The 69057-nt window shown below is 32.1% G+C and overlaps 2 protein-coding genes and 2 long non-coding RNA genes across 4 annotated transcripts; all 4 read left to right on the top strand.

Moving 5' to 3' along the window:
* The first annotated feature begins 26034 nt into the window (after window positions 1-26034).
* LOC127712100 (uncharacterized) lies at window positions 26035-31063 on the top strand. Its single transcript, XR_007986936.1, has 3 exons — window positions 26035-26143; window positions 28810-28968; window positions 30929-31063. It is a non-coding gene; the product is annotated as an uncharacterized LOC127712100 (long non-coding RNA).
* A 4691-nt stretch (window positions 31064-35754) lies between these two features.
* LOC127712092 (cadherin-related family member 2-like) lies at window positions 35755-38558 on the top strand. The gene is made up of 3 exons (XM_052218301.1): window positions 35755-36115; window positions 36786-37141; window positions 38434-38558. The coding sequence occupies exons 1-3, from the start codon at window positions 35902-35904 to the stop codon at window positions 38482-38484; spliced, it is 621 nt and encodes a 206-aa protein (XP_052074261.1). The 5' UTR covers window positions 35755-35901; the 3' UTR covers window positions 38485-38558.
* Window positions 38559-42127: 3569 nt separating this feature from the next.
* On the top strand, window positions 42128-43485 carry LOC127711878 (uncharacterized). Its single transcript, XM_052218041.1, has one exon. The coding sequence runs from the start codon at window positions 42128-42130 to the stop codon at window positions 42923-42925; it is 798 nt and encodes a 265-aa protein (XP_052074001.1). The 3' UTR covers window positions 42926-43485.
* Window positions 43486-45224: 1739 nt separating this feature from the next.
* LOC127712102 (uncharacterized) lies at window positions 45225-50561 on the top strand. The gene is made up of 2 exons (XR_007986939.1): window positions 45225-45256; window positions 50367-50561. It is a non-coding gene; the product is annotated as an uncharacterized LOC127712102 (long non-coding RNA).
* The last annotated feature ends 18496 nt before the right edge of the window (window positions 50562-69057 follow it).

Here is a 69057-nt window from a genome sequence, read left to right as displayed (position 1 = left end):
ATTTGTATTGATTAATTTTCAATTCTTTGGCGGGAAATTTTACATTTCTATATGGTCACTTTGTGTGATGGACACCATTTTCTGTGTTCAGTAAATTCTGATTATATTCTGTTTGGAGTTTGGTTTTCATATTTCTAAGGTCAGTTATTCTTCTTATACTAATATATATTAATTATCTATACTTATAATTATATGTATGCATGATTTATGAATGTTATGAAGAAATGCATGTTTGAATGATGTGTAGATGTGATATGTAAGTGTAATTATAGAAAACTTAAAAGAACTTTAAATCTCTTTAATAATTGTGCTTTTATGGTTAAATACGGTAAATTACATAAAACAGCTAAATTTCAGTAAATGGGATTAAACTATTGAATCTTATAGAATGAATGTTTTATAATAATTTCAGATATTAAATAAAGTCATAAATTGATAAAGATATTAACTATCTCATTTTGATATGCAGAATAGGTTAGTTATGAATTTAATATTTGTACTGCAGGTATCTACCATATTGATGATGCACCATATTGGCATCAACCTGATGTGATTTGAATATTGTTATGTATGTTCTTGCTTTGCATGTATATGTTATTTTTAAATATGCTTATTTAAATTTGGTATTTAACAGTTCATTGCATTACTGTTATAATGTGTTTCTAATGCACCGACATATGCATTATGATTAGATTTGGTATTTAGATGTGTTTATGAGACAATAGAATTTGAGATCACTATTTCCGACTTAATGAAATTATATAGTATTCTTTTATTATTGAAATGCTTGGAAAAGTAAACAGTTTCCTTGTTCATAATTGTTAACATAATGTTTTAAAGCTTTTATATAGTTACTTAATTATATTACATCCATTAATATAATGTATTGTTATTACAGGGTATTTATTTTGGATTATAGTATCAACTACGAAATAAAGAATACGTAACCCTTTAGATTGTTTCTTGTGTGTTTATTGCCCAGAAACAAGATTACAGTCTGGCAACTAAATGTCTTCGGACGACGACGACATCGCCATACCATTATACGGCCGCAAATTTATGAATATAAAAAATTGAACACAACCGTTCCTTTAAAAAATAATTAAAGACCCCCTTAATTTTCTCCTATTCCCTCTTTTTGGAGTTACAAATGACCGTTCCATTACAGTAGTCAGTCATTACCCTGTCAATATCCAAATGTTGCCCATTTGATTTTATTTTTTACTAATATCTTGATAAAAGTTACATATATATAAAGAAAATCTTGAACGTTTAAAATGATCACCAAGGCAAAATTAACCAAAATAATAACATAATTGAAATTTATGTATCAACTTCTTATAGAAAAAACTGTCTTTAAATATGAAAGACATTTTCAATGGGAACAAACTGTTTTGTTTGCTTCTCTTCTGACACAAATAATGTCTATTTTTAAAAACTGTGCGCAAATGTAATGCACCGAGTTGAAGTTCATCCCATAACTCCTTTCATCCATACCGGGTCCGAGTGGTCTAAGTAGTCGAACTACTGTATCAATAGCCTGTCAACACTAAGGTTGTGAGTTCGAATCTTGCACAAGAAGGCAGGTAAACTCGACTCCAATCGTAATTCACTAGAATTGTCAGTTTTTCTACCGAAGGTCTGTGCTTCTCTCCGAGCACTACGGCTTCCTCCACTTATATGAACTGACAGCCTCGAAAAAGCACGATAGTTCTGCGTTAAACACCAATTAAACAATCAATCATCCATACCGGTATACTTATTCATGAGTAAAAAAAAATATAGATATTGTTATGAAATATTTTTTAAAATGACTGTGATTTAATTGGTATAGGAAATGAATTAAGATAAAGCGGAAATTCACAAAGAGAGAATACATAAACCGGTAAGTCTGTCTTTTGATATAAAGGTGGTTTTATCATATTTTCGCCGTAGCAGTGAAATTCTTCAACTATCTCCTTTTTTATGGATTTAAATATTCCTCCAAAATGTTTTAAACATAAATTTTTGTTAAATTGCACTGTCTCATTTTTTCAATAAATTGCACTTTCTGAAGCTGATACGAGACTGGAGCTGCTAGATCAAAAACAGTAATCTGGCATTCAAAAAAAAGTGCAGAATATCTTCTGGTAGTTCAAATATTGGAACTCCATGTACTTAATACGTAGTCGAGGACCCATAATTTAATAACTTTAACCGTAGTCCTATGATCATTATTGTAGCCCCATCAATGAAACCTAGACTTTGCAATTTATATTTTGACAACAATATCAGATGTGATTTGTTCATCTTTTAAACGAGCTACTTACGTGCCAGGGTTTATCTCTTTTAAAATATCAACCATTTTCCAAACGATAGCTAAAGATTTGAACCGGGTGAGTAGTAATTCCGGAAGAGCAGATCGGAATCAGTTATGACGTAGACAGTAATCGTTCTTATCTTAATCATGTTCATTTACCATAACAACGACGAAAGCACATCCTTATAAGTATGTTTTGACAACATATAATGAAGTAAACCGAACAACATCGTATAAGGTTACAATCACATAATATACTGACACAACCACATCATATAAAGATGTTTGCACATAATATAAAGATGTCTGTACATAATATTAGGGAAAATGCTCATCATATAAGTATATTTGCACATCATATAAGGATCTTTGCACATTATATAAGTACAGTTACACATCATATAAGTATATTTGCACATCATATAAGGATATTTGCACATCATATAAGTACATCTACACATCATATAAGTATATTTGCACATCATATAGGGATATTTGCACATCATATAAGTATGTTTGCACATCATATAAGTATATTTCGAATCATATAAACACACTTGCACACCATATAAGGATATCTGCACATCATATAGGTATATTTGCACTTCATATAAGTATATTTGCACATCATATAGGTATATTTGCACATCATATAAGGATATTTGCACATTATATAAGGATATTTGCACATCATAGAAAGGTGTTTGCACATCATAAAATGACAAGTGAACATCATATAAAGGTAAATGCACATCATATAATGAAAATAGGCATAACAAGACAGTTTTGGCGTTCCATAGGTCTCTGATTCATGCTGATACGTATATATATCTAGTCTAAATGTAAATATAAAGGTACTACAATGAAGGGAAAATGCATAAAACCAGTCACAGATATTAGAAATAAATCTTAATTATAAATTTATAAAATTCTTACTATATTGAGAAATTAAAATGAAATGATATTAAGAATATTAGTTAGAAAAATAACGTTTTATTGAACACTATAATGCTTGCTCATCAAGTAATCAAGTAATCCTAAGTAAGGAGCCTGTAGTTCCGGGGTTGTCGTTGGTTCATGTCTGTCATATTTGTATTTCGTAAATTGTTTTGTTATATATAAGGCTGTTTATTTTCTTTATTGAATTGTTATATGTTTTTCATGTCGGGGCCTTTTATAACCGACTATACGGTATGGATTTTTCTCATTGTTGAAGGCCTTACGGTTGCCTATAATTGCTTACATCCACTTCATTTGAACTTTGGTGGATAGTTGTATCATTGGCAATCATACTACATCTCTTTATTCTTTTATCTTGTATATGCGTTGTAGCTGTCTTTTGATGTGATAAACGGAAACTGTATCCCATAGAGTAAACTATAAATTAAGTTAAGCAACTTCCAACAGACTTTTATAGTTTTGTCTTATGTTGTGCTTATACACCACGATCTCAGATTCGGGAGAGGGATGAGCTCTAAAAAACATGTTAACCCCACCACATTCAATATGCGTCTGTCCTAAGTCGGCTGCCTATAATTTAGTGGTCGTTGTTGGTTGCTGTCTGTCATATTTGTTTTTCCTTTTATAGTATTAAACCGATGGTTCTTTTGTTTGAATTGTTTCACATATTGTCATGTTTGGGTTGTATACGATACAGGGTTTGCTCATAATTGAGGACCCTACGGTGAAATATAACTGCTTAATCCACTTCACTTGGACCATGTTGGATAGTTGTCTCATTGTCAATCTTACTACATTGTCTTTTTTTACATTGTCGATGAACAAAATGAAAACGTTGTTGTACAACTGATAAAATATAAAAAAAGACATGCTTATTTTCTAATTCAAATTCATAACACTGGTATGCATAGTGTCACAGTTGTACTATAATATTTGTTGACTTTCGATGTCAGTTGATACTATACAATTATTGACTTTTGACGAGATTGATACAATGATTTATCAACCCTAGAGATGACATTCACCCTCAGCCATACAATAACTTATCGACCCCAGAGAGATGACATTCACTGAGGCCACTGGTCGAGGGTGAATGTCATCTTTGGGGTTGATAAATCATTTTATCATATACTTAGAGTAAATAACAGTATGATAATAACATTAAATTTACGTGAATTCCATATTTTCCGAAATGGTGTTTAGCGGGCGGATATGAAAAATTTATCACATGCCTCCAGCTATTATCACATGCCTTTCCGTAACGTTATCGCATGGCATTCCGGCGTTACTCGGCAAATTCTAGAAAATACACCTCAATGGTACGTTTTCAGTGGAAAACATAACAAAGCAGGGTACAAAACAATTATTAGGAAACAGGAAAATACATTATGTAAAATGCAAAAAAAAAAACAAACAAATGACAAAATAAATGCATTTTTCAAAGTTTCCAGCATAATTTAGAAAGTTACTTTACAAATGTTGACTTTTCCAAACACTGTTCATTATGTTTTGTTGAATTTTTTTCATCGTCAATATAAAAATATATTATACTGTTGTTATTCGCCTCTGTTAAGGCATATGATAGAATATCGGATGTATTAAGTATATATATATATGTATTTAGCGTCCGATGTCCGTAAACTTTTTACTTTTTGAACTTCTACTTGGGAACCACTTAAAAGGATCAATATATTAAACTGTTATTTTTCTCCATTGTTGAAGCATAAGATAAAAAGATCATAACATGTCATTTTTTTTTATGTTAGATGTAGTATCAGCCATCGATCAATATCAGTCCTCGAGCCTTCGGCTCTTGGGCTGATATTGAACCCTGGGCTGATAATACATCTGATATGAAAAATACCATGTAATAATCGAATAGTATCAACCTCATCAAAAGTCAATATCTATAGAAACGTTGCATAACTTTCTGGAATGCCACTGATAAACGGTTTAAAAATTCCTCTACTATAACTAGATTGTGTAAGCCTTCAAATGATTATTGTTTTTATCTGACATAACGGAGAAAAATAAGCAAACAAAGTGAATGAATTACTCAAGTAAAACGTTGAATAAATTATTACTCAGTGAAAACAGTAACAAAATATCATGACGCAAATTTTTATATGTGCTGACGATAACGGAACAAGTGTAAAAATTCATATAATAAATCTGATTTGATTATTATTTGTACATTCAAAAAGGGCAAATAAGTTTTATTTATTATAACAATATTGAAATTTAAATTATTTGATTTTATATTTAACAATATGAATATGAATGAAAGAAGGTATCACAGTTTACATGAGAATAAGAGACGTACAGACGCGTTCACACAAAACTATTTATAACGCCTAGAAAATATCATATTTTATCAGAATGTATATTAAAAACAACATCGTATTTGCAGCACTTGTCCTGTTATGGAAAATATATGGTAAGACTTAAATTAATAAAAAAAAAAAATTTTCATATTTTGTATTATTTTTTTGCATTATTATCATTATTTATTTTTGCTTAATTTTGAGCAAATAACAAAAATCTGAACGATAATCAATTAGAATATTTGCACATATCTAATTGTGCGACATGGCACATAGCACGTACATTATGCTCTTATCGAAATTGTGATTTGTAAATTTTGCATTTCCTTCTTGGAGGTTTTCAATTTGAAATTTGTAAAATCTAAAAAAAAAGAATGGCTTTATTCTTATTTCAAAATTGTTTTACAATCTTTATTCAAAAGAAACAAATTTTAAAAAAAATAAGAAAACAATGCGTTGCTCATTGACCCAAAATCAACAGATAAATGAGCAATTGTATTAGGGGCAACAGTAAAAACGCTTATCTAAAATATTTGTATTAGGTTAAACTATTACAAAAGCAACACGGACAACAATTCGTCATTGTTAAATATATGAATAGTTTCAAACCTACCGATTTACGTGTACTTGACAAGCCAGTCTTGGTGATCACCTTTCATCATGTGAGCACGAGATCAAAACATATATATACATGTATACACATAATCAATTTGAGATGTTTTATATCAGAAACAATAGCATGACAAAACACTTAAAAATCAAACAAAATCACAATTTCGTACTACACGTAACGAAACTCTATTGTTTTTTTTCAAAGCATAGTTGTGGATTTTTTAAATATGTTCTCCCCATTGTAAGATATTAATTATAAATGCGAGTGCTAAAGGGTAATTTTCGTGCAATCTGTTTCCATTTTGTTTTTAATTTTCGTGTTTTTGTGCTAAAATCAAATTCATGCAAATTGGTAAAACAGCATCGTTGTTGTATTTTTTTTAATTTTCGTTCGTCGTGAATTTGCCATTTTATTTCTTGTTCTTCTATGACTATACCCCCTTTGCGACCCTCATAAATAACCTGTGATTGTTTGTTGTAGTTATTAGTGCTATAACTGTATGTACGAAAGACGAAGTCACTGGAGAGAAAAACGGACTTACCAACAAAAATATGACTGACGCTCAAACAGGTAACCTACGATAACAAGCTTTACTTGAAAAGCTACGTTGTATCAACATGGTATTAGAATAAATAATAAATTTCAAACTAATCAACACGAAAAAAATTTTAAATATAGATATACAAAGAATGGAGGAGCTATTATTTGTCCTATGAAATTCAAAAATAGAGATTGTTTGTCAATCGTTCAACAATTATGTTAGTTCTTTTGATAATAGAAAAGGTCGATAGAATTTGACTTTTAAGTACACAAATCCTTGTTGTGATGTCCCTATTATTCAAAAGTTAAACATGTTGAAATTGACGTGTTATTTGATCTAATAGGAATTGAACATATTAGCCAAGGTCTTACCCCAAATTATTATATATTACAAATCAACATCTATATATAAGATATCTATTAACAAAAATATCTTTTTGTGTAAGGAAGGCCGTGGCTCATTTTAAATTAGAAAAAACAAGATGTAGCAATTTTGGTAGTTTTTCATTCAGTTTTATAAAGCCCTATACCAAATAGGTTAGACACATATTCAATATATTTGTATCTTACAAGTTGATATCTAGTGAAAATATGAGACGTATTCTTGACAGATTAATGATATTTTTTTATTTTTGAAATCAAAGGACCAAAAAGGTGGTCATAGTATAGTTTCTACTTCAAAAATAAATAGCATATTTTTTAAATAAAAAAAGTATACAAGTTTCTTACTTTCAATAAGAATTGAATGACAATTTTCAATCTTAAATTTTCAAAGTAAAATCAATTATTCATATCTAATGAAATATTCATGCAAAGTATTTAGAAATATATATTTCATGATTTTATGACTCTTACGGATTAACAAAAAGGATTGTTGTGCCTCTTCTTCAGGACAACGTCATTATCTTGAAGAAATGATGGTCCGAAAAAATGAAAAAGTAGTAATTCTTATATAATCTGCCAATCCATAGCCAATCTATACAAAAATCTCACCAGATCTTATTTTTGTTGGAAGTTAGGAATATGACATCCATGGTCGAGTTGTATTATCAGTTGATATGTAAAGCGCTTTTCTTGTTTTTCGCTTGATCTTAATACACAAAAACAATGGTGCCTGGGCTGGTCGTAGTCGGTGCATGATAAAAGTGAATTGGATACTTTCAATGCTCTTCAATACCACACAAATTTTGAACAAATATATATTATTTTAGTATTGGATTTTCTAGGTAATATAGTTTTACTCGATTGTAAACAATCATGCTTATGCTATCGTCCCTGCATTGTTTGGTTTATGTCACAGACGATAACAAAGGAGACAACTATTCACCAAAGACCAATCAAAAGACGAGAATGGAACCATGGGCGTTTATTTTTAACTTAAGTTGTATAAAACCGTTAGAAATAATTGGCATATCAAAAAGGTATGTCCATTTTTCACACAGTGAATCAAAACGCGAAGCTTATGAAACCACCGACAAAGAGTCTAAGTGAAATACTCAAAACGTTTATCAGCATTTCAATATATATCCGTTAACTGATATTTTTTGGTGAGTTTTGGTAGCTTCTATGGGCCATTCGGATATTTCCGGAAACAAGATTCTCGTAACTTCTCGAAAATGTTCTATAATTTATACAGGTAGTTATCTATAAAATTGAGAATGGAAATGGGGAATATGTCAAAGAGACAACAACCCGACCAAAGAGCAGACAACAGCCGAAGGCCACCAATGGGTCTTCAATGCAGCGAGAAAATCCCGCAACCGGAGGTGGTCCTCAGCTGGCCCCTAAATAAAATTGTGTGCTAGTTCAGTGAAAATAGACGTCACACTAAACTCCAAAACATATAAATGAACTAAAATTAAAACACATACTAGACTAACAAAGGCCAGAGGCTCCTGAATTGGGACATATGGATAGGTTACCACGTGACATTCTATATTTCAACAATCAAAGTTCATTTGTAGATAGGATAGTTAAGATTTAAAGACTAGGTTGCAGTAAAAAAATCATTTATTTGTTGGAACCTATTTGCCTTTTGACAAAGCATATGCGTTTTTAATAATGCGAATGTATATTAAATATCAAGGATAATGATAACGCAATTTTAAAATTCATGCTTTGAGACGGTTCCTCTACATAAAAGAGATCACCCCCAGTTTTTGGTGTGGTTCGTGTTGCTGTTGTACCCCTATTTGTGAAATTTTTACCTATTGTGTCTGTGTGTTTTGTTCACACATCGTTGTCAATATAATGGAATTTGATGCGACTGTCATACAAGTGAGAGGTTTAGCTAGCTTTAAAACAAGGTTTAATCCACCATTTTCTACATAAGAAAATGCCTATACCAAGTCAGGAATATGACAGTTGTTATCCATTCGTTTGATGTGTTTGAGCTTTTGATTTTGCCATTTGATTAGGGACTTTCCATTTAGAATTTTCATCGGAGTTCAGTATTTTTGTGATTTACCTTCTACATGTTGTGTGTGTAGTTCTAATACAGCGTGCTGTTATACATTGTGACAATAAACTTGGGAATAGTTCATTAATATATAATGTCCCAGAATAAACTGATTATTTCTGAACGTTTTTCACGTGATATTTTGTATTTCAATCATAGCCTGGGAAAATGTCGAAAGCATGAAGAAAATTAACAAAACGATATTTCTGTTATAAATATTTATCTTAAATCGGAAACACAGTGATCGGAAGGCAGAAAGATAATCAAACAAAAGGATGTTTCTGTCAAAAATATTTAATTTCATTAATAGATACTACCAGACCAAGAGGATATCCATTAAAATTATTAAGTTTAAACTGAGACTAAATTTATCCTTAATAGAATATAATTAACAATGTTATATATACATGATATACGTGTATTATGTTCAACAGGTTTGAACAGTGAATACATTAATGAAAATTATATGCAACATATGAGCACCAATTCAATGAGCAGGGATGCGTTTACATGTACATAAGTTAGTATCTAAATTTTAAACGGTAGTGAATAAAAAAATACTTGCATTGTTTCAATTCACAAGGATTTTGAATCCTTGCATCTCACAAAAAACGTTATTAATATTTTACAATAATCATATAAAAAATTACTTATTACATTGATTATTTTATTTATAGAATAACTAATCGAAGAATTCAAATAGAGAAAAATATTCAACGAGTGACCGAACAACACATTAATTCACGAATGCGCGTAGCGTATGAGTTAATTATCAGTGTTCTTCGGTCACGAATTGAATATTTTTTCGATATTGGAATTCTTTGATTTGTTATTCATTTTATTTCATTGGAAAATGGCTTTTTTGTGCAATTAAAGTAGAAAATGTAAGGAACTATATCGTTTTCTACGCATTCACAATTTGTTTTTATCCGACATAATCGACGTCTTGACAACGCCTATTGTTGTATGACGTCAGAGGAGTGAAATAACCATGTTTATTTTACATGTGAAATTATCGGTTTTTATTTCACTGGGAAATCAATGTAATTCATTGCAACCAATGTAATAAACTGTTTTAATATGGATTTATAAGTCTCTGCTTATATTTTGTAAAGCAATATATTCATATGGAAAGTTAGAGTTTAAGAAGAGATTGATTTGATAAATAAAATGTTAATCAGTAAATACTTGACGTATGTGTTTATTAATATTATATTCTATTTTTTCGGAAAAGATTCATTAACAAGAATGTATGTTTATAATTAAATTTCAATTCATTTTTTTTTTTTTTTTTTTTAATAGTTCAACCTTATAGCATCTAAATCTTTGCTATATGGTACGATTTTGAAAATTGTATTCATTGTGTTGACCAGCTATCCTACACGTCTTGGTTCATTTACATAATATATCACCATTATCATCACACGACACGCGATCGGTTTGCGTTTACACACATTCCGGATTAAATGTCAATGAATCCGGAGTCAAAACACTTGAGGTAGGTAGTTTGACATCCGAATTCAACTATTAAACATTAGATTTGGGCCAAGATTAATATATGTGATGATGCAAATGCGTATTCTTATCTAGAGTATCAGTGCGTTTGCTTTCTATTTAGGCAGTTGCCATTTGTCCGGCTAGCAGGATGAATAGTTTGAGGTCAATTTGTCCGTCTAGCCGGTGGATAGTGCTATGACTATATATCCGGCTAGCCGCTAGTAGGATAAATAGCGCTGGGACTATTTGTCCGGCTAGTAAAATCAGTAGTCTGTGGTGGGACTATTTTTCAAGATATCCAGGTGAATAAGGATGCAGCCATTTGTCTAGATAAGCCCATAGTAATGGATAGTGTACTAGTAATTTATACCTTCGTGGCATGCTGACTCTCTATTTCACAGGTTTTCATGTTTTGAGATTTGTGTTTCTAGGTTTTAATCAAGTTTCATTAATCATTTGTGAACTCTGGATGTAGTGAAAAAGTAGATAACCACAGAACAAATGTGCAAACTGTGATATATTTATAGTCCTGGTCGAACAGCCCTTTCGATGCAAGTGAAATATGAGGAGCTTTGTACATAAAAATTAAGGTCAATTATAAATATTTCACATAACCTGCAAAAATAGAGCACTTTATATTGATAATAGTACCAGTGTTATTTCATATACATGCTTTGTTCCTTTTTTATGATTATGTAAATATAAGTGGTTCAAATATATGCTTTTTGAGACTAGTAAAATTACATGCAAGTTTTCCACCGAAAGCGAAAAACCTTTGCATCATTCAAACCATATTGTCTGCAAAAAAATTGGAATACAAAAGTCCTAGCCTATTGCTCTCAGACTTCTTGCATCATGACATCTTAGCATAAAAATGAGTAAAAAGTAACAACTTTTTATTTCCTGTAGCTTCTGTGTGCAATTATATATGTAAATATGTATACGACCTAAATTGACCAAAATAATTTTCAGTCTTACACCGCCTTATACCATTTTATACTCATGTGATATACTATTTGTAACCTTTTTTTCATATATACAAAAGAATATTTAATAACAAAAAACTTCAAAAATGTTAATTTGGTGGAAAAAAATGACATTTTCATATAATGCCCACTTCATTCCAAAATCTCTATTTTCAGGCACATGCTCATATGAATTTGACTTTTAAATAATTGTAATAAATCTGATTCATCAAATGGGTGTTCATTTATTTTATATACACTCTATTATATATAAAAACATTTTAGTGACAAATCATCGGTCTCGGGTTTACGTATTGCTTCTCATTTTTTTAAAGAAAGCAACTGGTTCAAATTTAAATCAGCCTTAAACTGCAGGTAAAGTAATTTGTATGCAATATTATGGTGGCCGTTTAATGCCATTTTGCCTTTTCGCCTTTCATATTCTATAGGCCGAAAACGCCAAAAAAAAAAAGCCAAAACGCCAAAACGCGAAGTAGAAAACTCGAGATCGCGAAGTCGAATATGCGAAATCAAGATGTGAAACCATTTGATCTTTTCGCGTTTTCGACTTTTCGTTTTCGCGTTTAAGCCCTATATAATATGAAAGGCGAAAACGCGAAATTGCCTTAACCGGCTACCATACAATATTACACATTTTGCATGTTTGTATGTAACATTTTACTTTGAGGAACCTCGGGAATCAAAAGTAATTAATTTGCATAAAAAGAAAATACAAAACATTACTTTAAGAACAACTTTGGTTTCATTTGTGCTACACGTTCATTCTTATTCGAAGAATACGAACTAAAATAGCAAAACTAAATCTAAATTGATTTTTTTTTAACCTTGCATAACAAAAAAATATTGATTTGTTTGGAAATGACATCACAACAATAGAACCTCCGAATACACACAAAAAGATGCTCATAATTTAAGAAAAGTTTAGTATAAACATATTTTATTTGCTAAAACACAAATTGACACAAGTCAAACAGACTAATGTTATTATTTAACATATTTTACAATACAATATAAAAGCATGCATACATTACATATTAATTCAACATTTGTAAAATTCAACAGAAAATTTTAATAGCGCGAAGGAAGCAAAGTTCCAGTATTTTTTTTGAAAATAACCAATCTAGTGAAAACAATACAGCTAGGGGACATTTGTCATGCATCATTTCAAGTAAGAACACAGAAGTCGAGAAATAAAAACCGGAAAACATAAGCGAACAAGCAGATGATTGATAGGTATATAAAAATAAAGGAAACTCATATTAAAATTCCTTTCAATATTTTTTTAGGAGTTGTTGTTGTGATGACTCAAACAACTGATTTTGGTTATTACTGTTGTGGTTTTGTGTATGAGTGGAAGTTTCACACCGCTTCAACAGGACCATTTGATGCGCAGGTGTGGAGAAGTCAATCGAACGACGTTTACCTATTGGTTGGATCTAATTCGTTAACATCGACAAGTGAGTTAACTAATGCTTAATAAGCATTACCCCATGCCTGCTGCTTATCAAGTCATTAGTTATATACAAAACAGTTAAAGCTCGCCTCCGGGTGTAAGATTTTCTCGCTGTGTTGAAGACCAATTGTTGGCCTTGGGCTGTTTTCTGCTCTTTAGTCGGTTTGCTATCGCTTTGACACATTTCCAGTTTCCATTCCCAAATTTACAATGTAACAAAAGTCACTCTAATACTAGAAACACAATTTAATATATTCCAATATATTGCAATGGTGTACATGGTGAACAATGGCGAACAAAAAAGCAACAACACATGGTAGTTTAGAGAATTTAAAGGATAAACCATTTTTGTTCTCTCTCAAGGTTAATGATGTGTAAATAGGTTGATGCACTGACTTAAAGTCTATATGTAAACTAGCCTAAAGCATTGAAAAACTTTACAAAAAAAAATCATCGCCCTGGCGTATAATAAATCTGCGAGTGTATTTATCCAGTTTTCACATCAATAACCTTCAGAAAAATGTGTTAAAATCCACAATAACCACCTCCAGAGAGGGTCAGTTAGCATGAATAAATCACTTTTGGACTTTGTTACAAGCTGTCCAGTATTATTGAAGTTATTCAACAGTTTGTACTATAGTCCTGATTATTTTGTACTGTTAAATCATAGTTTTGAACAAACTGAAACAATCCCGTCCTCTTTTCCTCGAATATGACCTGCCAAATTTACTTATCACCGGATTTGTGCTTGCATGAGCAACACTACGGGTGCCACATGTGGGACATGATCTGCTTACCCTTCCGGAGCACCTGAGATCATGGTTCATGTTGCTCATTCTTGAGATATATAAAATGGTTTTATACAACAATAGATAATGAAATACATGTTTTAACTTTTTAAATAACTTTATTTCAGTAAATAGTTAGATACAATAAACTTCATTTACATTTGAAAATTTTACGAAAAAAATGCTTTCGTGCAAAATAGAATAAAATACTAGATTTCGTTACGTTGTTGATCAAGACATGTTCGTTACGTATTCAAAACAATAATAACATTTTGGTGGTTGATTTTAAACAATAACAATAACAAAATTTATTCTACCTAGATCCTGGAACAGAAGAAATTCGTACTATTACCAACGGACAGAGAATCAGAGTAATGGAAAATGATTATCCTGGAATGTAAGTTTTCTCTGAACCAAAAAGAAAAAAAAAAAGAACGGATACAGGATGCATAATAATGATATTTTTTTTCATTAAAAAAAGAGGCCGCTCATTTTTTTGTAAATGTGTAATTGTACTGGTATATTTGTGTAGGTTGTCTGGATTTCTTTTTACTGTTTTGTTTTATATGTGTCATAATTTGGTCCTTTTGTACTTAGGGGCATACGATAGAACTACAAGGGGTAAGGTGTGTGTGTGTGTGGGAGGGGTGGGGAAGGGGGAGGGTGGAGTAGATAAATTTGACCCCATTTATCTCTAATAGAAAACATGAAGGTATATTTTTTTATTACATATTTAAATTGACAAGGTGAAAGATAGCTTGTATGCAAATTCTCGCCAAAAATCACCGTGGGATCCAAATTGTATCGTATTCCCTTAACTGCCTCTACCTGGTCTGAATATAGATCCGCGTATGCTAGTAATTGGTCCTTTGTTCTACGTTTTTTTTTTGTTTTATATACATTAAGAATATTTTTTTTTTCGACTACAATTACTATCTCAAGGTAGGTGCCTATTCCAACTGACATTTTGTATTCTATCTTTTTTTAATTTTTTTAATTTTTTAAAGAAATAATGATCCATTCGATCGTAAATCTCCTAAAACTTTAAAATCCATAAAATATAATTTTAGCTGGTAAATAACTTCTTTTTCAGACATACAACTGGAGGATCTGTCGTTACTTATGAAAACGAAGGACCAGAAAGCATAAGGAGGCTGACTGGTATAACAACAGCAATCGGTGTGTCGACTACACTTGATACTTCCGGTGCAGCAGTATCGAACTCAGATTATGCCATTAGGTCGTATTTTACACCAAGTAAGTACTATACTATAAAAAAATATCAAAATATCTTTTTCTCTAATTTTCATGCTATTTTCACATTTCTCGATCGGTGTGAGAAAAATATTACTCATCTCTAGAGAAAACTTTGTTCTCGGCAAATGATTGGTCGAAATTCAATTATGACGTAAAATTTTCTTGATTTCTTCTAAATTTCCTGTTGTGACGTCAAAAAAAAAGCCGACCATGTCTGATGACGTCACATATAAAGAACACAACTTTCTGCAAATCTTTGAAAGGGAAGAATAAACTTTGTTAAGCTATCGCCTAAAAATCATTAGAGAAACAGATTCCACCACTGTATCTTGTGTATTACGATATTTCTCCACTCTTAACAGTTAAATTTTAAATATTTACAAAGTTTGGCACACCTCGCGTTTAAATTTTAAAATCTAATTGTCTCGAATCGAGAAATATCGTACCACACTTGATGCAGTGGTGGAATCTATATTTTCTTTCATTAAAAATGCATGCAAGACAGAGAAGAATTTGCATCAATGTATTTCTCATTTTTGCTATATATTTTTATTTTTAAAAGTATAAACTAATAATAGTATTAGTTATCTGTTTTCATATATAGATATGCATTGCACATGTGGAGCTAGATCTGCTAACCCTTCTACACCACCTGCGATTACAACCTGATTTTACTGTGATTCGCATTACTTTGTCTTTAGATTTTTATGTTGTGTTTTGTAGACTGTTCTTTGTCTCTTAGTCGTTTTTCTTTATTTTTGCCATGATTTTGTCGGTCTTTTTCCGAATGAAAAGTTTTAATTCTCCCTGTGATTTCTTCCACCTCTTTTTTTATATAAATTGTATGGTACAGTTATTTTTTATTGGATAGTCAAACGAACAACTATTCAGGTATTTCAGTATACACATAACGTCTTTTGTTTAGCCCAGTAATGATAGACATGCAGTAATGCGTTTTATTATTAGGCCTTGCCACTTTTCTGGGGAAAGACCTATTGTTTTTGTTCTGATTATTATTTTTTTCCTCTTCCGCCAAACCCTTATCTGGCGGTATAAAATAGTTTTGCAAGATGTCACTTAGATTTATAACAAATGATATCTAACATTTATTGCGCTTTTGAAACTCACCGCATTTAACCGCACTTTTTATTGTAAAAGTTATCTCTCCAAACACTGTTTTGTCATGTGTGCGCATCTCCTTCACAACCATAAAAGATATCAGTAAATTTATTTTTCCAAATTGCTTGCTAATTCCTCAGGATGCTTCGGTCAATGTTAACGGAAGCGATACTGTGACTCCATATGAGAGTTCTTTCCCTTTTGTAATTCACATAAGTGAGATATAATTTTAACGGAAGCGATACTGTGACTCCATATGAGAGTTATTTCCCCTTTTGTATTTCACATAAGTGAGATATAAATGTAACTCATTAACCGTAACAGATAGAGACGTAGGGTATCTTGATTTGAGGTCCTAGGTCCAAAAAAACGAAAATAAGGTGAAAGTCATAATCTAAATTTTGCTCTTTGATTCTGTGTGCATCTCTTCTCAAACTATTAGAGGTAGATATAAAAGAACTGATGCAAAATGTTTGGGTTATTGAGGGGAAGAAATGGTACATTCTTTCTAAAGTTATATGATGACATCTTATATGAGATACTGCCCCTGAAATGTTTTAATGTAAGGTTAATTGATTATTACTTCAACTTGGTACATGATTAAGCCATACAGTCTTTTGCAAAATTTTGGGTAACGTATTACCTTGAAACATGTCAAGCGGGAGTGACCTTAATTAAACTGGAAGTAGCCAGTTTTGCACTTATTTCATGGAAAAGAACCTATAATTCATATATTTGTTTTAAATAGGCATAAATTAACCTATCAAACCATATTGTTTTGGAATCAGTGTAAATACAGTCTTCATATGAATCCGGTTATGACATTTTCTAAACCGGATGTAGCAAATTATCTCCCTTATTTCAGACAAAAGTGTATAGAAACCTTATATTTATTGAATCAGTATATAGAAACCTTATATTTATTGAATCGATATAAAGAAACCTATGATTTGATTCCAATATTAATAAAGTTCATGCGTCCGAAGCGCTTTTCTCGATTTATCTTCATCAGGAGCGCTCAAACAGAAATATTTGATAGTAAAGAATTATAAGAACAGAAACAGTTGAAGAGCTATATGACCAAAATGGACATAAAACAAATAGTCAAATCCATCTAAGGTCATCTTTGCCTAAGGACGGTGAAACCTAATTCAAATTTTAACATGGTTTGAATAATTTTTGCTAAAGGTGAAGCTCCACAGTTGACTGGTCTAGGTACAGTGACAGTTTATAACGATAACGTCTCGATAGGAAAGGTTTTAGCTACAATAACATATACTGATAGTGATCAAGAGGATATTGGAAGCCTCACTTTGACATTGGAATCAGCTACCAACAGTGGTACAAGTTATTTTGAGCTTGTTGCAGGTAAGTAAGAAGGACCTGTGTAATGTTACACCACTGTCCCATGTTATAGGAGGGATGGGCGCCCGCTAATATGTTTAACGCCGCCAAATTCTGTATGTGCCTGTCCCAAGCAAGAAGCCTTTAATTAAGTGGTTGTCGTTTGTTGCTGTATATCATATTTGTATTTCTTTTATTGTTTTTTACATAAATTAGGCAGTTTGATGTCTAATTGACACATATCCCACATCACTTTTATTCAGGTATATTCTCCAAAATACCGGCTACTAATGCACGTTTTTTGTTTTTCTTAGGGAATGGTGTTTAATATCTAGCTCTTTAATGATCAATACAGAAGTCTTTCAAAGTGTCAATGTATTCTTTACATTGCTTTAAAATGTATGGGGATTATTCCATGTTTCTAAATTAAGGTCACAGTGGTTTACCGACGTTCATATCCAATAGATCAATATAAACGATACTAATTAAAGTAAGAAACCAAAGCTGAGAAAATCGCATGCACTCCAAAGGGAGAAAGATGCGATGCATCCAATGGGTATATACCTCCTGCTATGCATGCCTCACTCGCCATGCGAATTTGTACTCAGTACAAATGTCACAATCGAGAATAGAACTTAATCGGTATCATGTCAGATCAGATTAATTACTTTTCTGATATCTTAAGAAATAAGATATCGAAAACATGTTGCTTGTGATTTGGGACACAGACACATCGTATTTGTCAACCAATTCCTGATAGTAATCGTAAAACTTCTGTTATATCAATTTTCGTCTTTCTTCCTTATAACTTAGTCGGAGCAGTTTTTGTATAAGGAGCACACTCCTATTAATGCTGTCAATATAGTGTGAACATGCACTAGCGTGGCGTTTCAATTAGGATTGGACAGAAAGTATGTTACAGCTGAACAATTGGATGCTTACAATTAAAAGATTGAAATCATCATGTGTGCCATAGATTTTTAGTACACGGAAAATTCAAAAAGGGGAAGTCCATAAAACTGACAAAATCAAACCCTATCAATTAACAGAACAAGTGAAAATTAGCGAAGCAATAATTAAACGTTTACAAATGAAAACTATAATGAGCCTTTGATTGATATTTTAACGTTGATGGTCAAGGATCTCTTATCAGAAGACGACAGTCCTGTATAATGTATCATTACAGACTGAAACGCGAATCATAATAAATCACGTCTGTCACATATCATATTTTGAAGTCATCTATCTGTGTCAATTTCAAGGAAGGTATGTAGAGATAAAAACATACCTTCGAGTTTCGTTTGTAAACTCTATGGTAAGTTATAAATGAGATGCAAGCACTGAACAAAAGTATTGAAAAAAGCATTCGGCACACCTCGGCAGACCGAACAATCTAATCGCATCACAATGTGTAGGCGTAATTACATATCACTTACCGTCATATATCCGAGGTTAGATGTATAAAGCGGAATCTGCCGAGGTTTGCAGAATGAAGGTCGATCTGAATTAAAGTCATATGAAACTCCAAATTGTAATCTTTTTTCAGAATCTCCGGCTTAGTATATTTCTCAGATTTCGATTGGCTAATGACACGTTGTTTTAAAAAAAACTTATAGCCCCGGGTTTTGCTAACCCATATACCTTGGCGTTTAAATAGGATCAATGAAAGTGTTTTATTTAACGTTGAACCCCAAAGGAATATTTTAGGTATCAACACGAACTTAAAATAATTGCTTAAAATAATAATCTTCAATTATGGTATTTAAGTAAATATAACAAGCGATCCATAATCAGCCGCATATTTAATATAACATTTAATATTTTATAATTTTAGACGAAATTCGGATAAAAGCTACACCCCCCATCAATACATATAACCTACAAATGAAAGTAGAGGATCCATGCACTGTGTCATCAACAGCAACAGAAACTATTGAAATAGTTAATAGAGTAAGTTTCAGAACTTATAGTTCAACTTGAAAAGTAATTGTAAATAGATTATCAGTTTGTGGAAAACAGTTTAAATGACAAGGTCACCTTACTGGACACGAGGAAAACTGTATAAAGTAGTGAGTACTTTATTGATTATTATAGGCTCGAAGGGAGGAAATAGGCCAATGCATGACTTGAGTATATTCATTGTACTTCCTTTCCATAAAATCAAATTGTTCAGCAGGAAATATCATAAAATGAACTGATTTTTTTTGGGGGGAGACATTATATGACACTCTATGTTGCTATTAATACTCAGTATATGACTTAGTACAAGAGCGTAAATGTTATAAATATACACATTTGTAGAGTAGAATTATTACATCACATCATTTCTGTTATAATTTAAAGATATGTTATTACCATGTCAACGCAGCTGATATCTTTCTTTTTGGAGTCATCATTTTACTACCGCTCATGTCATTTCTATCCTAGATAAACATTTTCTTATCGTTGTGTTGCGAAAGCATTTGTGGTAATCCTTCTTTTATTTGTCTTGGTCTTGTATAATTACTCAAGAATTTCATTGACTTTCGATCTCTTGCAATGTATAATTTGTAACTTCGATAATCTTTTAGATACATATCTTAATCATTTATACACATTTTTATTATTTAAAAGTTGTTCTATAAGAAAATAAGATTGAGTAGTTTTATAAGAAAAAAAATTCAATTCATTACTTTTAAAATGTATATTTTGATAATGTTTAGATACAGTAACAGCCGTAACAAAAATTGCCCTTGCGAATCACATATTTAAAGTTATCTACATCCAACAGTAACATTAATTTATTATAATATTTTTACGAATTAACAAATTCTGAATTGTGAACGACCAGTTTTCGTACAATATGTTGTACAGACTTAACAATCATTGATTCACTGTTAAATTAGTTCAGTCAATCAGTGGACTTGAGTCAATACCAGAGAACTCCTGTTGAGATAAATATATATCAAGAATTGCAACAACAACAAAAAAAAACCCAAAAAAAACCCCAAAAAAACACGCAGCTATGTAACTACTGTTTGACTGTTAGTTTCTTAAGGTATCAACATATTCATATTTACCCGGATTTATTACATACATTTTGATATATTCTTAGCCGATAAATGTTTTAAATCTTACCAAAGTTTACGTTTCACCTAGCAATTTATATATCTAATCTGAAAAAACCCTTGCAATGGATACTAAAACTGAATATCTTTTCAGCCTCCTGTTATCAACAATCTTCCAGATTCTGTATCAATATCAGAGGATACTGCAGACAATACACTGATATTTACATTAAATGCCACAGATACAGTAACAGACCCGGTATCTTGCACAAAGAAAGGCGGGGGAACTGTGCCATTTTCGGTCGCTAAAATACCATCTTCAACCGGTAAAACATTAATGAATGCAGAGTTTTTATTCATATGAATCTATTTATGATACATAAATATGATCATCTATAAACTACTGTTGCCTTAAGAACAAGGTTCATTTTGGCAAAATATGTCCTTGAATTTCAACTGTATCTTTATATTATAAACCACAACTTGATTCTTAAACGGATCATTTTCTAAGCTTTCATGCTTTAGGTAAAACAAATCTCTTCATAAGAGTACATTATAGGCACCAATGTCAGCATATTTTGGAGATGGCGTCAAAGTACGATGATTTAGTGAATTTTTCGGATCTAAATGCGTAAGGAAAACCCTGACCGTAACATGCGATCCAATATTTTCTGTAACTAAAAGGTGCAAAGGTTTATATTGAATCACTTCACACAAACATTTTATTGATCAGGAGTTGCGGCCAAAGAAAATTGTGTTAAAAAATTTAATAATTCGTTTCTGCGTAATTTACAATTTGATATGCTTAAAACAAGTAATTTTGTTTTAACAGCAATATCTAAAATATTTCTAGCTGAAAAAAAAACAAATTAAAATTTTAGGGCGAATTTTAACCTTTCGTGAACCTACTACCTTGCTATATATATAGACGGAAGGATGATGTTGAGGCTATTTGTTGAGTAGCAAAATGTGCTTAAAGTTCCAAGAAGGTTTTTCGGAAGGAACTATTTGTCTATTAAATGTTTTTATTCATTTCTTTTGAAGATTATGGAATATATAAGGACGCAGGAGTCTTACTCAACTCAGATACCGTGGCTTCATATACAGTTACAGTAGAATGTGACGACGGAGACGATGAAGTGGAAACTGCGCTGACTATCAACTTAATCCCAAATCAGGCAAATAAATTACCGAAAACATTTATATCTTATGGAGTGAAACACTATAAAGTGATGTCATACTGATTTTTCAGTTTTTGATTACAAGTGAATTTAAGCATGACATCGTTTAACCTTTAAACAATTTAGTTCTAAATAGAAAAAAAACAATGATATGAACCCATCTTTTAATGCTATAATGAGATAAGTTTAAACAAAAAATATTTTCTATTAGAATACATTCTATATAATCCGAACAAATTCTAAGTAAGATGATTTTAGATAATTTTTTTTTTATTAAAGTGTCACCATGTATCTATATATCTATATGTTTACACACAAAGTCATAAGAACCTAACATGTAGTAAAACGTCTTAAGATAATTTATCTTATTGAAGTGTCACCATGTATCTATACATCTATATATTTACACACAAAGTCATAAGAACCTAACCAGGACAAAAACGTCTTATAAAGCACTGTCATTTTAAACAGACATTTAATACCTGCATAAAAAGACAACTTTTTTTTAAATGTAAAAAGTATTTCGTAGATAAAAAAAAACATATATAAATATTTAGATTACAACATGTTTTCGTCGATAAATCATAGATTAAAGGGATTTAGCTAAAAGAGGAACCATATTCTCATTGCACATAAGATAACGGAGTTTTTTTAATATCGCATACATAATCAAAATCAACATTTAACAATAGATGCAGTTAAGTCTGCCTCATATCTTGAAATTGACAATGAGGATAGGTTGAAAACAAAACTTTACGACAAAAGAGATGATTTCAGCTTCCCAATTGTGAACTTTCCATTTCTATGAAGCAATATTCCAGTAGCGCCTGCATACGGAGTATATATCTCCCAGTTGCTACGATATTCCATTGCTTGTATTTCCTATCATGATTTCCTTGATAGAGGGTTGCTGCTCACAAGGAAGCAATTAAACCAAGAATTGCAAGTGGTGAAGTTGAAATCATCCCTTCGTAAATTTTACGGACGCCATTACGAGTTGGTTGACCGTTATAGAATAAACGTTTCACAGATGATAGCGGATATGTTCCAATTGTCGAAACTACAATCCTGTCCCCTTATTCTCGAATATGACCTACCGAATAAGACTTATTACCGGGTTTATACCAACATGAGCAACACGACGAGTGCCACATGTGGAGCAGGATTTGCTTACCCCTCCGGAGCACCAGAGATCACCCCCAGTTTTTGGTGGGGTTCGTGTTGCTCAGTCTTTAGTTTTCTATGTTGTGTTTTGTGTACAATTGTTTGTTTGTTTTGTTTGTTATGTTTTTGTTTTTAGCCATGGTGTTATCAGCTTATTTTCGACTGAGTTTGAATTTCCCTTTGATAACTTTCGCCTCTCTTTTACAAAACAGGATTATTTCCTTCCTCTATTTGAACTGTACACGTATACCTAACAACAACATTATTTTTATTTACCTGTGTTTAAAGTAATTGCAAATGGCTGATATTTTTGTTCAAGTATATTGTTTTTCTTCAATTGTTTAACATTTCACAGCGGTATAACTTGTTACTTTAATTATTCTTCTTTTAGTTTATTTATTTTGTATTTGCATTGTATCATAGATCAAATTTATTTGTTCAGTGTATGTTCACTGGTGTTGATATGTCTTTTAGTTGAGTTAAGCCATTTCAATTGATATTTTATAGTGTGTTTTTCTATGTTGTGATGTTACACTATTGTTTCAGATAAGGGTGAAGGTTTGGTACCATTAAAACCTTTAAACCCGCTGCAATTGTTTGCACATGTCCTAAGTCAGGAATCTGATGTTCAGTAGTTGTCGTTTGTTGATGTGGTTCATAAGTGTTTCTCGTTTCTCGTTTTTTATACAGATTAGACCGTTGGTTTTCCCGTTTGAATGGTTTTACACTAGTAATTTTTGGGGCCCTTTATAGCTTGCTGTTCGGTGTGAGCCAAGGCTCGTGTTCCGTGTTGAAGACCGTACTTTGACCTATAATGGTTTACTTTTATAAATTTTGACTTGGATGGAGAGTTGTCTCATTGGCACTCATACGACATCTTCTTATATCTATTTGGCATATAATTCATGTCTGATATCAGACTAAAACAACAATTAAAGAGAAATTGCTTCTCATATTCAATTTCGCAACTATCCCAAAAAATACACAAACGATCTTGTAAAGGTTCTGGTGGTCTAGTATATCGAACCAGCTGTGAATAGTGACAAAATAGTGGCATCTATTATTATCAAACTTTACATGAGGCTCTGTACCAATACAAGTTTTAAACAATCTATAAAATCTTAATTTATTACCATTGACATTATTGTTATCTTTCCATAACTCCTGATACCAAGATTCTTTTTCAAAAGTTTGTATAGAATTCCAAAAATTACTCATATTAATATCATCTTCTACATTTTCAATCATTTTATATTAATGTGCTAACTGTAACACTTTATAATTTCATGACGACTTTCTTCTAATAGCCGAGATATGAACCTTTTTACATATTATACTGGTATTGTCACATTTAAGACTATTCCGTAATTTGAAATACAAACTTCGACTTTTAAAAGAGCATCATCTGATAAAAACCCATATCTCCTGTAGCAGCTAAATTGCTGCTTCTCCTGTGCAAGCCTACGAAAAATTGCTTTGCAAAATATTTATAAAATTATGCGTATTTATTTCCCATACACCAGAAGCATAATTAATAAATGGATTTTACTAAAGAGTCATACAGTTTTGAAAATACATCAAAATGCATACCACCAGTTTTACAAAATTTTGCTTTAATAACACCAACAGCTCTCTAAGTTGATTTAGACAATTCTTTGGCTATAATAGATGTGGTATCTTAACTATACACATATATAAAAACACAAACTTCCTAAGCTATAATTTATTAATCCTAAACGGTCGAACTACAAAATAATAATGAATCAATGCATGCAGCTTTAAGTGAACTTTCCCATGGCCCTTATCTTACTATTGAAAACATGTGCAGACAACATCGTTTCGGACTTTATCTCAATAACAATTTCACACTTAATTACATTTCCACATGTTAGCACCAATATATATGTTTACAGATCGTAAAGTCATAATGTTCAATTATCACAGTCGAATAATCCGAAAATGTCGAAACCATTATGTCATCTATTTGAATACCACAATTTGCTTCTTTAATATCTGAGACTAAATCATTTACATAGATAGAAAATAAAGTAGGCGATAAAACACAGACTTGTTTTACACAAAGAGCAACAGGAAAGAAAAATTTATGTCATAAAGTTATTTATTCTGACGGCACAATTGCCATTATTGTATAAAAAAATGAAATTTAAAGTGTTACCGCTAATACCAATATTTTTTAATTTGAATAGTAGACAGTCTCTATTAGCAGTATCAAATGCTTCCTTTGCATCCTCAAAACATACAAATGTATCTTGTTTTTGCATTTGTTTCTGCTTTTGACAATATCATCTAGCACATAAACATGATCTGTACAGTTTCTACCTTTTCGAAAACCGTTATGTTCATCACATAAAATTTCATTTTCATTGAGCCATTGATTTAAAGGCAATAGTAGTATACCGCTGTTCAAATGTCATAAATCGATCGTGAAAAAAAAAATCCGGGTTACAAACTAAAACCGAGGGAAACACATCAACTATAAGAGGAAAACAACGCAACAACAGAAACACTGAAGTGCAACAAATACAAACGCCAACATACATAGAAACGGGCTATTTGATAAAAACTGCCATATTCCTGACTTGGAACAGGACATTTTAAGAAAAAATGGTGGGTTGAACCTGGTTGTATGGCTAGCCAAACCTCCCCATTATATGGCAATGTTGGATAATTATTTAACCACTTTTTTTAAAATGTCACTCACATATTTTACATTGAATAGATAAAATAGTTCTACCTCTATATAACATAGGACCGAATTGATAAACACATTCATTTTTTGGAATAGGATTTATAATTCCATATGACCATAAGTCAAGCACTTTACCATTTTGAAAAGAGAATGAAATAAGTTTAAATAACAGGTCTATACAATAAATGTATATTAACCTTTATGATATGGTAACTTCTGTGTTATTTGCTTCAGCCACCTACAATAGTTAACCTACCAATGAGTTCAGAGATACCGGAAAGTTTAACTGCAGAGAGTTTATTGTATACAGTATCAGTGACAGATCCAAACAATGACACAGTCACGTGTGCTCTTACAATACCATCTACTATATACTACCTTCAGCCTGGATCAGTACAATTTGGTATAGTCTAATTTTGTGTGAAAACTTGCGTGTGATGGCCTGTTTTTCTTAAAGAAATGCAATGTGTCGTTATTTTTTTACCTCTTTGACCTAGAATCGATTAATTAGTTCTGAAATAAACTTTGTCAAGCAATTAGTAGTATATATACACCAAATATAAACAATTCAACAATAAAAACAAATCAAGAATAGATCAAGCTTAAGATAGATAATCTTACTCGTAATTTCAAATAGCAATGCTTAACTTATGGTTTGTACAGCGTGTGATTTAACTCAATATTTTATATTATAATACAAAAAATATATTTTGAACAAAGTTTTTTTTTATAATCTTTCAAGAAGTTTAAGATCTTAATTGTCACTTTGCAAATGTGCGTTTGTTTTTTTTTATCTTAATCATTTAAGTGTAAAATTTTGTTATGCATTGTATTCATCATGTTCAAATATATCAAGTGCTTAAAATATTTATGAACTTGAATAGGATAGCAATTTCAGTCTTTGTTTTAAACATGTTTTCATATGTATCTTTTTGTTCCTTTTCACCAAATTTTATACACAATGAGTTTGTAGAGAATCCAACAGCTTGCCTCAGAGCTGCCAAATGAGTCTAGAATGATATATACACACACAAAAGAAGGCTGATGTCAAACTAATCAAATATACTAGGCATATAATTTGTTACTCTAAACGCGCGTGTCGTCTACATAAGTCATTGTCGCTCAAATCAAAACAGTTGTAAGGCTACACAAAATACAGAGTTAATTAACTTTGAAAACCAAAGATGCCTTAAAACGGCTACGACCACCATGCCTAGGAGCAGAAATAGCTAAGTGATTCGAATAATTCAAAATTTCGTTAATAGAATATTTACAGAAAACAAATTTAGCATTTATGTTTATGTTAAATGCTGAAGTGCTGAATACTGGCTATTGATACCTTCGAGGGCGCAACTTCCATCCATCTAGTGGTTGTAAAAACTCACCTAGTATACCTGGCGTATATATTTAACGCCAGACGCTAGTTTCGTCTACATAAGACTCATCAGCTGGAATCGAATCACAACACCTGACAGGCAAAACCAATATGAAGAAGTTGAAGTGCATTGAAATTGAAAAAATAACCAAAAATGTCTAAGGCATTATATGCCTGGTGTAAGTAGAAAGTAAAAATTGCAGCTTTGTATATGTAGCTTTTGATTTTGTTTGAATGTTTATGTATTTATTGTGGAGGAGGAGGCGGGTGGTCATAGGTCATATTGTTTGTTCTGTAAAATCTTATCTGAGACACCATCTAATAGGTAGAAGATATCAAACCAACTACTTTAAAACAAAAAGATGCGGAAGATAACAATTGAACGATCAAAACTCATAAGTCGAACCAAAACTGACAACGTCAAGGCAAAAAACGAATAACGACGAAAAGACGAACAAGTTTCACAAAGCGCTTAATAGAAAAACTAAGGATCGAGCGACACGAACCATTAAAAAACTGAGATGAACTGAATGAGAATAAAAATGGTCATTAAAAACAAAACGAAGACAACTAATCAAAACTAACGAGACAAAATCAGACTGATCAAACCAACGAGATAGATGTATAGGCATAAACGGCTATATCTAAATACAAAAATGCAATAAAAAACTCCAACCAATCATGTAATGATACTAGGTGTCACTATTCAAAAACAAAGTAAAATCATAAAAATACCGAACTCCGAGGAAAATTCAAAACGGAAAGTCTCTAATCAAATGGCAAAATCAAAAGCTCAAACATATCAAACGAATCAATCGTGGTGACCGTCTAAGCTATCTTCTTTTATTAGTGAGCACATTATAACCCTGCTTTCCGAATGATGTGCCGTCTTTTATTTCCTTGTTCAAAATAGTGGTCTCATGAAGGTAGCTGCATTTGGCAGTTTTTCTTTAAATATGATTTACTTTTACGACATATTTGCTAAATTGGCAAAAAGGGAGCTCCGGTATGCACGTACATTGTGTGCCAGTATATACCCAGTAAGGTCTTCTAAATCATTTGTAATTCATTATAGTTTGTCTTTATGACCCAAAAGGTATGTGAGTATACGTTAATGAGACATCAACCCAACGACAAAAAATACAAAGAGAAATCTTTAGGATATGTCTATTTTTCGGAGTAATCGTGTTTTGTTGTTGGGTGTGATCTATTATAATGTCTTATAATTTTGGGTATTTAGAAACAATTATTTATAATTTGTTTTGTGAATTTAGTGTTAAAAGAAACAAAACAAATCGTTCGAAACACTACCCCAGGTAAAGATTTTTTCTTGCTAAATTTGGAACAATGTTTTTGTGACTTCTTTTTTGCGATACAACAAAGGAGGCGGAATATACAAAGGGGACATTCAAGACCCATAAAGTCATGAGAAATTGATAACATCATGACAAAAAAGCAAAAGACGTTGAAAAGACAAACCATGTTAACAAAACACAACTACAATATCATTATCGATTTGTCTTCCAACTGTATTGATTTGAGCGCCACTGATGAGTTTTATGTAGACGAAGTGCACGTCAAGTGTTCTTATTATAGACATAATATCTTTTGTGAGTTTTATACCTTCGATTTATAAGAATGTTTTAGATAATAAGTTTATGTCATTTTTAAACAATTATTTTTTTTATTTACAGAAACTGAGATATGGGTCCTAGGTAATCAAGGATTTGTTTACGACACTCAAAGACAATATACGTTAAACATAGAGTGTGCTGACCAGCGAGGAAGTGATTCGGGAGAGTTTTACGTTTACATTCTTCGAAACATGCCTCCATACTTCTCTAATCTTCAAGGTAACTGTATTGTAGTCATTAGTTTGAACATTCGGTGTCCAGTTATCGGTCAACAATTCAAATAACCAAATAATTATGTAAGAAAATAATTCTAAATGTCCTTAGGACAGTATGAATTGTATCTAACTGTTTAACAGCCATACATCATATATTGAGCAAAATATCGGACTGTATAAAGACTTTGGTTTTCTAATCATATACATTTTCAATATGAGGACATGGAATGTTAATTTTGTATTGATATATGCAGTTGGCACTAAAATCTTTTGTATACATATACATATCCAAATTATATGGCCTTCCTAATACCGTTTCGATTCCTAACATCACTGAAGAGACATTAATTGTCTAATCCGGATATGGTGTACACATTTTTGCACCTCATGTTTGCGATATACCATCTTTTCTGCAATTTTATTGTTTTCTGTTTGGTATTAAATTAATAGAGATCCATTTTGTTAAATCTGGTGATCCGTTTATTTGGCAATCGCCAATGGCAGTCAGCAGGGTTTAAGAACATCCGTTGTTCGACCTCCTAGTCAAATGCGTTTTGTTAAAATATACTTTTTCACTTTTTTGGTCTTTTTGAAAATGTTGTTTGTGCTGTATTTAAACCCCTCTACCAAGAAATTTGTTTTGCATGCACACGTATAACAATTGCGGTTTTTATCCAACGCAATCATAGGTATGAACGTTGTTTTAGATTTAGACTTGTTTATATTTTTGCGTTTGGGCTTGTATTATATTTGCCCTCGGGTTTATATAATCCATTCATCCTATTTCGACTCTTCAAAATTTAAGAGTCAATCCTAGATTGAGGTAAATTATATGGCCTTCTAAATACCGTTTCGATTCCTAACATCACTGAAGAGACATTAATTGTCGAAATCCGGATTTGGTGTACAAATTTTTGCACCTCATGTTTGCGGTATACCATCTTTTCCGCAAGTTTATTGTTTTCTGTTTGGTATTAAATTAATAATAAAGATCCATTTTGTTAAATCTGGTGATCTGTTTATTTGGCAATCGCCAACGGCAGTCAGCAGGGTTTAAGAACATCCGTTGTTCGACCTGCTAGTCAAATGCGTTTTGTTAAAATATACTTTTTCTTTTTTTTGGTCTTTTGGAAAATGTTGTTTGTGCTGTATTTAAACCCCTCTACCAAGAAATTTGTTTGGCATGCACACGTATAAAAATTGCGGTTTTTATCCAACGCAATTATAGGTTTGAACGTTGTTTTCAATTTAGAATTGTTTATATTTTTCGTTTGGGCTTGTATTATATATGCCTTGTTTATATACATATATATATATATTTATATAGAAGTGTAAATTGAAAACAACGTTCAATTGAAATTTGAAGAGTCAAAATAGGATGAACGGATCATATTAACCCGAAGGCAAATATAATACAAGCCCAAACGAAAAAATATAAACAATTCTAAATTGAAAACAACGTTCATACCTATGATTGCGTTGGATAAAAACCGCATTTTTACGTGTGCATGAAAAACAAATGTCTTGGTAGAGGGGTCTAAATACAGCACAAACAACATTTTTCAAAAGACAAAAAGAGTGAAAAAGTATATTTTAACAAATCGCATTTGACTAGTTACCACAGTCTAGAAGTCATATATCTGTGAAGACCCAATGTAGAAAATAAGCATAACATCAATCAGATATGAAGTAAACTATGCCTTCGTTAATCCTATATACAAACTAGAAACGAACACAAAAACACACTGAATGATTTTAGTTGAATTAATTGAGACGAAGAGATATACTTGATATTCGGGTGAACACAAAAAGACTTCTTAAAATAGTATAATAATATTCAAACAAAAGTGTTTTTTTCATTTTGGTATTGTTTGGTTGCTGTCTTATGGACGTTTTACCAACATCTTCTTTTATTTATCTACGAGTATGCATCTTCATTTGATGATGTTTTTGTATGACTATAGATAAAACTACTGTTTCGTCACAGACATCAGCTGCTGGTCAGATCATTTATACTGTAAAAAGTGTGGATCCAGAGAGTGACAATGTACAATATTCTTGGTCATCTAACACTACAAATACGCCTTTTACAATCGATCAAAATAGTAAGTAATATATGTATGTGGTTTCTCCCAACTACTGTTTATAATTGTTGTAGTCCCTATGTCTATATGCAAATACATATCGATTATACCACACTCATTTGTTTTAATACTTCATTCACTCGAGATGTTAAAATTTAGAATATGTGAAAATTGAACTATTTCTACCTACCTGGATTTTTCCAAGACAACTGCGACGATCTTTAAGTTGAAAACTGCTTTTGTCGCCTCGTGATTATAATTAAACTTTATAACTAACTTATAGATTACAACTATGAGCTATTGTCGATGAACATCACAATTAAGGAGACAGAGTGGCAGAACGTGTTTCTCCAATAATATAATGAAACACTCCGAATATAATACCGAAAAGATTGGCAAAACGTTATACGCATCTAGCATTGCTTATCAAAATATGTATTGCAGTGACGGAACAATTGCAACGATTTCCAGTGGATGCCATTCGCAAGGTTAATTTGGAAATATAATAACAAGTCTTAAAAGTGTGATGAAAACGGTTCGACAAATAAGTGAACTGTCGAAATATCTTTCATACAAAAGATCTAATCGAACAATTCATTGTATACATATATAAATCTATGGATTTCTTAGTCAACTTATCTATAACTTTGGTGTTTTTCAGAAGTACTTTTTAATAATCAAACAACCACTTGATTTCCAAAAAGTTATTTATGGCTGACTAACCAAGAACTTTTGAAAATAAGGTTCCAATTTGACAAGTTGACCTTCAGTGAATTTGGCTTTATTTTGTCCCCTTTGGTCATCTAGCTCCTCGTGTATACATTCTTGTCTTAGCTGTTGATTATTAGCGTACTTGTTCAAGTTAGATCTAGAAAAACGCTGCCAACGCATCAAATATATTAAGTGATATTTTCATTTTTAGGCAGATTACATACAGGATTTGTGTTGATTTTCGAACTCGACATTTAACTGAACAAACTTATTGATTGATACAAACTGTCATCGTAGTTTGTCTTAAATACTTTTCTTCCATATGCATTCATTGTTAAATCGAGGTATTTTGTATTATGTGTATTTATGGTCTGCTCGTTTTATTACATTCTTATGATTCCATGACTGATATTTCAGCTGGTGAGATAACTCTTACACGCTCTATAAATACTGAACTTGTAGCAGGATATGATTTGTACATAAGTGTATCAGATGGACGAAATATGGTTGCTGCTCGATCATTAACAGTTCGTATTACAGGTAAGTTATTAAATTGTTCAATAATATGAGAGATAAAACGTATAATTCTTTGTACTAAATTAATAACACGTAGTTGATGAATTAATCACTTTATAAATTTCGTTCATCCGCCGCGCTTTTCTGCTTATATGTGATTTTCATTTAAATTCAGTAATGAAATATAATTAAACTATTCGTTATAATAGAAATACATTCCGGTACTTTTTTTTAAAGTTTGTTACTGAAACAATCAATATCTACTTGTCCAAAATGAATAAAATTATTTAAAAGAAATGAATATTTTTGTTTTCAATTTGACAACACAATTTCTACGATTTTGTACGATTATTTTTGTTTGCTATTTTGTCTAATTTGCTATCAAATACTTTTGCATGATCTTCGTTAGGTAGCGTTCTGGCTTACAATTGTATCATATTTGGTCTCAGTACTTGTTTCTTCTATTTGTAGATATTAATTTTCCTCCTTCATTCCAAGCTCCATCGCAGATAATAACTGTCTTCGAAGATATAAATTCTGGATCGTCTATATTTCAACCGACAATTACAGATGAAGACTTGTTGGACAATCACACGTTTTCTGTAATATATTCTCCACCAGAGGGCGCTGTTTATTTTAATGTTGATAAATCAAGTAAGATAGTATTCTATGATTTTTATTTTTCCCATTCATGAATACAATTGGTATGTTATATTATATCCTCAAGGGATCAATATCTGTGTTATTTAACATACTGTGACTTCATTTTCTGAAAAAGAAAGGCGAAAGGTACCAAAGGGACATTCAAACTCAAAAATTAAAAACAAACTGATAACGCCATGGTAAAAAAAGAAAACAAGACCAACAGACAAACAACAGTACACAAAACACAACATAGAAAACTAAAGACTGAGCAACACGAACCCTACCAAAAACTGGGGCTGATCTCATGTTTCCGGAAGGGTAAGCAGATCCTGCTCCCCATGTAGCACCCGTCGTGTTGCTCATGTCATTCATCGTTAGCATGAATTGCTTAAGATTTTCCCTACAAATGAAAAGATTGTTCCTATAAATGAAAGGGAGCAAAATTCATCCTCTCCACCGATTGTACTATCAAAAGTTAACAAAACCTAGTTTTAAAAAATCGTAGTGTTTCATGTGTTTTACCAGGTTGACAGTGGATTTTCAAAAATAATTGTCCCATCTATGATATTTCATGTTAGGACAGAAGTGCTAACTACTAGGCTGTTAGTACAATTGGGGACGAAACATCCACCAGCCGTGATATTGACGTAGAGATCATACATTGAAACATTTCAATGTTTTTACAAAAAATCAATCATTAAAATATTCGATAGGCACTTTGCTGTTAAAGTTTTTATAACGATCGGTATCTTTATATGAAAATGACTGCCTCCAAACAAAATTTATATCTCGAACTGTACTTTTATCGTGTTAAGCCTCGTCGATGCTATCAACCTTTTTGAAGAATACTATTGCTTCTAAACATCTGCAATTTGTTAATTTTGTGGAAACAAATTCCGTTCTGGCATGAACATAAAGTATTGTACCACACATAAATTATCTGTTGTTTCAATATCTGTATTTGTTTAACCTTCAGTGGAAATCCAATAGAACTTCAATATCAAAGAGTATATATATTATATATTGTATTTAAAAACTTTTCATTTTAATTTTAAATATATCCATAAAATCAAGATGCTATTTAGCCCTTCTCCTAGTCCTAGAATGCAAATCTTACACGCTTCGGTAAAAGCTTGCATCGACAGACAAGATCAATCTTAAAAACAATTTGTATCTAAAGTGCAATACATCGCTTTACTTTCAATACCGGTATTTGAATTATTGTTTTTATTAGGAATTACCTGATTATTCTTTTTTACTGAAAATACATAAAATTCAGTTTTGGGCCACTTTTAGGTATTTGTAATGTGGTCACATGTTCAAAGCATTGTTTTTAAAAATCAAAGTATATAATTGGTTATATAAAGCTTTGGTACTGTGTATTTTAGTAAGATTTTAAAACCTTCATAGAATAGCCTTTTTAGAAATTAATTCTGACTAAATTGGCAATACTTAAAAAAAAATGTTAATGTTCATTTCTTTAGATTCAATATTCTTACAAATGTGACAATCAAACCAATATATCATAGAGCAGCTTGACAAATCACCTGATATTTATTTTATTTGAAATTGTTTTTGTTCAACTTGTTGTTGTGGTAACAGAATTAGTAAAATGAAATCAATTAAGGGTGACTGTATTTGGCACAACTTTTTGGAATTTTGGGTCCTCAATGCTCTTCAACTTTGTACTTGTTTGGCTTTATAATTATCTTGATCTGAGGTCACTGATGAGTCTTATGTAGACGAAACGCGCGTCTGGCGTATACAATTATAATCCTGGTACCTTTGATAACTATTTGGCTATTGTTTTGTCCTTTCCGATAAATAGTTTCCTCTCTATTAATGCTTCTGTTGAAGTGGATTAGCTGTATGGTAAATGTTATTTATTATACTTCAGCCGGGTTAATAGCATCTGTATATGACATTGATTACGAGACGATTCCATTCAAGTCATTTTTGTTGATAATTAGTGGTTCCGATTCGTTGTTGGAAGATACTACCAACATAACTTTGAATATACAGAACGTCAACGAGCCTCCAGTGTTTACAAAGACGAATTACTCACTTACACCTTCAGAAAACACTGTAAGTTAATAATTAAACCAACGACCAGCAGAAGCTTGTTTTAATTTTATTCAAAATTTGTATTTCAAATATCGTACCAGATCCTGCAAGGCATTTCAGAACCATAATAGTGAAAGGTCCATTAATTGGCGTGACTGTCAATTGGTAAGATGTGTCTCCTTTTAATGTTTATAGTTTAAAATAGTGATGCAACAATTTTATAATAAGCTTCCAATATGCTTTATAAAACCTTCATTATTCAATCAGATTCTTGAAAAAAAGATTAAAAAATGGTGGAATTGGGGAATGAATTTTAACGTCGTTTAATGATTCCTGTCATACACCGAATGAAATGTAAGACTATGTTTTAAATTGGCTTAAAATAACGTTTTATCAATTTATATTTCGGGGTTTTACCCAGAAACACGTTCCAATTTTGTTTTTGATGTATTAATTGTACGTCTGTCTCGAGTTACTTTTTTTTTCTTTTGTCTCGGTTTTGCCTTAATCTGCAAGCGCCTAACTATCATTCCTTTTACAAATATTCGACCTTATGGTTTTTTAACACCAATTTGATTATTTTTAAAGCAATGGAATACAAAAAATGTTTGAACCTATAGGTAGGTAAATTGTTGCTAGGAAGCATAATCGTACAGCTAGAACTGTTTTTGTTTTACTATGTTACTCCCATTTATGATATTAATAGCAGGTTTTACAAAGGCGATAACTTTTAAAAAATGTTAAAGTTCTGTTTGTTTAATTAGGGTGGTACCGCTCTTTATGGTCCGTTTTATCAGTATACAGAAGAAGATGGTGACGCTGTAAAATTTTCCCTTGACTGTGGTGTTGATACAGGCCGATTTGATATTGATTCTTCCACAGGTCTCCTGTCGTATTCAGCAGACTATGATCTAGACATGGTCGGTACAGCATCTCAGGTGAACTGTAATGTTTCTATCAGTGATAATGAGTATACAGATATGGCCTACATTAATATAACTATATCGAATGACAATGACAATGCACCAGTATTTACCTATAGTACATACACGTTCTATATACCAGTAACTTCAAGTGTTGGGTCATTTGTCGGACAGGTACAAGCAATTGATAATGATATTGGAAGTTATGGTAAGTTTGATGATTACCAGACGTAATATGAACATGTTTTGGGTTTAGTTCTTCTTCTCCTGTTTGTATTTGTCTTGTTTAACTAAACATATTCTCATCTTTATATATTAACTGATAAAAAAAACCCAAAGTTTTCTATTTCAAAACAATCTCGTGCTTCTGTTTATCCCAGCTTAGTATTTCAGTCGTATTGCAATGTTACATACAGGCATGCATTTTTATTTTGTCATTAGTCTAAAAAGTACATTGCACTTTACATCTTCTTATTTCTATATTAACTGCACTGTATGTTTCAGTTAACAATCATACAGTTCTTGTTATTTCAAATAGCTCACACATAGAGCTAGCTCTGTCTTGCCTTATCTCCCGATTCGTCTACTTAAGACTCATCAGTGGCACTCGATAAAACCAGTCTGAAAGCAAAATTAAAACGAAGCTGAAGTTGAAGTGGATTAAGAACTGAAAATTCTGAAACACGAGTAAGGCAACATGCCTAGGGTAAAAAACCCTCAGTGTTTTAGCCTGAAAACCCTGGAGCTGTCGATAATTGTTCTGTTTGAAAAATGCCACTCTCACTGCAAATTAAAGTCCTAGTTTGGCATGACATATTTGTTGTTTGGCATGCACCAATAAATGAATTAATGTAATGCATTCTTTTATTTTATTTCAGGAAATATTTTTTACCATATTGCGCTTACAGACTTCAACTATGGTTTATTTCATGTAGACGAAAATGGTTCGATATTTGTCAGCAAAAGTTTGACTCAGTATACCGAAGGCTCCGTTTTAAATCTAACGATTTATGCTGTGGATATTGGAAGCAGACAGGCTTCAACGTTGGTTGATATTGTATTTCCAACAAGTTATGTAACTCGTGTTCCCCAAGGAAATGATATACAGTACTTAACATTCTTCCGATATTCTCCAAATATGGCTTGGTTTGTTCCTTTAATGTTTGTGCTTTTCGTCACCGTCTGTGTTGTTACAAACACAATATACACAACTAACTGTACAAATTTGAAAAAAGTAAGTGATACGTTTTCTATATCCACTTCATAGTCTCCGTATGACCATAAACATTTCTGTCAATAAGTCAAATTAGCTTTATGTGATAACTCTGAAAATGTTTAACCACATGGAATAGAATCTGGCAATGATTTCAAACATACTTTTTGATTGTATTACTTTACTATTTGTTTTTCTTTACTTTTTTATCTTTCCTTCGTTAATTTCATTAGAATAATTTGACAGGCTTATCATATGCTCATCCGTGATAAAACTGTTTGTTGGCATACGATTAAAGAGAAGGTATGATAAGAGCCATTTGTTAGCCCCTGAAATTTAAACTTTTTCAAACCTTTCAAAATTATGTTAATTTTATTCACAAATGAACAAATTAAATTAATATGATCTGGACAATTTAATTCAGACATGTTACTTGTGATGTCACTATAACGTCGTTAAGATGTCCAAATCTACGTATTGGACCTAAATTGCAACTTCATGCATAGTTTTTGGGTCAAATAATCTGGCAGTATATCCTCATTTTGATATCTTGTCTTGAATTTTAAGTTATGTCCAAAAAATTTACCCAAAAATATATTTAAAACATTAACATCTTTGTAAAATACATTTTGTAGCTTTGTGGGTAAAGCTGTTGCTCATATCGAAACATTTATGAAAGATATCAAAATGAGACTATTTTGGTAGTTTATTTGCTGTTTTGCACTAAATGTAAGAAGTTTGAAGCCTTAATGCTAATATGTGAGACAAAATAGAAAAATATAGATACTGGTATCCGAAAGACTGAACATCTGAACGAGGTTATTTGTAAGATTTATAATACTTCGTTTAAACATACATTAGATATATAAATTAATGTAGAATATGTTGATTGTATATCAACAGATATAAAACTTTTATTGTTGCATCATAATACTTGCAAAGACATTGGAATTTCTATTCATAGTCATTCATGAAAAAACTGAAAACAACACGTTTTATATATTCCATGCGTCCAAAGCGCTTTTCTGGTTTTACCTTCATCAGGAATTTTCAAAGCCGAAGTTGTATTATGAGAGCAGGTCTTGTTTTACACTGATAACAATTTCGATTAATGATAAATTAATGCAGGGCTAGGAGACACAGATTTTTTTTTCACACGGCATTTTAAAGGTCAAGTTTGCAAGGAATATTCAGATGTCCCGCTGTGTGGTGTCATTTAAAACTGTTTAGATATTAACTTACCATTGTAAATATAATTGTTATAAGGAAACCCAGTGATTACCTAAAATATGTCTTGTATTTCTCTTTTGTAGCATAAGCAAGACGAAACGGAAAAGACCAATGAGATCATTATAAAATATTGAATGAACAATATGTATTCATGAATACTCTATGTTTTTGTAAGACGGAAAGAGGCGTTCATTAAAAATACTTTGAGTGTTTTCGTCTATTGTATATCAGTTATATTGATAACTATTGCACCTCAATGGTAAGGTATTATTAAATTATAAATGTCAACACAAATTCAAATTTGGAAATAATTCGAAAACTGCAATTCTGATTCATTTGATAACAAATATATTCATTAACTTTTCTACTAAGCTGATCAGGTTTCAAACTGTGATACAAACTTCTGTAAAACTTGATGTTAGCACATCTATGGCAATAAATATATCACAAGTCCAGGTATATGTATACCTAACAACAAAATTATTTTCATTTACCTGTTTTTAAAGTAATTATACCCCACGCAACGAGTTGTGGAGGGTATAATGTTTTTGACCCGTCCGTCCGTCTGTATGTCCGTCCGTCAGTCCGTCAGTCCTGTTTCTTGTCATCGCAACTCCTCTCAAACCACACAACAGAATTTCACGAAACCTTTTTAGATAATAAGGACATACTATGTAGTTGTGCATATCAACAGGAAATTACAATTCAATTCTTTTTCTAGGAGTTACGCCCCTTTCAACTTATTTACTTAAATGTACTACTGCAACAGTTTGTCATCGCAACTCCTCTCAAACCACACAACAGAATTTCATGAAACCTTTTCAGATAATAAGGACAAACTACGTAGATGTGCATATCGACAGGAAATTACAATCTAATTTTTTTCCAGGAGTTACGCCCCTTTGAACTTATTTGCCCAATATACTACTGCAACCTTTTGTCATCGCAACTTCTCTCAAACCACACAACAGAATTTCACGAAACCTTTTCAGATAATAAGGACATACTGCGTAGATGTGCATATCGACAGGAAATTACGATTCAATTTTTTTCCAGGAGTTGCGCCCCTTTGAACTTATTTGCCCAATATACTACTGCAACCTTTTGTCATCGCAACTCCTCTCTAACCACACAACATAATTTCATGAAACTGTGTAGATAATAAGGATATACTATGTAGATGTGCATATTGACAGGAAATTATGATTCAATTTTTTTTTCTGATACAATTTTTTTTTCTTACACTTATTTTATTTCTCCAATGACAATGTGGGGACGTGGGGTATGTGAGCGCGCTCACTAAGGTTCTTTTATTGCAAATGGCTGATATTTTTGTTCAAGCATATTGTTTTTCATAAATTGTTTAACATTTCACAGCTGTATAACATGTTACTTTAATTATTCTTCCTTAGTTTATTTATTTTGTATTTACATTGTATCATAGATCAAATTTATTTGTTCAGTGTATGTTCACTGGTGTTAATATGTCTTTTGATTGAGTTAAGCGATTTCAATTGATATTTTATAGTGTGTCTTTCTATGTTGTGATGTTACACTATTGTTTCAGATAAGGGTGAAGGTTTGGTACCATTAATACGTTTAAACCCGCTGCAATTGTTTGCACCTGTCATGAGTCAAGAATTTGATGTTCAGTAGTTGTCGTTTGTTGGTGTGGTTCATAAGTGTTTCTTGTTTCTCGTTTTTTATATAGATTTGACCGTTGGTTTCCCCGTTTGAATGGTTTTACACTAGTAACTTTGGGGCCCTTTATAGCTTACTGTTCGGTGTGAGCCAAGGCTCCGTATTGAAGACCGTACTTTGACCTATAATGGTTTACTTTTATAAATTTTGACTTGGATGGAGAGTTGTCTCATTGGCACTCATACCACATCTTCTTATATCTATATATAAACGGACAAATAATGGTATTCTTTTTTCGTGTGTAAAATTAAAAGTTAATTCTAAATTCAATGTAAAAAGTAAAATAACAAAAATACCGAACTCAAAGGAAAATTCAAATCGGAAAGTCCCTTATCAAATGGCAAAATCAAAAGCTCATTCACATCAAAAGAATGTAAGTTTAACTGTTTTTGGAAATTTAAAAATTACAACTTTAAAATAATGTTTTGTTAAATCTTTTTCAACTTTGCAAAAAAAAAAATTCATGATATTTTGGGGGATTTTGTCTCTTTTTCAATAAATTTGACGAAAAATGACCACAGATTTTGAGTGCATTTCAAGTTATGATTACGTTGGTACACTTTGGATCACTTATTTAACTTCTGTACAAGTTTTAATCATAATTTTAATAGTATCCTTCCAAAATATATGGCACAGTCAATAAAAAAAAAAGTCATATTGCCCCCGAAATCAATAGTATACTTTACCATACTCTATGGAAATACTGTGTTCAAATTATTTAAAAAAAAAAGATTTTCACGGAAGAAAATCTTGTCAGTAAGAGGCATTTGATATCAAACAGTACTTGATAGAAGTTTGAGGCACAATGAATCCCAAAGTTGTGTATTAATTTGAGCCCTCAACCACTGTTTTACGTAAAAAAAAATGTCAAAGATTCAAGACTTAACGCAAACTAGTTGCCCGAAAACTTAGCCCATCGGTACCAGAGTACCGACGGGGACGTGAAGGGGTTACTGCCGCCTGCTTAGCTGGGAAGCAGCAAATACCAATTTTAAAGTCTTTGGTTTGACCTGGCCGGGTTCGAACCAATGACCTCCCGCACTCGAGGTGTATACGCTACCAAGAAACCACCGAGGCGGTGCTTCAACTAGACAGTAACCCGCTATATAAAAGGTTTCGTTGGAAGCCGCTCATATATTCACCTCCGGACTCAAGGAAACATGGCTAAGGTACCAACAATTGATCTTTTTTTTTTTTGGTTGGGGCATGTTTTTCTTTAAATGTTTGATTCCAAATTTCTTGAAAAAAGGAAGCAAAAAAATAGTTTGTTTCTATGAAAATAAAAAAACAGATTTTCAATGTCCCCCGCGTTGCACATATTTTATATTTCCAAGAAAAAAGTCGATCGGCCACCATTATAGAACTTGTCCGAGATATTGCTGATATTAACCTATGGTATAAGTTTTATATAAATCTGGCAAGAATTGTACCCATGTAAGCGCTAACGAGGTCATTTTTCATAAAGGAGAAGGGGCTCTAAGGGGCAAAATTGGCCCCACTTCCAAATCTATTGATATTTCTTTCAATTGATATCTATGATATGGAGCTTATAAAACACCAAGGATTTAATAGTTATCTTTTGCCGTTTTCTTGTTATGACGTCATAAAAATGGTATGCCGACTAAGCTAAAATATCAGCTTTTTACATATTTTATCCTTTTTTTATGTATTGTGTACTTTTTACAATAGATTAAACCTTAAATAATCAACGTGAATACATTATTACTAGTGTATCATTGTATTGAAACAATGAAGAAAAAAATTGATATAAAGTTTAACTATTTAATATATATATTTAATAATAGTACGGAAGCACATGTATATGTTTTGGTAAAACACGTGTGTTTGTTTACATCAACACATGTTTTTAGAATACCTGTAATGTTTACAATGTATTCCATTGGATGAAATTCGTCGCATTGCGAATTTAAAACAGGTATTCTATGTATCGTATGATTTTGGCTCGTGTTTCTCGTGCTTGCTGTTTGATATAAATTAAATGTAATTTATAATGTTATTATTCGAAGTTCTGCCTTACGCTGAGTAGCATACGCTGTACTACTGCCTTGCCTAACCATGACAGACCACCGTTCCGAAGACGAAGACGAATTACTACTACACGAGTCTACAACTCCTGTCGTTCTTAACAGAGAAGCTGCATTTCCTAGTTTGCCTATACCAGTACCGTCGACAGCAACCCAGCAAACAGCGCCACAGCAACAAATAAGTGACAGCACTTTTCAACTGTTTACGTCGTACTTCGATTCTAAAATATCTGCATTGAAGAACGAGTTAGTGTCGGGCAACGACTCCTTAGCCACTAAGTTGAAAAAGGAAGCGTCCGTGAAACTAAAGAGTGAAGGAAATCAAATCCAATTTTCTTTCAATTCCGAAGTCCTTGCTGACCTACATAAGCTGCAAAAACGTTTTTCGAAGGAAGATTTTGTTTCTATAAATTCAATTTCCGGACTTATCTTAAAGTTGAACAAAAGAAATAAGCTCATCAGAATAGCCGATAAATCTCCTGCTGGTTGGACCACAGTTCGCGAGTACGAGAGTGACGAAATAGCATCAGATTCAGATGACGAGAAAAGACTCCGACAAGCTGAAAGCAGAGCTCTCAAAACCATCAAGGAGAAGAAAAGTCGTACTAAACCTTACGCTAAGCCTTCAGCTACTGTTTCCAGACCTCCTACTAATACTGCAGATATGCCTCTTCAACAGTACAACCAGCCGCCCTTTCGGAGGAACAGTCGCCGGGAGGCGACTTCCTATGACATGTGTTATGAATGCCACCAATTTGGACACTGGAGGACAAACTGTCCCAATAGAAGCAGCAAGCAATTTACACCAAGGAACAACCCAGCAACATAAGATAAAAGATAAGTTTCTTAATTTAGTAGATGAATATTTGTTGCATGGGCACATGAATATACTTTTCGAACATGTTAAGTATTTTGATAAAGTTGATTTTTCCAAATTCGCCAAAGGCGTCAAAAGTAGTTTATCTAAAAATGTAGCTTTTTGGGAGCACATTGGAGCAAGCAAATTTATAATTAATACTATAAAATCAGGTTATATGATTCCTTTTGTGAGTTTACCACCTCCTATGAAATTCCGCAATAATAAATCTGCAGTTGATAATACTGATTTTGTAAACGAAGCTGTTCTCGAACTTTCGAAAAACGGATGCGTACACGAAGTACCATTCCAGCCTTTTGTAGTAAATCCATTAAGTGTTGCCATTCAAAAGTCCGGGAAAAAGAGATTGATATTAGATCTATCTGAATTGAATTTATACGTTTTGAAAAATAAAATAAAATTCGAAGATTGGAAAGTTGCTCAACAATTTTTTAAAAAAGATCTATACCTAATTAAATTTGATTTAAAATCTGGATATTTTCATTTAGACATCTGCAAAGAGCAACATACATATTTAGGGTTCTTTTGTAACGGAAAGTTTTATTGCTTTTCAGTTTTAGCTTTTGGTTTGAGTTCAGCGCCTTACATTTTTACAAAATGTTTACGACCTATGGTTAAATACTGGCGTGAAAACGGTGTAGATATAGTGCTTTATCTAGATGATGGTTTAGGTATGTCAGAAGGGTATTTAGAATGTCAAAATATATCTGAATTCGTAAAGTCCTCATTGGAATTAGCTGGATTTTTGATAAATGAACAAAAATCTGTTTTTGATCCAGTTCAACGCTTGGAATGGCTAGGATTAATATGGGATTCGAAAAGCTTTAGTTTAGCAGTGTCTGAACGTAGATTAAATGATGCAAAAGAATCGCTTGACAATATTTTGAATAAATTTCCCATTATAAGTGCTCGTCAGTTAGCACAATTCACAGGTAGAATTATTTCTATGTCTCCAGTTATGGGCAATGTCACAAGCCTAATGACAAGGCATTTATATTTTGCAATTGAGAACAGAAAATCATGGGATGGTAATTTAAATATTGCTTACACTGAGTGTGTATTAGCAGAGTTGAGATTTTGGTCAGACAGTTTGACAAATCTTAATCAGAAGAATTTTGTGAATGACACCTTACCAAACATAGTGGTGTATTCAGATGCTAGTAATGTAGCCGCAGGTGCTTTTACTGTAGAGTTGAATGAAAAAGTTTTTCATTCCACATGGAGCGAATATGAGAAAAACATGACTTCGACCTGGCGAGAATTAAGGGCTATTCAATTAGCTTTGTATTCATTTAAATCTGTTTTAAAAAACAGTACTGTCAAATGGCACACCGATAATAAAAACTGTGTAAAAATAATCAATAGAGGTAGCACCAAGATGCATTTACAGTGTTTTGCATATGACATTTTTAAATTTTGTTCGAAGGAAGGAGTCATTGTACATCCAATATGGGTACCTAGATCAGAAAATTGTAGAGCTGATTTTTTGTCTAAAATGATAGATATAGATGACTGGCAAACATCTCCGGAGTTTTTTGAATTCATGGATAATTTATGGGGTCCTTATACTGTTGATAGATTTGCCAATTTTGCTAATACAAAATTGAAGCGATTTAATTCAAAATTTTGGAATCCCGGGAGTGAAGCTATTGATTCTTTTACACAAAATTGGAAAAATGAAAATAATTGGATAGTCCCTCCAATTGATTTAGTTACTAAAAGTATAAATCATTTAGTACTCTGTAAAGCCGAAGGTACCCTGATAGTACCAAAATGGCCGTCTTCATCGTTTTGGACTTTATTATCTAGAAGAAACATGGAACTTCGTCATTATGTATTGGAAGTAATTGAATTTTCCAGTGAACAACGCATATTTCTTCAAGGGAACAACAAGAATTCCATTTTTGGCTCTAAGAATTTTAATTCTGATATTTTAGCTGTTAGGCTAAGAACAATGTAGATAACTGTTTTTGTATTACTGTGACATAGACATGACACATTTTTACAAGGCTATAGAAATGATAGCGAGGTCTTTTTTAGAAATCTGACAAGGCTTTAGTACGGAGCAAGGTCAGTAATGATTATATATTAAACGCATTTGTCATGTATTATATACTTTTTTATTTACTATCTGTTTGAATTTTTACATTTTTCAGATATTTTCAGCGTTGGTAGGTGGTCATCAGAAATTCTTTCACCACACTAGCCATTACAAAATTTAGCAAAGTGTCTTCCAGAATTTTGTCTTCATTCTAGAGCTGAAAGCACTCGGAAGAAGTACAGGTACGCCTTTAACAATTTTTGTAGATGGTGTAATTCATTTAATCTTAATTCTTTACCAGCATCAGACTATGATGTTTCGTTATACCTGATTCATTTATGTAAAAAACACAAATCCGCATCTATAGTTGAAGGAGCTTACTATGCAATTAGTTGGTCACATAAACTAGCTGGATTTGCCGATCCTTGTAATTCTTTTTTATGTACATCTATTAAAGAAGGAGTTCATAGGTCAATCGGGCATTACATTGTAAAAAAGAAAGAGCCTATTACACCTGAAATTCTGTACCAGATTGTACAAAAATACGGTAACAAATTCAGTACTTTAAATCATAGAAGAATCGCCTGTATGTGTCTTACAAGTTATGCAGGATTTTTAAGATTTTCCGAACTTGTTAATTTGAAAAGATCAGATATACAGTTTTATCCTACTTATATGTCTTTATTTATCGAAAAAAGTAAGACTGACCAACACAGAGAAGGTAGTAGAGTGTTGATTTCGAAGACTAGTTCTATGACATGTCCGGTATCTATGTTACACACATATTTATCACAAGCTAACATAGCAATCGATTCTAACGAATTCATTTTTAGAGCAGTAACTTTTCGTAAGAAAACAAACACTTATGTTTTAAGAGGAATTACTCCTCTATCTTATACAAGGGCTAGAGAGTTGTTGTTAGACGCTCTTGGATCTTTAGGTCTAGAAAAATCTAATTTTGGTTTACACAGTTTGTGAGCAGGTGGTGCGACGGCTGCAGCCGCTGCTGGTATAAATGACAGGTTATTCAAGAAACATGGGAGATGGGCATCTGAAACTGCAAAAGATGGGTATGTTCAGGAAAACATATCAGAAAAATTAACAGTTTCTAAAAACCTTGGCATATGACCCTCCCCCTTTTCTTTCTTTGTTACTTTCGAAAGTATGCTACCCTCACAAGGAGAGCTCATTTCTGATACATGTGTTGAGTTTTATTGCATAAATAATTTATGTTCGTTTAAGTCTGGCGAATTAGAACATAAATATATTTAATAATAGTACGGAAGCACATGTATATGTTTTGGTAAAACACGTGTGTTTGTTTACATCAACACATGTTTTTAGAATACCTGTAATGTTTACAATGTATTCCATTGGATGAAATTCGTCGCATTGCGAATTTAAAACAGGTATTCTATGTATCGTATGATTTTGGCTCGTGTTTCTCGTGCTTCACTGTGTCTAAACTACCCCGGCGAAAAATGTTTGGACTCAATAGTATCTAATGTCCGGTACGGTGACGGACAATTAACAGACAGAGAAAGGTAGAAATTCTGTTTATTTATATGTTGTTTTAATGATATTGAAGAATATACGTACACATATAACTATTTTCGATAGTGTGATGTAATATTTTCTAAAACCGTTCTAGATTTATGAAGAAATAAGTAAAAAGGCACATCAAAATGGTGAATTGAGTGACCCCTGCCTCGAATTTGTTTAATTTCTCTTTAAAATGAGCACATTGTACGGAAAGAAAGGTACGGAAAGAAAGATATTAACTCGGTGATTTCATGACTTGTCACTATGGACACCTCAATATTTGCATGTCTGTGCATGGAATGAAAGAAGTGGGTCATGTCAAAATTAAAGCACCCGGTTTTGTCAATGTGTACGACCCGGTTTTGTCCTTAAATTTCACAAAGCAGACCTGGTTTTGTCATAGAAAATAATGCATAATCGCATGACGAAAATTAAAATATGGCGTTCAACAGCAGTTTGAGGGATCGTTGAAAAACATTTTCTTTCAGAGGATAACTTATAACCTTTTTGAATCCGTAAACACTTGAGTTCCTGCTATATTAGAACAAAGCAAATTTCAATTTTGTTTTGTATAAAAAAAAAGGAAAAATTAAAAAGAAATGAAGGTTTTGTAACGCAATTAGATTTTTTTATATCAACTATGTAAATTTAAGTGTTCAAACTTAAATAGTGTACGGCCTTGAAAATTTAAGAACGCACATTTGATATGTGATTTTCTGGGACAACAAGATGGCTTTCTTAATGTTCCGCTCTACTTGAAGGGAGAGACAGTATGATCGTTTGAAAATAAATATTCTGAAACTAAACGTTCATTATAAAGCAAGAGAATAAGAATCAAAGTACTGAAGTACTGAACATCGGATGACCGCAAGTTCTTGTGGATGGTCAAAAGCACTTGTCACAGAAAAAAATCACATCTCTATACCTGAAACTGAGGTTAATGTACAGAGATATATTTTTTTTCAATATGCAAGGGTGGACCGATGCCATGGTTTTTGAAAGGGGCGTATTCATAAACGGATTTTATGCCGCCGAGCGTAGCAAGGGGAACTTTTATTTAACGATTTTATGCTAAAAAAAATCATATATAAATCGTTAAAAACATGATAAAATGATTATTTCTAGCCACCAAAAAAGGGGGGTCGGCGTACTCCTTCTACCTCCTGGATCCGCCACTGATATAATGTAACTATATCGTATACCATCATAAAATTTAATATAAGACTAAAAAACAGAGACAGCCGCCAATCGCATATTTACTATAGGGGCTCTGTAATCAAATGAGTTAAGCCTTTTTCAACTCACTGAATTTTTGTTCATATGTTGTGCTGTAATACCAGTTTTTTTCTTGTTTGTTTTTTTTTTGGGAGGCGGTGGGGAGGGGGCGCTTACACGTTCAACCCACCCATTCTGTATGTGCCAGTACCAAATCCAGGAGCCTGTAAATCGGTGGTTGTCTTTTGTTGCTGTCTATAATACATGTATTTGTTTTTCGTTTTTTATTTTGTACATAAATCAGGTCGTTAGTTTTCACATTAGATTTTCTTTTTACAGTTTTCATTTCGGGACCTTTTTTAGCTTGCTATGCCGTATGGGTGTTTCTCATTGTTGGATGCCATACGGAGTTCTATATTTGTTAACTTTTACGTCATTTGGTCTCTGATGGAAAGCTGTCTAGTTGTCATTTTTCACGGGCTAAATTGCCACTTAGGTTGTTCTACGAAGACGAAGACGAAGATATTGGACGTTATAATGTTGCAAACCAACTTTTTTTTATAAAAAGAAAAAAATTCTTTCATGCCATGCTCAATGCTCATTTTAACATAGGTAGGCATTATATTTTTTAAACCAAACGTTAGCAAGGTATAAAATATTGACAAATATTATGCCTACCTACCCATGTTAAAATGAGCGTAGAGCATGGCATGATATAATTATTTCGTTTCTAATAGGGAAGTTTAGAACTTGTGTATTTTGAAGCGGACATAATATACACGTTCGAAAGGCAACCATTTTGATTTGAGATATCCAAAACGTTCTAATATAGATATAAGAAGATGTGGTATGAGCGCCAATGAGACAACTCTCCATCCAAGTCACAATTTGTAAAAGTAAACCATTGAATGCTTTACGTATACCTTATTGAACTTCGAACTAAATTTAAATGGAAATAAATAAAAATGTCAAAGTACGGCCTTCAAAACGGAGCTTTTTCTCTCACTTTCCGTCAATGGATGAACGAATGAGTAAATATATTGTAAACATATCGTATAGTATAGTAAAGCATACTATCCTTACTCTTTTTATAAATTGAAATGGTAACACAATCATTCCACATCTTCTTATTTTTACATCATTACAGTAGTATAGAAAATAAACAATCATTTGTGAGATGTATTTCTATTTGTATCCATCTGATGAGTTAAGCCTTTTTCAACTGATCATTATAGTTCGTTCTTATGTTGTATTGTTACATCAATTTCTCAGGTAAGGGGGAGGGTTGGGATCCCCCTAACATGTTTAACCGCGCCATATTCCGTATATTTGTACCTGTCCTAAGTCAGGAGCCTGTAATTCAGTGGTTGTCGTTTGTTGCTGTGTTACATATTTGTTTTTCGTTCATTTTTTTGTACATAATTTAGGCCGTTAGTTTCCTCGTTTGAATTGTTTTACAAATGTCAATTCGGGGCCTTTTATAGCTGACTATGCGGTATGGGCTTTGCTCGTTGTTGAAGGCCGTACGGTGACCTATAGTTGTTAATTTCTGTGTCATTTGGTCTCTTGTGAAGAGCTGTCTCATTGGCAATCACATCACATCTTCTTTTTTATATCATAAGGAATTAATGTAAGTACACGCTATAAAGTATTTATTTCCATTTAAATTTAGTTCAAAGATAAGTTCAATAAGGTATACGTATAGCATTCAAAAATGTCTACTCCTTATTTTGAAAAGTTCCCGTTTGAAATATATTTTAACACGACATGTTTGTATTGCAACAACATCTTTATAACATCCTTTTGACTCACATATTTAATTTCTTACAATGGGCAATATTCAGATCCGTGTTAACGTAGCTTTTCATAAATTTGTGGTTTCAAAACAAAACAAAACCGGGTTCTATACTGAGACAAAACCGAGTCCTTATGTAATAAACAACATTGACGAAACAGGGTCCTTCCATTTTGACATGACCCATTTCTTTCGTTCCATGCACAGAAATGCAATTATTGAGGTGCTCATTGTGACTAGCCATGCAATCTCTGTGTTAATATCTTTCTTTCCGTACTTTTCTTTCCGTACAATGTGCACAATGTAAAAAGAAATTAAACAAATTCGTAGCAAGGTTCACTCATTTCACCTTTTTCATGTGCCTTTTTACTTATCTCTCCATTAATCTAGAACGGTTGTAGAAAATAATACATCTCACAATCGAAAATAGTTATATGTGTATGTTTATTCCTCAATGTCATTAAAAAACAAATAAATAAACAGAAATTCTACCTTTTCTCTGTCTGTTGATTGTCCGTCACCGTGCCGGACATTAGATACTATCGAGTCCAAACATTTTTTGCCGGGGTAGTTTAGACACAGTGTGCTTGCTGTTTGATATAAATTAAATGTAATTTATAATGTTATTATTCGAAGTTCTGCCTTACGCTGAGTAGCATACGCCGTACTACTGCCTTGCCTGTATTAAGCCCCCCCCCCCCCCTCACCCCCCACCATCATCAAGACCATCTATTGTTTTTATATGGAAAGTAATGTTTTACTTATAATGATTTATTTAAGTTGTATTTCTTGTTTTGTAGATTGGTGTATATTTGTATGTATTAATGGTTGGCTGACTGTGATCGAGCCTGTATGACTGTTTTTATACCTAATTAATAACGACTGAGATTAAGCCGTAATGTGCTTAAAATGAACTTTGAAACGAACTGTTTGATTTATATTATACATTGGTTAATAAAAAGTATGCTACCCTCACAAGGAGAGCTCATTTCTGATACATGTGTTGAGTTTTATTGCATAAATAATTTATGTTCGTTTAAGTCTGGCGAATTAGAACATAACAGTAATATAGTTGCTATGGTAACAACAAAGTTAATATTTTTTTCTATGTATGACTAAATTACAGAATTTTTTTCACAAGAGAGAATCAACAAGTATTGTTTGTGTATTCTTTTACCTTGAATTACCAAAATGAGTATTGTGTGTATTGTATGAGTATTGTATTGTATTGTACACACAATACTCATTTTGAATTACCAAAATGAGTATTGTGTGTACTTTTATGTAGTCTGTTGATAAAAACACAAAGAAGGTATAACATTTAAATCGTACAGTACTAGTATAGAGATAATATATGAATAAAGTTCGCAATTTCATAAACTATACATTTCAACAATTTCTCAACCTTCTTTTAAAAACTGAAATATTCTTAGCACGTTTAACTTTATAAACTTTTTACACGTTCTTCGTATCAAATTAAAAAATATAATGTGAGATTTTTCGTACTGAAATTAAGCATGATTGAATATTAAATATAATGAAAAAACTTCTTAAGTATCACCATTAAAAAATTTAGAAATCTCAGTCAAGCCATCATATTTGACATTTGTTTTTTGCTTAAGAAATGTTAAAAGAAGTACATGTATATATCAGGCAAATACACTTTAACTGCTGTTTTTTTTCTATAAAATTGACGGTTGTTGCTAATATTCCACATAATGGTTACATTGGTACCCTGATATCGACGTACGTCAGTTTTATTTCCAACAATGACATACAAAACAAAATTGACATTATACGATATGCCCTATATGGCCAAGTAATTGTTCAATATAGAATACAAATGTTTAATGTTTAATCCTCGGGTTCACTGTCACTATTATGCGATTTGCTGCTTGTATGCCTACTTGCCATTCTAACCCTAATGAGTTGATGTCCCTGTTGCATGACTTCATAGTATTCGTCATTTTCTAAATGTTCCTCAGTATAACTCTTAGCTAGTTTAAGCTGGTATACGCCGAGCGTTATGTCCCTGATGTCCTCCTCCGATAGCTTCGGAAAATCTTCAACTGAATCGTTGCCGTCTATTTTTTGCCACCTACCACTTCTGGAATGCAAGTTTTCATTTGATACCCGTTCCATGAGCTCATTTTTCTTCTTTGACATGTGAAGCATTTTTGTACCTAAGAGAAGGTCTTCAGTTTCATTACCAGAATTAAGTGGTGGTCTATACTTATTACATATGGCACTGACAAAACGTGTATATTCACCAGCATACGGTATAAGGGAATTGGGTAATACTTTGTCAAGCAATCGCCACTGCTTGATTCTACCATTAACGGACTCAACAACCCAGCGGACTTTTGTTACTAGACGTGTTGTGTTACCATCTTCAACCGAAAGTTGCTTCTCGTTACGTTTGAGAAAGCTTGGCATTTTAATTTGAATACCAAATTCTTCTAAGAGGTCGATACTGTCCCGAAATCCCCGATCAACCACAACAACATCATTTGTTTCAAACCATTCCTTAATTTTCTCCAAGTTATTTTTAAAAATTGAGTTCAAAATTTTGGCATCATTGTTTTTGCTGTTACAAAGGTAGGGTCCAATCACACTTACAATGTATCCAGATGTAGTTACAAACATCATTGGCTTAATCAGGTTGCGGTATTTGTGCATGCTATATGTACTACGTTGAAATTTAAATTGTCCACTCTTTTGTATGTAAATATAAGTACCATCAATTACGAGTATAGCAGTTGTGTTTGTGATATCACCAAAAAGTGTTTGTGCCAGTGGACGAGTGTGGTTTTGTATAACACTTTCTCGGGATACATGATCAAAACCTAAATATTTTGGTGTAAAGTGCTGTTTAACTGCATCTCTTGCGGATGATATAGCTTTCCTGATAGAATCTTTGCTTATATTAAACAGAGTTGCTAATATCTTATTAGACATTCCCGAACGAAGTTTGGTCAAAAATATACCAATGCATGTTCTCATGCTTCGTACTCGAGTATCTCTTATAGCTGAGTTTGGAATGTGAGAACATAAGTCTTCAAAATCAGTTATTGTTAAGCCAGTCAAATTTCGAATATCTGTGTCATTTAAAGAAGAAGATTTATCAAAGTCAATTCTAGCGTTTTTATTTTTTAATGCATGTTCTCTAATTGTATCGATCAATTCAAGTAGTCCACTGCGATTGAAGTCAGAAACAGTATACACACTTGTTATGTCTTCGTTAGCTTCTTTTGTAAAACCTTCAGTACATAAATGACGAGGACAGCACCGTGATCAGTTGTAAGAACAGTTGGTGTATTTACTCGTGCTTGCTCTTCTCTGTAGTATTTCCGTCGACAAGTATCACAACATCATCATCATTAGGTAAAACAAGAAAACTCTTACTGAGAAAATTGCGCAGATTTTTATTTGCTTCTCCACACAAAGGTCTTCTTTTTCCGGGTTTTGTTCTTTTTTCACACAATATACATTTAAAATCTTTTCGTCCCTTTCTTATGTTGTCCATTCTGAAAAAAAAACAACATAAGAGGATACAATTAATATTTGGTACATTCAATTGCAAAATCTATTCAACTCCTAAACAATTTCATTGCAATCTGTTTTTGTTAAATATATATGTGTTAACTGAATTGCAAAATCTAACGTTAGCCTGTGCTAAAAGAATATTGGTGAAATAACATGATTAATTTTAATAATTATTATTGTAAAGAAGAGAATAGAAATAACCGTTTATGAATATAGGCGGAATACATTTTCCAATGTGTTGTGCAGAATAGCCATATTAAATGGGGAGGCGAATAAATAAGACAGCAAACCAACTACAGAGAATACCAGAACATTTTCGACATAAGACAAGCCCGTCACTGTAATGACTGTTCAACATAAATTACTTTTTTAAGTAACAGTCATTTTGAGGTTTTATGTTTGATGTTTGTTATTCACATAACACAAAATTTAGATCAAATATATCAAATTCCTTTGAAGATGAAAAACTGTCTTCCACTCTTCTTAATAGCGTAGATTATGCAAGCCAGTGCATCACATGAAATTTTCATAAGATTTTCCATAGTAGAAATAACATTCTTAGTTGTCAAATTCATTGATGTGTTTGGTTATATGAATATTAAATGAATGTATTGACATTCAGTGGCAAATATTTCATACATTTTCAGACTATAACATAATGTAATCCATATTTTATACTTTTACTTCTGGATGCTGCGCATAAATATCTAATTTTAAATCTGGTTTCGCAATGCTTTTAATTGAACTATTAATCTTCTGCACTCAGTATCAAATAATCGATTGCATAAAACTGTATAGATGCTTACTCATCTTTAATTCTACAAGGAAATTATCATGTAATAATTTAGGTCCACTGTCTGCAGAATCCATTTATGTCTAAAAATTTAAAAAAAATCACGTCTTTATATATATTGGTGCATGTTGATTTTGTTTCTTTTTTATATCTATCATGAAAGTCAACAGAAGGAACTTTCCTCTTTAACACATATACCATTTCTTCATGGGTAAAACACGTGCAAATCTGTAGATAATGATACTATAGTACATGTAGCTTGAGAATTAAGAATTAACAAAGTTCGGGTATATACTTTTATTTATCTTTTTTTTAAATTTTTTGTTGTTTAAGGTGTCTTTACAAAATTATTGATAAATGATAATAGGATTTAAAACGACAAATGTAAAAAATTACGGAACGATGAAAAAAAATTGGTCCAGATGAGACTCGAACGTAAATTCTTATCTTTCTAACGTAGCGTGTAAGCGATATGAACCACTCTACCACATCAACTACATTACGTTAATAACTCATATTTATCATTTTGATTCATAAACGGACGGAACAATATTATTTCGTTTTCATTTCTTTACTACTTATTTACGATTTAACTAAATTGTTTATATCATTGATATGGCCATTTCATAGTTGTTGATTATGTCTAATCTAAATTATTTTTGTTTTACCAAACAGACGTGCAAAATGAAAATGAAGTTTTCGTCTGCTGTGCCGTGGAATTTTATACGTGTTTTATAGTAATCTGTGTTCCGTTTTAAATACTTAATTTTGAATAACTTTGAAGCAATTAATAGAAAATAAATCATAGAATTAAAATTTTGTTTTTATTTCGATTTTTCTTAGAGATAATAATATGAAAAGATGGAAGAACTTTAATTTTACGTGACATGTTCATGGTGTAGTTTATGCATAACTTACCTTTCACGGAGTACGAATTCCACCATTTTCAAAAATATGATCACATCTTTTAAATTATATTAAGTTCTTTCAATTCTGTCTGGCAATATCAAGTATTTAACGAATGATACGCTGATTTCTATTCCGCTATAAAAAGCTTCTAAACAACAGCACTAGTAAAATTCCGTGCGTCAGTTCCGTAATCGCTTACAACAAATATACGCAAGGGCTAGGCTATGCTTGAGAGGCTATCAGGGGCGTAGCTGCCGTTAGGCACTTTAGGCATGTATGTGAAGTTAGCAGCCGGTTCCTTATTCGATATTCGATATTCAATATCCAACCGGCTGCTAGCAGTCGGTTCGATATTTAAATTTAGTTGAAAATCATAGAAAATTCAAACATTTGATAACAATAAAAGCATGGTTTTCAGAGTCAAGAGGAGTAAAAAGATACGTAGGAAATCGTTTAATGTCCCCTTTAAGCTGTCGTAAATTCTCCTTGTCCTCGAATATAAACCCTTATGTAAGTTGCATATTTGTTTTTATGTAATATAGATTTCTGTTAATAAAAGATGTAATTTATATATAATATATGATACAAAAACAAAAACCGATCACTCTAGAAACATTAAGAATAGTAATATTCATAGGAAGCCCAAAAAAAAAAGAAATGTATAGCGAAAACCTACCGGAGACCGCTGAAATGACGATGAGACCCCCCTGGCCATTCAATGTCCATTAAATTCGAGGAAATCATAGACACTGTATATATAAAGGTTGTATCAAAATGATTGTCCAGAAAAATGTCATCTTCGATATCTACGGAGGGTTTAGATTGTAACTTTTCACCTAAAAATTGTCAAAATTTCAGGATAAAGGGCACAGGGCAATGATGAGAGCCCCCTGATCTTTCAATCTGCCTAATATTAAGCAAACATTTGGTTAATAGGTAGATACAAACGTGACTAAAAGTAATTAGGGTAGACTTCCTGTCTTCTATGTTTACGGAGGGCTTAAAGTGCCAGTTTGATTTTCAAAATATATACAGTTGGGTGCAGACCAAGCATTACATGTAAACGGGCGGAAAAAGTTAACGCGGCGTTTACTCGCGTGCACTTCAAGTTAACGCCACGTTAACTGTGCGTTAACTCGGAAATTTCAGTAGACATAAAAAGTAGACGGGTGTTTACTTTCGCGTTTACCCTCGCGTTAACGCAAAATCGGCGCGTCTTCTAATTTTGTAAAGAGTAAACGGGCGTTTAATTTCGCGTTTACTTCCGCGTTAACGTGAAAAAAGCGCGTCTTCTAATTTCGTCAAAAGTAAACGCACGTTTACTGTTTGTAGTAAACGCGCGTTAACGCAAATTGTCATCGTATCCTAGATACACTGACCTTAAATATCAAATGATAAAGTAAATCAAAATTAAATGACCAACTGTTTTTTTTCGATTGACATTAACAGTTATTAATAATGTAATAACACCTCTTAAATTAATTGAAAATTTATCATAGTAAATTTCTTTTTTCTGCACAAACAAACAGTTCAAGCATGTCCCATGTTTATTCAAATAATTAAATCATCACCAAAATCCAGCATTTTTCACATCTCAGACTGTCCGACTCAGGATGACTCGTTTAACAAAATTAATTGACCTCATTATCCAAAAATGACCATATCTGCACTTCATCAAGTAAATATATATAGCCGCACAGTAATTCAGTTATATTTTTTAGGTCAGGAGGGACTGTATAATACAAATGACAGCAATATTGGAAAACAATGACTAAAAAATTTGGTTCGCATCAATTTATAGTGCCAGCATGTCCTGTTTTTAATCAAAATATTGAATCGTAAACAAATATCAGTAGTTTTCATACCTCAGACTGACTCGTATAACAAAATTATTTTTCCGCATCAACCAAAACTGACCTAATTTACTCTTCTTTATGTAAATCTTATAGTCGCATACTAAATCAGTAATATTTTTATATCAGTATGGATTGTATAATACAAATGACAGCAATATTGGAAAACAATAACTAAAAAATTTGGTTCGCATCAACTTATAATGCCAGCATGTCCTCTTTTTATTCAAAATATCTAATCGTAAACAAATATCAGTAGTTTTTATACCTCAGACTGACTCGTTTAACAAAATAATTTGTCTACATCAACCAAAACTGACCATATTTGCACTTTATCAAGTCAATCAATATAGCTGCACAGTAATTCAGTTATATCTTTAGGTCAGGAGGGACTGCATAATACAAATTACAGAAATATTGGAACACAATGACTCATATAACAAAATTACTTAACTGCATCAACCAAAACTGACCTAATTTGCTCTTTTTTATGTAAATCTTATAGTTGCATAGTAAATCAGTAATATTTTTATGTAAGGATGGATTGTATATAACAAATGATAGCAATATTGGACCACAATGACTACAAAATTTTGTTCCCATCAATTGAGAGTGCCAAAATGTCCTGTTTTTATTCAAAATATTGAATCGTAAACAAATATCAGTAGTTTTCATACCTCAGACTGACTCGTATAACAAAATTACTTGTCCGCATCAACCAAAACTGACCTAATTTGCTCTTTTTTATGTAAATCTTATAGTTGCATAGTAAATCAGTTATATTTGTATGTAAGGATGGATTGTATAAAACAAATGATAGCAATATTGGACCACAATGACTACAAAATTTTGTTCGCATCAATTGAGAAAGCCAAAATGTCCTGTTTTTATTCAAAATATTGAATCCTAAACAAATATCAGTAGTTTTTATACCTCAGACTGACTTGTATAACAAAAATACTTGTCCACATCAACCAAAACTGACCTTATTTGCTCTTTTTTATGTAAATCTTATAGTTGCATAGTAAATCAGTTATATTTTTATGTAAGGATGGATTGTATAAAACAAATGATAGCAATATTGGACCACAATGACTACAAAATTTTGTTCGCATCAATTGAGAGTGCTAAAATGTTCTGTTTTTATTCAAAATATTGAATTTTAAACAAATATCAGTAGTTTTCATACCTCAGACTGACTAGTATAACAAAGTTTTTTTAAAGCGGGACTGTATAATACAAATGACAGCAATATTGGAAAACAATGACTAAAGAATTTGGTTCGCATCAATTTATAGTGCCAGCATGTCCTCTTTTTATTCAAAATATCTAATCGTGAACAAATATCAGTAGTTTTTATACCTCAGACGGACTCGTATAACAAAATTATTTGTCTGCATCAACCAAAACTGACCTTCTTTGCTGTTTTTTATGTAAATCTTATAATCGCATAGTAAATCAGTTATATTTTTATGTAAGGATGGATTGTTTAAAACAAATGATAGCAATATTGGACCACAATGACTACAAAATTTTGTTCGCATCAATTGAGAGTGCCAAAATGTCCTGTTTTTATTCAAAATATTGAATCGTAAACAAATATCAGTAGTTTTCATACCTCAGACTGACTCGTATAACAAAATTACTTGTCCCCATCAACCAAAACTGACCTAATTTGCTCTTTTTTATGTAAATCTTATAGTTGCATAGTAAATCAGTTATATTTGTATGTAAGGATGGATTGTATAAAACAAATGATAGCAATATTGGACCACAATGACTACAAAATTTTGTTCGCATCAATTGAGAAAGCCAAAATGTTATGTTTTTATTCAAAATATTGAATCCTAAACAAATATCAGTAGTTTTTATACCTCAGACTGACTTGTATAACAAAAATACTTGTCCACATCAACCAAAACTGACCTAATTTGCTCTTTTTTATGTAAATCTTATAGTTGCATAGTAAATCAGTTATATTTTTATGTAAGGATGGATTGTATAAAACAAATGATAGCAATATTGGACCACAATGACTACAAAATTTTGTTCGCATCAATTGAGAGTGCTAAAATGTCCTGTTTTTATTCAAAATATTGAATTTTAAACAAATATCAGTAGTTTTCATACCTCAGACTGACTAGTATAACAAAGTTTTTTAAAGAGGGACTGTATAATACAAATGACAGCAATATTGGAAAACAATGACTAAAAAATTTGGTTCGCATCAATTTATAGTGCCAGCATGTCCTCTTTTTATTCAAAATATCTATACGTGAACAAATATCAGTAGTTTTTATACCTCAGACGGACTCGTATAACAAAATTATTTGTCTGCATCAACCAAAACTGACCTAATTTGCTCTTTTTTATGTAAATCTTATAATCGCATAGTAAATCAGTTATATTTTTATGTAAGGATGGATTGTATAAAACAAATGATAGCAATATTGGACCACAATGACTACAAAATTTTGTTCGCATCAATTGAGAAAGCCAAAATGTTATGTTTTTATTCAAAATATTGAATCCTAAACAAATATCAGTAGTTTTTATACCTCAGACTGACTTGTATAACAAAAATACTTGTCCACATCAACCAAAACTGACCTAATTTGCTCTTTTTTATGTAAATCTTATAGTTGCATAGTAAATCAGTTATATTTTTATGTAAGGATGGATTGTATAAAACAAATGATAGCAATATTGGACCACAATGACTACAAAATTTTGTTCGCATCAATTGAGAGTGCCAAAAATGTCCTGTTTTTATTCAAAATATTGAATCTTAAACAAATATCAGTAGTTTTCATACCTCAGATTGACTCGTATAACAAAGTTACTTGTCCGCATCAACCAAAACTGACCTAATTTGCTCTTTTTTATGTAAATCTTATAGTTGCATAGTAAATCAGTTATATTTGTATGTAAGGATGGATTGTATAAAACAAATGATAGCAATATTGGACCACAATGACTACAAAATTTTGTTCGCATCAATTGAGAGTGCCAAAATGTCCTGTTTTTATTCAAAATATTGAATCGTCAACAAATATCAGTAGTTTTCATACCTGAGACTGACTCGTATAACAAAATTACTTGTCCGCATCAACCAAAACTGACCTAATTTGCTCTTTTTTATGTAAATCTTATAGTTGCATAGAAAATCAGTTATATTTTTATGTAAGGATGGATTGTCTAAAACAAATGATAGCAATATTGGACCACAATGACTACAAAATTTTGTTCCCATCAACTGAGAGTGCTAAAATGTCCTGTTTTATTCAAAATATTGAATCGTAAACAAATATCAGTAGTTTTCATACGTCAGACTGACTAGTATAACCAAATTTTTTAAAGAGGGACTGTATAATACAAATGACAGCAATATTGGACCACAATGACTAAAAAATTTTGTTCGCATCAACTTATAGTGCCAGCATGTCCTATTATTATTCAAAATATTGAACTGTAAACAAATATCAGTAGTTTTCATACCTCAGACTGACTTGTATAACAAACTTATTTGTCAGCATCAACCAAAACTGACCATATTTTCACCTTATTATATAAATCTTATAGTCGCATACTAAATTAGTAATATTTTTATATCAGGATGGATTGTATAATACAAATGACAGCAATATTGGAAAACAATGACTAAAAAATTTGGTTCGCATCAATTTATAGTGCCAGCTTGTCCTGTTTTTATTCAAAATATTGAATCGTATGGAAATATCAGTTGTTTTCATACTTCAGACTGACTCGTATAAGAAAATAATTGGTCCGCATCAACCAAAACTGACTATATTTGCACTATATCATGCTAATCTATATAGCTGCATAGTAAACTAGTTATATTTTTAGGTCAGGAGGAACTGTATAAAAGAAATGACAGTAATATTAGGAAACAATGACTACACAATTTTGTTCGCATCAAGTTATAGTGCCAGCATGTACTCTTTTTATTCAAAATATTGAATCGTAAACAAATTTGAGTGATTTCATACCTTAGACTGACTCATATAACAAAATTATTTGTCCGCATCAACCAAAACTTACCATATTTGCACTTTATTATGGAAATCTTTATAGTTGCATAATGAACTGTCACTAAATTAAGTCAGTAGTTCGGGTTGGTTTGTATTTAAAAACAAAACTATAATATTTAACGGCATCATCCAACACTGACATGACTGATTAAAGTAATTTATAATGAAAAGTACGAGTTGACATGTATCCAAAGTATGAGAAGTTCTCTTCTTGGAAAAGTGTACTGTTAATATATTATGGCGGTTGATTGATTTCGTTTGTAGCATAACGTCCAGGGGCAAATATTTTTTTTCATGTTCAGAACGAGTATATTTTTCGGATATGATTTATAATCGTTATGGATAAGTCTGTCTAAATTGACGAGATGGTACAAATGTACATTATGTCATACTTATACAACACCTGATCAATATTCCTATATATACACTGTACAATTTTCGATTGAACATTTGGCAAAACAGAGTCTTAAATCATGTAAATCCAAGGCAAACCTACCTTACCTCTGTATCTTTAACCCCCTTTGTAGAGGAACCATACGCTAGTATGTAGAACTTGTGATCCGCAATTTCTATGTACAGTGATGCCTCCACCAATATGTTGCAGTGCTCTATATTTACAGTGAAATCCTACCCACACACACTTATATTAAAAATCCTTTGTTTTATAATTAAAATTTTTCTGTGCCTATCATACGGTGGTTAAAAGTCAGTCACTATATAATATAAAATTCCTTTCTTTCTTTATATATATATACACACATGTTACACATTTGTTTTCGGTTCCCCTAACCGTTTTGTATACGTAGCTAGATATGCTTTAAAAGTATAACTCATTTCTGTAAGATATCAATAACATTATTCCATAAAATCATTTGTTTTCCTATCACGGTAAGATGCTAAAAGAATGAGTGCCTCTTCCTCATGATTTAAAAGATATATAGTAAAGTATTGTCTAAAAGTTATATTCGGTTCTTCTAAAAAGTCCTTTATATAATCCATATATTGCTTAAAATTCTGTTGGCTATATATAATTTAAGATAATTTCGATATAAGATCGCACACTTTAGTAAAGTGTCACCACTAGTATGTATATATGGTAAAATAGGTTCATTATGTTACACTCTGTAAATTGACTAGTATATATGAGTTTTGTGGCTAAGGTATTGTTTCTTCTGTTATGGTAGTGGTTAGCTTTTCCTTTTAAAGTCATTATCCTTATTATTATCAACCGCATACTATCTTATAACGGGCTATATGTAGCTGGTATATCAAGCGTCTAGTTAGGCGTTCTACTTTTGCTACACTGGCTGGAGAGAGTTTTCTTGATGTTGCAACCGGTGTGATGTCCAGAATTATTTGCAACTTTTCATTGTCCAAAAGTTCATTAAATTTGATTCCAAGACTGTCTAGTACAACAACTGTTTCTAGTAGTATCTTATTCCTTACATTATGGAGTTGTTCACATTTTAATATGAAATGGGTCACAGTTTCGTCATCCTTTGAGCATAGAAGGCATTTCGGATCGGTTTCGTCCTTGTACATTTTTATACGTTTGCTTTGCAGTATGTAGGACCCAGTAAGCAGCTTAAGTTTAACTGGTAGTCTTGTCGTATCTATGGCTGAATGGCAGTTAATTTTGAACAGAGGATGAATTTTCCCTTTTTCCAGGTTTCCTGTTGTGAGATGGTCCAGTCCATTATATAGTGGCAGTAGTTGCACTATTGGTTTACTCCAGTAGTTATGTACTGTTCTCTTGATGTTTGAGGTCCATAAGGATTTTTTTACGGGGTTATCCAGATACCATGTAGCCTCTTGTAGATCGTACTTCCTGAGCATATGTTTTATAGCGACAAACCAACTAGAACTTTGGTTGTTTTTTAGGATTAGTTGTCGTCTAGCTAGTGATTTTTCTATAACACCTTCTGATTCAACTTGTCAATATTCTGATTTGTCAAATATAGAGAGTTAGTAAGATTCTGCTTTATAACACCTCCTTAAAATTTAGACAACTGATTTTTCTCCACATCTTAAAAGAATTTGACAGCTGTTGATACAAAGTGTATCCTTAGGTATATGCAGCTATTTTGTAAGAAGTGCAAGTTGACAAATGTAAATATACAAATTTTTTAGTCTATAGGAAAACATGAAGATTTCGGTCCCTTTTTGGCAAAACATAATCACATTGGGTACTTGCTTCCACTTGTGTACTCTGATGCTGAATATACTATTTTATTCAAATAGGACTAGCAACATATTAAATAAGCCAGAGAAAACATTTCAACAATAATCTATTTAGCATGTTCAAAAACAAAATAAATGAGAATAAGCATATACATATGAACAGTATAACTTTTTATTCGAACTTTTAAATTATGATTAATTTTTGATGAAATTCTGTTTGTCCAAGTCATCTGTATGAATAAAAACTGCATATGTGACACCAACGTGATGACTGAATTCAGTCATCTTTTCTATTTATATATCAAACATGCACTGGAACTTTCATCTTAATTAAATGAAATACCTTTGAAATATTCAATGGATAATACGTTTAAAATTAGAGATTGGTAGTAGTTGGGTGTGTGTAATATCTACACAACAATTAAATGCTCTAAGGGGTACAGTTTTGAAAGTAGTACATTGGAAAACTGTTGACTGAATTCAGTCAATTTACAAACATCAAGAATCATATTCTTTTTTCAAAAATAGATTTTAGTATAGATAATTTACTCCAAATTGGTTTTAAATACACATATTAATGTTTACAATAATTAAAATCTTGACTGAATTCAGTCACCGGCACCATAATTCAAAAGGTACATGAGTTTGTACAGTAGAAATATCTATACAATATACAAAACAAATTTTAAATTTAAGTCTATGACTGAATTCAGTCACATATATTAATATATACTAATATCAAAATTCAATAATTGTGTGTAGTAGTTCCTATTTGCAATAAAGTTTGTATGTAATTTAAGCTTCCACTCTTTCGACCTGTCACTTAGGAATATTACAATTAAACATCCTACAATGTCTTGATAGGATGTATACACCAAAATGAATAAATAAAAACACTAAACTGTAAACAAACAACTATCTACCACCATGCAAGATTCCTATTGACTGTTTCAGGATGCCTTGCTACTTCTTCAAGTGGTGTAAGGTTGGCATATAGTTTTATCTTCTGGTATAACTCTAATGCTAGTAGAAGGCGTATTCTATCAGCAACATGTTCATTTTAGAAACATAACTGTATAGACAATTCCATTACCAGTAGCTTTTATAGCAAAACAGTTAGCTATGACTGGGTCCAGATCGGTTGGTAGCAATGCTTGTGATAAACTGTCTTTTTCATAATGATCAAGAGGGCAATTTTTATAAAACCCTGTAACTGTGATTTCTTTAATTTTTTCCACTCTTTTTTTCTGGACCTCTATATCATTATTATCCTCAGTTGCCAGTCTTAACTTCTCTAAGTAGTCCATTGCTCATAAAGCTTGTTCTACCTGCAAAGAAATCGGTTCTTTAAAATTTTATGTCATTTTTATGTGTTAATTCTTATATAGTTTATCTTTAACGACAATAAAGACACTATTTATCTTTAAATGTGAATATCTAGACGTTCATTATTATTACTTATAAAAATCAAGCAAAATAAATCTTTAAAATGAGTATAATTTGGATAGGTTGTTTTGAGGTGGTACACTTTACATCAAATATAGTTGACGTTTGGCTTAAAAAAATAAGAAATGAACCACAAAATTCTTCAAACAATTTACTGACCAAAGAAAAGAAAAAAAATCCAAAATATCATTTATTATAAATACAATGTCATAAATTTTGACTTGGATGGAGAGTTGTCTCATTGGCACTGATACCACATCTTCTTATATCTATCTTTAAAAAATCTATAAAACTTGTCTGTACAGTTCACATTCAACCTATAACGCTGTTCATTTGTCATCTTGCTTATATTCTTTTGTTACATATTTTAACATCGGAATCGGACTTCTTTTGAACTGGGTTTTACTGTGCGTGTCGCTGTGTGTTTGTTTATTCTACATTGGCTAGAGGTATAGGGGGAGGGTTGAGATCACACAAAACATGTTTATCCCTGCCACAATTTTGCGCCTTTCCCATCTGACCTTTGTTATTCTATTCTTGTAATACATGTACCTATGCCTCGGATACTACGACTTTCGTCACAGGCGATTCAAAATCTACACAAGCCGCACCAACACTTTGACATTCACTCAAGAAGGAACGCATGTTTGCATAAAAATTTGCAACTCTGGATGTAACCAATCAAAGAACTCGAAATAACAGGGAACTTATTGATAACTTTTCTGAAAATAATCTTCCATTGCATACGTATATAATTAATCTTTCATGCGATTGGAGATGACAGACACAAATATCTTCCATGAGGTACGAAATGGTTTTATCAGGTGAAATTATAAATTATCTTGCCCCTTCCCCCCCAAAAAATAAAATTTCCATCCCACTTATGCTTTAAAAGACTCGAGATGTAGACCGTAGAACTGAACTCTGTGTTTGCAAATTATCAAAACATTTATCACACGTACACAATTGGTTCAGGTATTTTTTCGACAGAGACAGTAAGGATGCATGTCACTGGTTTTTTGATAACACAAATCAAAGTCATTTGGTTCAAGTCCGGTTTAAATAAAACATAAGGACATTATTCTATTTATTTCATAGTATCGGAAATTCCGGAAATGCATTTGCATCAATGAAAATTGCAATAATAAATGTTATAGTGTTGTAAACTGAAGTCACAATTTTCAATCATTCAAATATTTATCAAAATTGAAATGCTTCGCCGAGCGCAGCCTGATACGACCGCTCTAAGAACACTTGGTGCAAGTTTGGACAAAATATTCAAGTCTGGATTTGATCACATTTTTGACATAATATAGGTTTCTGACACAAAATAAATTATGTGGTGAAAGATCATAAAAAATTGAAATGGGTTAGAATATATGTATTAATTTTCAATTGAAGATTTCTGCCTATTGCGCAATACTGTGATGTTATGCGCATGTACAATTGAAGATTTCTTGATATTGTGCAATACTGTGCTGTTTCACAATACTGTAAAATTGAAGATTTAATACTGTGCAATTGAAGATTTATTGCAATTGTGCAATAATATGTACAGTGGAGATCACTTCTAACCTCTCATTAGAACTGTCAGAATAATCTGTCATAGAACTGTTCTAAACTGTCCTAGAATAGTTCTACCCTAGAACTGTTCTAAGTAGAACTGTCAGAATCAGTTCTAGGTAGAACTGTCAGGATCAGTTCTAGGTAGAACTGTCCAAATCAGTTCTAGTCGTAGAACTGTCAGCAGAACTGACCAAATCAGTTCTAGCCGTAGAACTGACCAAACCTGTCAGGATTGTAGAACAGTTCTTAATGTATTTGTAGTATTTATATTTTTATCTATCTGATGAGTTAAGCCTCTTTCAACTGATTTTTATAGTTCGTTCCCATGTTGTACTGTTACACCACTGTCCCAGGTTAGGGGAGGGTTAGGATCCTGCTAACATGTTTAACCCCGCCACATTCTGTATGTATGTGCCTGTCCCAAGTCAGGAGCCTGTAATTCAGTAGTTGTCGTTTGTTTATGTGTTACATATTTGTTTTTCGCTCATTTTTTGTACATAAATTAGGCCGTTAGTTTTCCCGTTTGAATTGTTTTACATTGTTATTTCGGGGCCTTTTATTACTGACTGTGTGGTATGGGCTTTGTTCATTGTTGAAGGCCTTACGGTGACCTATAGTTGTTAATTTCTGTGTCATTTGGTCTCTTGTGGAGAGTTGTCTCATTGGCAATCATACCACATCTTCTTTTTTATAATTAATTACGTCACTGCAGTTAGAGCATCTCACTGGTCACCATTCAGTGTTATTATTATCGTTGATAAAGCCACACAAACTGTCTAAAACTGTTCTAGGGTAGAACTGACTAAATCAGTTCTAGGTAGAACTAACCAAATCAGTTCTAGGTTAGAACTGTTCTAGCTAGAACTGTCTAAAAGGTGTCAGGATGACAGTTCTACATACTGTCCTAGAACAGTTCTCCTGACAGATTCTGACAGATTTGATGAGAGGTTAGAAGTGATCTCCTTTGTAGTTGAAGATTTCTTGCAATTGCGCAATACTGTGCTGTTGCACAATACTAAGTTAATCTGTTATATATAATAATTTACATGTCCGGTTTGGTGTGTATTCCCTGCCATATCAGTATTTTTTGCTTTTATATATAAATCAGAAATAATCAATGTAAAAATGGAAAATATTATTATTAAGGTAAAAAAAAAAAAAAAAAATTTGAGAAAAAAAATTCTTCCCTCCACAATTTTTTTTAACACCCTTGGAGTAATTAACCTCAAACTCAATCCCAGCCATCCCTTTGTGGTATGGTACCTTGCAGTACAATTTTAGTTAGATCCATACACTTAAACACAAGTTATTGTTTGGAAACTAAAAAAGTGCTTGTTTTTTGCCCCTTTTTCCTGAACGTTTGGGGCAATTACCCCCAAACTCAATCCCAGCCTTCCCTGTGTGATATGGAACCTTGTGGTACCATTTCAGAGGGATCCATACACTTAAACACAAGTTATTGTCCGGAAACTAGAAAAATGCTTGTTTTTGGCCCCTTATTCATAAACTGAGTCTGTTGGTACCATAACCCCCAAAGTCCTAACCTTGCTTTTGTGGTATTGGACCTTCTGGTAAAACTTCATAGAGATCCATTCACTTAAACTTAAGTTATTGTCCGGAAACTAAATGTGTCTTTGGACGACGCCTAAGCCGACGACGACGACATCATAGTATTATACGACGAAAAAAAAAATTTGCCGTCGTATTAAAATGTTATTGGCAATGATCAAAATTAATTGCAAACAATATGACTTTCGATCCTGCATAGAAGGTGCGACAATTTAAACCTCAAACAAGCGGGAAACCTCGGCAGAATTCGCTACCCTGCTACCTCGCTAGATTGTTTAGCCTGTGATCCTGAACCACTGCTCGACGATAGATATACGTAGTATTAGCTAACGCTGACGAAATGTAAGACTGGGTTAGGGTGCCAGATGTGACGAAAGAAACCTCAATACAACATATTGTAATTGTTTAATGATTTTTACCTAAATGCAAGGATTTGTATAGTCGTGCTATACCTAAATTATTCTTGCTTAAAGATGACGTCAATTAAATTTTTTTTAAAACTGGATATTAAAATTGATGTTATTATATACATCAGAAGAGCATTAGTTCTGAAACAAAAGGAGTTAAAAAAGTTCATAGGTTATTGAACTCTTTTTCGAAATATTTTATTGAAAAAGGGCGGGAAAAGGCTAACTCGGTATTTTGCCTTATATTTAGCATTGACATTATTTGGGTCTCAAAAGAAATTGAGACTCCTTTTATGAATAATCGTCTTGTATGAAAAGAAAAGGGGGTGATATGGGGCATTTACATTTCACCATGTATCGAAGGGAAAAAAACACGGAGATCGAGCATTGACAAAAATTCCTTAACCTGAAATTCTTACTAAAATTGTTAATTGATGTTTTGAATCTTTGTGTCCACGGAAAAAAGTGTTTTGAAAAATAAAATCTAAAAATAGCTTTTTCTTGGAAATTACAGGGGAGAAAAAAATCATGTTACTAAAGTCTAAACAAAACAGTATTTCTTATTCTTAAGCAAAAAAAGACCCCCAAAAACAGAACATAACATATAGCTAAGTAAGTAAACAAAACTTCCACAAACAAACAGTTGTCATTTTCTACACTTAATTCATTTCTTATGCATGAAACATTACGTAGTGGAATGAAATAACATGTAAACGTTTAGTATGTATGAATCTGTCTATCACTTTTAGATTTTTCTCATAACATGTAACACTAAATTCAAAATACTGATAACCTAGAGCAGCAATTTAATTGATCTTAAACAAGAAAACAGAAAACAATGAATCCAAAATGACTGAAAAGACAGTGAACAGGGGTATTTGTTTTTAAAGATAACAGTTTACAAGAATGTCAATTGAAAAAATCAAGATGACAGCTAATTAGTCAATAACAGTTTACAGCACATATTTATTCAAAATAACAGTTAACAAAAGTTTGAAAATACCTAATACAACTTAGCATTAAAGACACCCCCCTTTTCTTAATATAGAAATGTCCATATTTTTAGATATAGCTGGGCTAGATTTTTCTGTAATTTTGATATAATTTGTCCCCAGGGCCGAGGGGGGATCTAATCATTTTCAAAAGGGGTGTCCAACCTTATGTACCCA

Source organism: Mytilus californianus, unplaced genomic scaffold, assembly GCF_021869535.1.
Source record: "Mytilus californianus isolate M0D057914Y unplaced genomic scaffold, xbMytCali1.0.p SCAF_8, whole genome shotgun sequence".
Taxonomy (NCBI): Eukaryota; Metazoa; Mollusca; class Bivalvia; order Mytilida; family Mytilidae; genus Mytilus; species Mytilus californianus.
This window is presented reverse-complemented; position numbering and strand designations above follow the sequence as displayed.

Excerpts from the sequence above, each read along its gene's own strand:
- LOC127712092 (XM_052218301.1), top strand. The coding sequence starts at position 35,902 with ATGGTCGGTACAGCATCTCAGGTGAACTGTAATGTTTCTATCAGTGAT. Across the intron at positions 36,116-36,785 it reads TAATGATATTGGAAGTTATG|GAAATATTTTTTACCATATT; the intron begins GTAAGTTTGATG and ends ATTTTATTTCAG. Across the intron at positions 37,142-38,433 it reads ACTGTACAAATTTGAAAAAA|CATAAGCAAGACGAAACGGA; the intron begins GTAAGTGATACG and ends TCTCTTTTGTAG.
- LOC127711878 (XM_052218041.1), top strand. The coding sequence starts at position 42,128 with ATGACAGACCACCGTTCCGAAGACGAAGACGAATTACTACTACACGAG.